This window comes from Pteronotus mesoamericanus, unplaced genomic scaffold (assembly GCF_021234165.1).
Source record: "Pteronotus mesoamericanus isolate MK-2021 breed Mesoamerican mustached bat unplaced genomic scaffold, CSHL_Meso_final contig_130, whole genome shotgun sequence".
NCBI classification, from domain to species: domain Eukaryota; kingdom Metazoa; phylum Chordata; class Mammalia; order Chiroptera; family Mormoopidae; genus Pteronotus; species Pteronotus mesoamericanus.
Genome location: NW_026555060.1, coordinates 1 through 62,070, shown reverse-complemented (window position 1 = coordinate 62,070; position 62,070 = coordinate 1). Strand labels below are relative to the sequence as shown.

The 62,070-nt window shown below is 39.3% G+C and overlaps 1 protein-coding gene across 1 annotated transcript; it reads left to right on the top strand.

The window, feature by feature from the left end:
- Positions 1 to 33,896: 33,896 nt before the first annotated feature.
- On the top strand, positions 33,897 to 61,475 carry LOC129084920 (UDP-glucuronosyltransferase 2B31-like). Its single transcript, XM_054591240.1, has 5 exons — positions 33,897 to 34,660; positions 49,737 to 49,885; positions 58,250 to 58,381; positions 60,299 to 60,386; positions 61,252 to 61,475. The coding sequence occupies exons 1-5, from the start codon at positions 33,943 to 33,945 to the stop codon at positions 61,473 to 61,475; spliced, it is 1,311 nt and encodes a 436-aa protein (XP_054447215.1). The 5' UTR covers positions 33,897 to 33,942.
- Positions 61,476 to 62,070: the final 595 nt, after the last annotated feature.

Sequence of the window (62,070 nt, the reverse complement as noted above, 5' to 3'; positions counted from 1 at the left end):
TGAGCAGAGAAATTTACAATGGGTTTTATCACTCACAAATAGCTGCCTAATTGAAAGGTAGAATGGCTTACTGATGACTACATTACAAGACCTGGGAAGCAAGATTCTGAAAGGATGTGGTTCTGTTTTATAGGAGGTAGTGTATGCCTTGATTCAGAAACCATTATTTGGTGCTATGTCCGCAGAGCCAGAATACTTGGGTGTAGGAATCAGGGAGTAGAAGTGGGATTACACTATTACACATACAGAATTTTTGCTTCCCATTTGGAAATTTATCTTAATCCTCAATGGGAAATACTTCCATCAAGGACACAATAATGATCCCATTGACTTGGAAGTTGAAACTACCACCTTGCCATTTTGAGCTTTGTATGTCACTGAACTAACAGGCAAAAAATAATAATAATAATAATCTAGGTATCTAGGTTAATCTATTATACGAAGTGATTCATTCTGATTACCAAGAAGTTTAGTTGTTGTTACACAATAAAGCTGATAGAACTATGTCCAGAACCCAGGGGATTCTCTGGAATGCCTCTTTTACTTTCATGCCAAATTGTAAATGTCAATGGAATACTAACAGCAACCAGAAAAAGGCAAGATGGCTAAAGACAGAGCTTCAGGATTGAAGGCTTGGGTCATTCCACCAGGTAAAGACTACATAGAAGTGTCTGGTTGAAAACAAGGGAAGTATAAGCTGGGTCTAAAAAAAGAAGCCATAGATGTCAATGGCGACATGGCCAATTTACAGAAATGAGGGCTGCAGCAGCTTTGATATTTTCTCTTTGCTTATCATATGCATGTGTTATTTGTTTTTACTGATCATTTTCTTCTTTCTCCTTCCCATTTTATTTCATATAGAACTTGTTAGAGGTTAACTCACAATATAATCTTTGGATAACAGAATACTTATTGGGATTATGACAAAATTTGTTGTGTGTGTGTGTGACTGCATTTGAAGAGCGCTTTTTAAATGTTTATTGGGGAATTTATACATGCACAGAGACAACTACTTGTGTACATTTGAATATAAAATTTAAGTGAACAGAAGCTAGTGCACAGAATAAATAGAACAAGAATATTATGTGCTGAATAAGTCTAATTAAAAAAAAACTATTACCTCTAATGAGTGATTATCTTGGTCACACATATCCATTTTGGAATCAGATGATCCAGTATGTAACAAGTTCTCTGATTTTAGGCAGGATATTTATTATTACTTATAAAATATGGATGGCTTAGGGTTGTTATGAGGATAAAATGAGATAATGTACACAGTGAACTCAATTCAGTGAAATTTGTAGATATTCAATAAATGTTATCTTTTTATAAGTCATCCATTAATTCATTTATTTATTCAACTAATTTACCATGCATTTACAGTCTGGCAAGTACCAATGCCTCTTTTCATGGAAACAAGTCTTTTGCTTATGGGATGGCAGATATTAAACTCTAATTTCAACAATTTTTGTCTATACTTCTCCTGCTTCTCCAACTCTGTTTGTTTAAAGTACCTGTGATCATTTTTGCATTTGTCTTTGCTTGTTTACTTCTTTCATCTCTTCCTTTAGACAGTAAACTCAAAGAGGGAAAGGATCCTTCCTGACTTATGTTTTTCTCTTATCACCACAGTGCATAGCATATATAATATGATCAGTAATTAAAATATTTAATATCAAGATTTGAAAATAAACAAATTATCATTCTAAAACATAATGATACATTTTGATAAGTACTCTAAAAGCTAATAACAAGACACTCTAAAAAATAATAACCAACAGAAGCAACAACTGAGAAAAACAGGAACAAGAGAAGAGATCAAAGTTTCCCATACAAAGGGGAAGTTGGAAGAACCAGCTTCTCCCAGAGGACCGATTACTTTATCACTGGAAAGGCTAAATAGAAATGTCTTTAAGGTTCACAGAAGTGCTGTGTGCAGCTCCACTGTGAAAAATCTGCTGTTCTATGATTACATCAAATGGTTCTTCCTACCCGTACCCAAATGTGGCCTCTGTCATATGTCTTGTTTCTGTGTATGAGCGCCTCTTCACTGTACAGAAATTGAAGAAACAGCCTCAACCAGTGTCCAAGCAGAATAGGCCTGGAGAAGATAACCAACAGGAGAACAAATCCAGGCACAAGGACAAAGTGTCTAATGCTATGGTGTCAAATAGAAAGTGCAAGGCACGTAGAAAAACTTCCGTAGATGAATCTTCTTAAATACTCACAAGTAGACACATGGTATGGCCATCATTAAATCCAAAAGAATGAGTTCAGCTGAGAAATAGTTGCAGATGTCCATAAGGAAAACCTCTGTTCAAAGTGGAATAAAAAGAAATCCAAACATTTCTGTTACAAAACATTGGCAGCATAACAGAATTAACAGTGCTATCTAACCTGTTGCAATATATTCCTTCAGCATACCTTCTTCATCTGATATATGTCCTAGATGAGCATTAAAACGGTATTTGGGGTTAAAATAGTGCATGTATTATATATGTTTAAATGAAAAACTTTTTATGTTGTTTGTTACATGTTCATGTCAGTATTTAGTGGAAAATGATTTGAAGTTTTTAATTTTTTAAACTGTTTATTTACAACAGAATCCTTAATAACAGGGGCAGTTCCTAAATTCAAATAAACAAATTTTCAAGTTACAGATATTAATGAGTGAACTAATTACAGACTGAGAAAATGTCTTTCTTAGTGTTTTTAATTTTTAGAATGTACTACATAAATTATAGGTGACTATGGGTCTCAAAAACATTAGGAACTTTTAATTATCTTAGCATTACCCTCAATGCACCTGCTCAAAGTAAGAGAGTGCACATTTCAGACACAACTGCAGTGTTAAGTTCATTACAGTTTTTTCCAGGCCATAGCAGTGTTTAAGCAACATTGTAAGTAGTTTCTTTCTCAGTGGTCAATAAAAATTTAGGATGAGAATCCAGTAATGAATGTGGATTTCTTTAATTATGTTCTCTTATATCAGACTATCCTCCTTACTTCTGTCATAGTAATATTTTTTAAAGATGATATAAGAAAACACCACTACTTCTGTTTGGTATACTACTTTATAAAATTAGGGATGTTTTGTAGTAAACTTATTTCTTATCTATATACATACAAATGAGTTTCTTTTTTTAAAAGCACATAATACTTTTCTGCATGTACCCAAGCCAACAAGGGAGACATAAGTTGTGGATGGATCACTGATAGCTCCAAACAGGTTGCCCATGGCCAGTCAAAGCAGCATCTAACAACGGTTTGCAAGAGTGTCTCTCTGAGGAGTCCCAGAACAAACAAATCCAGTGACCAGCTTCAGACAACAATGGAGCAGAATCCAGTTAGCTCCACAAGAAGCATATCCACAGGGAGATCTTGGCAGGCACCAAACTCTGCTGAGGCAAATTCCTCGCATGTGATCAGCACCTGCACAGCAGCTTGCACACTGTATTGGGAGTTGATCCCAGCACAAATGGGCAATAGCAATCAAGACTCAATTAAAATAGGAAAGCCCACATAACATGCACAAAGGATATTCCTAGAACACCCAGCTCAGGTGATCAGGGAGGCTGCACCACTGGGTCTCACATGACACTTACTACATAAGGCCATCCTACCAGAACTGGGAATCATAGATCTACCGAATACATAGAACAAACACAAAGAGGCTGCCATATGGAGAGATGAAGCAGGCCCCAAATGAAAGAAAAAATAAACAAATAAACAAACAAAAAACCAAGAGAATCCTCCAGAAGAGCTAAATAAAATGGACACAAGCAATTTATCAGATATAAAGTTCAAAGTAGTTATTACAAGGATGTTCAACAGCATGAGAAGAGAACACAGAAAGCATAAAAAGAAAAAAGACTGACCAGTCAGAAATGAAGACTGCAAAATCTGAAATAAAGAATACATTGGAAGGCTAAGTGTAACAGAAGATCAAATCAGTGATTTAGAAGACAAGGTAGGAAAAAAAAACCAACAACCAAAGCATCAAAATGAAAAACAAATTATAAAAAATGAGTATAATTTAATGGACTTTTGGGAGAACATGAAACATAACAACATCCACATTGTGGGGGTACCAAAAGGAAAAGACAGATAGCAAGGGATCAGGAAACTATTTGAATAAATATGGACCAAAAACTTCCCTAACCTGGTGAAGAAAAATATCGCAGAAGTCCAGTAAGTACAGAGTCCATACAAAGAGGAACACACAAAGGCATATCATAATCAAATGCTCCAGTCAAAAGACATAAAGTACCTGAATGGATAAAAAAACAAGATCCATGTATATGTTATCTTTAAGAGACCCAACTTAGAATAAAAGATGCACACAGACTAAAAGTAAAAAAATGAAAAAAAGATACTTCACGAAAATGGAAAGAAATAGAAGCTGGGGTAGCAACATTTATATCTGACAAAATAGTATTAAAGCAAAGGCTAGAGTAAGTGACAAAGAAGACACTATATAATGATAAAGGGAACAATCCAACAAGAGAATATAACCCTCGTAAACATTTATGCACCCAGCATAGGAGCACCTAATATGTAAATCAAATCTTGATGAACATAAAAAGAGATTGACAGCAATACAGTCATGGTAGAGGATTTTAACACCCTATTGACATCAATGGATACATCTTCCAGATAGAAAATCAACAAGGAGACATGGCCTTAAATGACAAACTTGTTCGAATGGATTTAATTGATCTCTTCAGAACATTTCACCCCAATGCAGCCAAATATTCATTCTTCTTAAGTACACATGGCACATTTTCTAAGATAGACCACATGCTAGGTCACTACACAAGTCTCAATAAATTTAATAAGATTGAAATCATATCAAACATCTTCTCTATTATGCTATGATACCAGAAATCAATCACAAGAAAAAAACTGAAGAACATACAAAGACATGGAGGCTAAATAATATGTTACTAAGCAATGAATGGGTTAACATGAGATCAAGGAAGAAATCTAAAGATACCTTAAAACAAGTGAAAATGAGACTACAACAACCCAAAATCTGTGGCATAGAGCAAAAGTGGTCTTAAAAGGAAAATTCATAGCATTACAGGCCTATCTAAAGAAACAACAAAAACAACAAGAGCTCAAATAAATAACCTAACTTTAGGCTTAAAGGAACTTGAAAAAGTACAACAAACAAACCAAACCCTAAGTGGGTAAAAGGAAGGACATACTATAGATCAGAACAGAAATAAACTAAACAATCTGAACAAAAAATATAAATAATCAATGAAACCAAGAGTTGATTCTTTGAAAAGATAAACAAGAATGGATGTTGAGGAATATGGTGGAAGAGTGAGCGCAAGTCACACTGATCTCCTCCCAAGACCAAACTGGAATGGTAACTAAATTGTGGAGAAATCACCTGGAAAACAATGGAATGTTAGAGAGAGAGGAATCGGAGCTATGGACAGACAGTAGAATTGACTTTCACACATCCTAACAGGTGAGAAGTGTGGTGGAGGCTCGATAGGGTGGGCTGGGCACCCATGGGCACCAGCACCAGAGGGACATTGAAACAACCAGTTGGATCCCCCTAAGAAGAACAGGGTCTGAAACATAAACAGGGACCCCTAGACTACAACATCTGAAACCAAAAAGAACACAGACAAAAGACAACCACAAAAAGCATAGCAGCACTTTCAGCCAGAGGCAGGCAGCTGGAGACGCAAAGAGATGTTTAAAGGGCCAACGCAAAAATTCGCAGTGGCAGCCGCATTCCTTGATCTCTGGGTAGAGGCGGGAGCAGAGTGGGCTGGAGCCTGAGAAAAGATTGGTGAGGAAAGCTTTGTGAAGAGAACTGAGACAGTGGCCAGAGAAGGCCCCAGTGATAACTCACCTCCCATTCTGCAACTACCATCTTGCTCAGGCATAAGGGAATCAGTAAACATGCCTTCTGGGTACTCTAGCCAAGACTTGCAGGCTCAGGCCAGGGTACTGAGTGTAATGCAGCGTGCAGAGATAGTAGATCCTCAGCCAAAAGGAACACAGTACTGCCTAGAGACGTGCTTGAAGAGAGACTGGAGACAGAGGCAGTGGGGAGAGAACTGACAGAGTAGCTGGGATTCCCAGAGCTGACTCCTTCCCCATTCGGTAGTCTCCATTTTGTGCAAGCAAGCCATGCTCCAAAGAGGCATCAGCAGAAAAGGAAATAATAGCCCTGCCCTCAGGACAGTCCAGCCCAGACAGGACTTGAGTGCAGGCCTTGGTGCTGAGTGCAGAGCTGCCTGCAGAGACAGTAGACCCCGGGGTTAGGGGACACAGAGCTGCCTAGAGACTCTTGAGGGGAGACTGGAGTCGGAGGCATTGGGGAGAGAACTAAAGGAATAGCTGGGGTCATACTGTTGCTGACTTCTTCCCCATTCCACAGTCTCCATCTTGCTCAGGCAGACCACTCTCCTGAGTGGCAGCAGCCTGTAAGGACACCATAGTCCCACCCTCAGGAGGCACTGCCCTGCCCTGTGGTGCCTAAGCCTGACAGTTGAGGGGAGAGTGACTAGATTAATGATTGCAGAAGACAGACACAGATGGTAGATTCCTGGAAGGCTCAAACAGAAGGCCTAATGTCAGACAGGGTCAACAAGAAACTTCATCAGAGGCAGAACCAGAAATAGAAGGGAAAAAAAAGAAAATAATGGGAAGAATAAGAAACACCCCCTAAATGAGGGGAAGGGAGGAATCCCCACAGAGAGAACTAAATGAAATAGAGGCAAGTAAGCCATCAGATATTGAGTTCAAAACAATGGCTCAGAGGAAGCTCAATGAGCTCAGCAAGCTCAGGGAGAACTATGAGAAACTACAGGGAAACTATCAGGAACTTACTGCAAAGTATGTCAACCTGCAAAAGGACATAGAAACTATCAAGAAGACACAAGAGGAAATGAAGGATACCATTTCTGAATTGAAGAACACAGTAGAAGGAATCGAAAGCAGACTAGATGAAGCAGAGGATCTAATCAGTGAGCTGGGGGACAAGGTAGAAAAAAGGTGTCAGAAAGAGCAAGAAATGGAAAAAAGACTCAAAAAGAATGAAGAGGCATTTAAGGAAATGCAGGACAACCTGAAACATAATAATATCTGCATAATAGGGATACCAAAAGGAGAAGAAGAGGAGCAAGGGATAGACAACCTCTTTGAAAAAGTAATGATGGAAAATTTCCCCAATTTGAGGAGAGAAAAAAGGTCTCACAAGTCCAGGAAGCACAGAGGGTTCCATTCAAGAGGAACCCAATGAGGCCTACATCAAGACATATCATCATTAAAATGGCAAATATCAAAGACAAAGAAAGAATCCTAAAGGCAACAAGGGAGAAACAGGTAAAATATAGAAGGGTGCCCCGACACAGCTAGCAGCTGACTTATCAAGAGAAACGCTACAAGCCAGAAAGGAATGGGAAGAAATATTCCAAGTAATGAGAAACAAAAGCCTGTAACCAAGACTGCTTTACCCAGCAAGGCTCTCAATTAAAATAGAAGATGAAATAAGGAGTTTCTCAGACAAAAGAAGGCTAAAAGAATACACCTCCACCAAACCAGCACTAGAAGATATGCTAAACAGATTGGTTTAAGAAGATGAAGAAAAAGAGTGAGAAAGAGAAAAACAGAGGTACAAAGTGAAAAAATGAATAAGTTTCTATCAATAATAACTCTATTTGTCTAATAACCCAGAGCATGTAGAAGGAAGGAAATAGTCACAATTAGAGCAGAATTGAATGACATAGATGAAAAAAAGAATTCAAAGGATCAACCAATCCAGGAGCTGGTTTTTTGAAAAGATAAATAAAATCAAGCTTTTAAGCAGACTCATCAAGAAAAAAAGCAAGAGGAATTAAAAAAATAATATCAGATATGAAAGAGGAGAAATAACAAATGATACCACAGAAATACAAAGGACTGTCAGAAACTACTACGAACAATTATATGGCAAGATATTTGAACACCTCGATGAAATGGACAAATTTTTAGAAAAGTATAATCTTCCAACACTGAATGAAGAAGAAGCAGAATGCCTGAACAGACCAATAATAACTGGGGAAATTGAAGCAGTCATCAAGAAACTCCCGACACACAAAAGCCCTGAGCCGGATGGTTTCACAGGAGAATATTACAAAATATTTAAGGAAGAGATAACCCCTGTCCTTCTCAGACTATTCCAAAAAATCCAAGAGGAGGGAAGGCTCCCAGATTCTTTTTATGAGGCCAGCATCACCCTAATCCCAAAACCAGATAAAGACCCTACAAAGATAGAAAACTACAGGCCAATTTCGCTGATGAACATAGATGCTAAAATCCTCAACAAAATATTGGCAAACCGCATCTAGCAATATATTAAAAAGATCATCCACCATGATCAAGTGGGATTCATCCCAGGGATGCAAGGATGGTTCAATATACAGAAATCAATAAATGTAATACATCACATAAACAAAAGGAAAGACAAAAACCACATGATCATTTCGATAGATGCAAAAAAGCATTAAATAAGGTACAGCACCCATTTAAGATAAAAAAACACTCAGTAAAATGGGAATAAAGGAGACATACCTCAACGTAATAAAGGTCATATATGAAAAACCTACAACCAACATCATACTCAATGGGCAAAAACTGAAAGCTTTCCCACTAAGATCGGGAACACAACAAGCATGTCCACTTTCACCACTTCTATTCAACATAGTATTGGAAGTCCTAGCCACAGCAGTCAGACAAGAGAAAGAAATAAAAAGCATCCAAATAGGAAAGGAGAAAGTAAAACTATAATTGTTTGCAGATGACATAATAGTGTACATAGAAAACCCTGTAGACTCCACCAAAAAACTATTCAACCTAATAAGTGAATATGGCAAAACAGCAGGATACAAAGTCAACATTCAGAAATCAAAGGCATTTTTGTAGACCAGCAATGAAATAGAAGAAGAAATCAGAAAAAAATACCATTTGATATAGCACCAAGAAAAATAAAGTATCTAGGAATAAATTTAACCAAAGAGGTAAAAGACCTGTACGCAGAAAACTATACAACATGGAAGAAAGAAATTAAGGAAGACACAAATAAATGGAAGCATATACTGTGTTCATTGATTGGAAAAATTAATATCATCAAAATGTCCATACTACCCAAAGCAATTTATAGATGCAACTCAATCTTTATTAAAATACCAATGATGTATTTCACAGAAATAGAATATACATTTCAAAAATTTATATGAAACCATAAAGAACCCCAAATAGCCACAGCATATTTGAGAAAGAAAAACAAAATAGGAGGGATCACAACACTGGACATCAAGCTATATTACAAGGCCACTATGATCAAAACAATCTGGTACTGGCACAATAAGAGACACATAGACCAATGGAACAGAATAGAAAGCCCAGAAATAAGCCCATGTCTATATGGTCAATTAATATTTGACAAAGGGAGCAGAAGTATAAAGTGGAGTAAAAATAGCCTCTTCAACAAATGGTGTTGGGAGAGCTGGGCGGCTACATGCAAAAAATTGAAATTGGATCATCAGCTGACACCACACACAAAAATAAACTCAAGATGATAAAAGACTTAAATATAAGTCACAACACCATCAAAGTCCTAGAGGAGAACATAGGCAGGAAACTCTCAGATATCCCACACAGCAATAGTTTCACCGATATGTCCCTTAAAGCAAAGGGACGTAAAGAAAAGAATAAACAAATGGGACCTCATCAAAATAAGAAGCTCTGCATGGCTAAAGAAAACATCAGCAAAATGAAAAGGGATCCAACAGTATGGGAAAATATATTTGCCAATGATACCTCAGATAGAGGTTTGATCTCCAAGATATATAAAGAACTCACAAAACTCCACTCCAAAAGAACAAACAATCCCATTAAAAAATGGGCAAAGGACCTGGGCAGACACTTTTTCAAGAAAGAGATACAGAAGGTCCAGAGACATTTGAAAGGATGCTCAGCATCACTAGCTGTCAGAGAAATGCAGATCAAAACCACAATGAGCTACCACTTCACACTGGTCAGAATGGCCATCATAAACAGATCAACAAACAACAGGTGCTGGCGAGGCTGTGGAGAAAAGGGAACCCTAATACACTGTTGGTGGGAATGCAGACTGGTGGAGCCACTGTGGTAAACAGTGTGGAATTTCCTCAAAAAGCTAAAAATGGAACTGCCTTTTGACCCAGTGATTCCCTTGCTGGGACTATACTCTAAGAACTCCAAAACACCAACTCAAAAGAACCTATGCACCCCAATGTTCATAGCAGCACAATTTACAAAATCCAAGTGTTGGAAGCAACCTAAATGCCCATCAGTAGATGAGTGGATCAAAAAACTACGGTATATTTACACAATGGAATACTACTCAGCAGAAAGAAAAAAAAAAACTACTACATTTTACGACAGCATAGATGGAACTAGAGAGCATTATGCTAAGCAAAATAAGCCAGGGGGCGAAAGACAAACACCGTATGATCTCACCTATAAGTGGAACCTAACCAACAAAACAAATAAGCAAGGAAAATATGACCAGCAACATTGAAAGAAAAAAGAAACCAACAGACTCAAGAGGGAAGGAGGGAGGCATGGGCGGGGAAAGGGAAGGGAAGGGTGAAGTCAAGGAACATATATCAAGGACTCATGGACAAAGCCAAAGTGGGGAAGGACTGAGTGAGGGAGGTTGGGGAGGGAGGCAGGAGAAAGTGGTGGTGAGAAGGTGGAGACAAATGTATTTGAATAAATAAATAAGATAAACAAGAATGGCAAACCTTTAATCAGACTCATCAAGAAGAAAAGAGAGGGCACAAATAAAATCAGAAATAAAAGTGCAGAAATAACAACTGACACCAAAGAAATACAAAGAATTGTAAGAAAATATTACAGCCAATGATATGTCAACAAATTGGACAATCTGGACAAAATGGATAAATTCCTAGAAACACAATCTCCCTAAACTAAATCAGGAAGAATCAGAGAATCTGAATAGACAGATTACAAATACCAAAATTGAAAAAATAATTTTTAAAAACTCTCAACAACTTAGGTCTCAGTCAGGATGGCTTCACAGGTGAATTTCATTCAGAGAAGAACTAACACCTATTCTCCTCAAACTATTCCAAAAGTTTAAGAAGAAGGAAGACTCCCATGCTCATTTTATGAAGCCAGCATTATCCTAATTCCAAAACCCAATAAAGATACTACAAAAATTGTAGGCCAATATCTTTGGTGAACATAGATATCCTCAACAAAATGTTAGCAAACTGAATCCAGAAATACATTAAAAAGATCATACACCATGATCACAAGGGATTTATTCCTGGTATGCAAGGTTAGTACAATATCTGCAAATCAAAAATATGATACACCACATAAACAAAATGGAGTAAAAACCACATGATCCTATTATATAATAAAATGCAGAAAAAGCATTTAATAAAATCCAGCACCCATATATGATTTAAAAAAACTTTCAGAAAAGTGGAAATAAAGAACATATCTCAACATAATAAAAGCCGTATTTGACAAACCCATAGCCAACATCATACTCAATGAGCAAAAACTACAAGTGTTCCTCTTAAGAACAGGAATAAGACAAGATGTCCACTTTCACCACTTTTATTCAACATAGTACTGGAAGTCCTAGCCAGAACAATCAGACAAGAAGAAAAATAATAGTTATCCAAATTGGATAGGATAAAGTAAAACTTACATTATTTCCAGATGACATGATGCTATATATAGAGAACCCCGAAGGTTTCACCATAAAACTATTAGAACTGATAAGGTGAATTCAGTAAAGTAGCAGGATACAAAATTAATATCCAATAATCAGTTGTATTATTATACAGCAACAAAGAACTATCAGAAAGTGAAACAAAGAAACAATCCCATTCACAATTGCTTAAAGAAATAAAATACTAGGAATAAATATAACCAAGAATGTAAAAGACCTGTACTTGGAAAATTATAAGGCTCTAAAGAAAGGAATTGAAGAAGATGTAAATAAATGGAAGAATATAGTGTTTGTGGATAGGAAGAATGAACATCATTAAAATGTCCATACCACCTAAAACAATCTACCTTTTCAACACAATTCCTATCAATATACCAATGGTGAATTTCACAGAAGTAGGACAAATATTTCAAAAATGTATATGGAAACACAAAAGACCCTAAGAAGTCTCTGCAATCTTGACAAAGAAGAACAAAGTTGAAGGAATTATGCTACCTAACATCAAACTATACTACAAGGCCATAGTAATCAAAACAGCATGATACTGGCATAGAAACCGATGTTTAGATCCATGAAATAGAATAAAGAGTCCAGAAATAAACCTTTGTTTTTTAGTCAATTAATATTTCACAAAGGAGGCAAAAACATACAATGGGGTAAAGATGGTATATTCAATAAATGATGTTAGAAAAATTGGACAGATATGTGCAAAAAACATGAAACTAGACCACCTTCTAGCGCCACACACAAAGAGAAACTCAAAATGGATGAAAGACAAATTTTAGACTCAAAACTATAAAAATCCTAGAAGAAAACATAGGCAATAAAATCTCAGACATTTCTCATAGCAATATTTTTTTCTTTTTAGGGGGGTCCTTTTTTGGTGTTGAGTTTTGTAAGTTTTTTTTATAAATTTTGAATATTAATCCTTTATCAGATGTATCAATGAATATGTTCTCCCATTCTGGGGGCCATATTTTTGTTTTCTTGATTTACTTTTCCATGAAAAAAACTTTTTAGTTTGACATAGTCCCATCTGTTTATTTTTTTTCTTTTGTTTCCCTTGCCTGGGGAGATATATCTGATAAAATATTGGTGTGAGCAATGTCCAGGATTTTACTGCCTATGTGTTTTTCAAAATCTTTATGGTTTCAGGCCTAACATTTAAGTCTTTGATTCATTTTGAATTTATTCTTGTGTGTGGTGTAAGAAGTTGGTCTAGTTTCATTTTTCTGCCCGTATCTGTCCAATTTTCCTAGCACCACTTATGTATTTTTTAAAATATTTTTAATTGATTATGCTATTACAGTTGTCCCATTTTTTTTTCTACCCTATTCCCTTCTACCCTGCACATACCCTCCCACCAGCATTCCCACCCCTTAGTTCATGTCTGTGGGTTGTACATACAAGCTCTTTGGCTTCTCCAATTCTTATACTATTTTTAACTTCTCCCTGTCTATTTTATACCTACTATTTATGATTATTATTCCCTTTACATTTTTCCCCCACTTTCTTCCCTCCCCCGCCCCTCTGATTTCTATTTCTGTAATTCTGTTCCTGTTCTCATTGTTCACTTGGTTTGTTTTTGGTTTTCTTTTTTTTTTTCTCTTTTAGTTTCAGTTGTTAATAGTTGCGAGTTTGTTGTCATTTTACTATTTCATAGTTTTTGAAACTTCTTCTTTTTCTTAGATAAGTCCCTTTAACATTTCATATAATAAGGGATTGGTGATGATGAACTCTTTAACTTGACCTAATCTGGGAAGCACTTTATCTGCCTTTCCATTCTAAATGATAGCTTTGCTGGATAGAATGATCTTGGATGCAGATCAGTCTTGAATGATCCTTCATGACTTTGAATACTTCTTTCCAGCCCCCTCTTGCCTGCAAGGTTTCTTTTGAGAAATCAGCTGATAGTCTTATGGGAACTCCTTTGGAGGTAACTGTCTCCTTTTGTCTTGCTGCTCTTAAGATTCTCTCCTTATCTTTACTCTTGGGTAATGCAATTATGTTGTGCTTTGATGTGTTCCTCCTTGTATCTAACTCACTGGGACTCTCTGAGCTTCCAGGACTTACATGTCTGTTTCCTTCACCAGATTGGGAAATTTTATTTCATTATTTTTTCAAATAAGTTTTCAATTTCTTGCTCTTCCTCTTCTCCTTCTGGCATCCCTATGATTTGGATGTCCGAATGTTTAAATTTGTTCCAGAGGTTCCTAAGCCCCTCGTCATTTTTTTGAACTCTTATTTCTTCATTCTGTTCTGATTGCATGTTTGGTTCTTCCCTCTGCTTCAAATCGTTAATTTGAGTCCCAGTTTGTGTCCCTTTACTTCTGGTTCCCTGTATATCTTTCTTTATTTCACTTTGCATAGCCTTCACTTCTTCCTCCATTTTGCAACCATACTCAACCATTTCTGTGAGGATCCTGATTACCTGTGTTTGGAACTATACATCTACTAGGTTGGTTATCTCTTCATTGCTTAGTTCTATTTTTGGAGCTTTGATCTGTTCTTTCATTTGGGCCATATTTCTTTATCTCAGCACACCTGTTACATTGGAAGGTGCAGAGCCTTAGATATTCACTAGGGGGTGTTATCCATGTTGGTGCGTTGTGATGTTATATGTCGGGGAGGGGTCTAGAAGAAACAATGCCACTTGCTTGGCTCTCTGCAGGCTTTCAGTCAATGCCCCTGTTACCCACTAGCAAATTGGGACCGTCTACCGCTGATTCTGGGGTGGGTGGATTCGTATACACTCTAGGACCCTGTGGGTCTCTCCAACAGACTCTCCTGGGAGTCTGGGAGTTTCTCCCGCCACCGCATCCTCCAAAGGTTTTTTACATCCAAAGGTTCTGAGACTTTCTTTTCCTGCAGTGGAACCCTGGATTAAGCATCTGTCTTGTTCCCCAGCTGTCCCTCCTGGTTTATCCACATGTAAATGTAGGACTGCCCAGTCCACCAGCCACTGTCCCGCAAACCTGGTCCTCCAGCTGCTGCACTACCATGTGTTCTTTTGGCTCTGGCTGCCCATCTCCACCCCTTCAACTGGCCAAGATGATTGTTTCTTCTTTAACTCCTTGGTTGTCATACTCCAATACAGTTTGATTTTCTGGCAGTTCTGGTTATTTTTAGTTTTTAAATTTGCTGTTCTCCTTTTGGTTGCACAAGGAGGAAAAATGTATCTACCTAGGCCTCCATCTTGGCCAGAAGTCCTGCAATATTTTCTTTCCATGTATATCCTCAGGCAAGAAAAAGGAAAAAAATAAATAGGATTACATCAAACTAAAAGATTTTGCACAGGAAAGAAAAAATCATCTATAAAATAAGTCAAACAACTGAAAGGAGGAATATATTCACTGATGCATCTGATAAGTGGTAAATATCTAAAATCTATTAAGAACTTATGCAACTCTGATAGACCAATTAAGAACCTATTGAAACTTTACAAGTGAGGCATAATAAACACATAGCAAATTTGGTGATCTATTTATCAGTTCTCAACAATACATGGCAGTAAAGAGCAAGTCTACATAATATAAGGTCACACTGTAGTAACACAGGTGAATTTTTCTATTAAGTTTCAAAAATAGCATCTATTCTCTTGCATTGGCAAACAATACCAGAACTAGGAACTTTTTTCTAGTTCTCTGTTGGATAATACTGAAACCAGCAAAAATAATGATGACAAGATGTGAGTAAATAGAGTGTGTAGTTATTAAAATAAATAGCTTCCTAACTAAGATTCAAGAACTCACATCACCGTGCCCAAGAATCCAAAGTTAATGCATAAAGTTTGCCAAGTCCTAACTAGTTCCCTACTTTAGAAAGACCTCCTTCATAGCGCCAAGTCAGGCCCTAACACCTTCCAATTACCTGCCCCTTCCACTCTGGCTATTACTCTGACAGGAATAGCCACATGTACTGAGAATGAGTTTATCTTTCTGTCTGCCTTGGCTCTGAGGAAAGTCACATTCCACGAACCTGGAATTTTAGCAGTTTAAACAGTTGACAAAGTCGACTTATATAAGAGCAGTATTCAAGTAAAGAGAGTTTAAGGTCATGTGTGACATTTTACTTTAGCATGTTAGAACGAAGCCTCTCTAAATAGCTTATATTTCAGTAGAAGATAGTGTGGGCTCTTTTGAATTTCCAAATTCCTCCGTTCCTTTTCCAGATGTCTCATCTCCTCACACTCCACTTTGTTTTTCCTCATGCAGTGACACTCCCACTTTCTTCTGGAGATCCTATTTCTTGCAATGTAATCTGGAGACTGGCTATAGTCAGAAAGCTGGAGTGATCTTAGAGTTCACCTCATTAGTCTACCTCCCTTCCTTATCATATTTCTGTGATATACAGTGTTCGAGATCTGAAAATAATTGTCACATAGGTGTTCAGTTTTTTAGCTGTTTATGGCAGAGGGTTAGTCTAGCTCCAGTTACACCATGATGGCCAGAAATGGAAGTCAGTTCCTCCCGTAATTTTAAGCGTTCCAGACAACCTGGAATAGTTTTAGTAGATGGATTAAAGCAGAACCTGAGGAAACTTTCTTGCAAGAAGAGAATTTTCATAATGTAGAAATGTAGTGACTGCGGAATTCATATCTCAGAAAATTTCTCTCCTTTATTTCTCCAGACTTACCAACATTAAGAGAACAAATATAAGCACTTTTTTTAAATATAGAACACGATAGTTAACACCCAGACCGGAATTATACCCATTAACATTGAAAGAGTAATACTGATACTGAATAGATTTTATCGGCTGTGAGTCAAAAGGCTTTAGCTCACCTGTGGTGCATATCATATATATTTTACATGACTGCTTGATTTAGGGAATCCTTAAAATAATATCTTGCCATCTAAAACTCATTTTTCCATCTTTATTATAATTACAGATAAAATTGTGTTAGTTTGAGGTGCATGTTTACATTTATATATTGCAATTGATTACCACATTAGCATTAGTTAACATCTCTATCGCATCACATGATTACCTTTTTTGTGGTGAGAAAACTTCAAATGTCTTCACCGCAGCAATGTTTGAGTATAATACAGCATTAACAGCAATCATTATGAACTTCTCTTATAACTGGAATTTTGTGCCCTTTGACCATCACATCTCCATTTGGCTCAAACCTCAGTCTGTGGAAATCACCATTCCATTCTCTGTTTCTATCAGTTTGGCTGTTTTAGGTTTCATATATATGTGATATCACACAGTATTTTTCTCTCTGTCTGATTTATTTCACTTAACACATTGCCCTTAAGTTTCATCTATGTTGTGGCAGATGACAAGATTTATATCTTTCTCATGACAGAGTACTGTTCTACCGTGTACCTATACCACATCAGCTTGTACCGTTCTTGTCTGATTGTTTCCGTACCCTGGTCATTGTTAATAACGCTCCAAAAACACAAGAGAGCCAGTCTGCCCTGCAGATTCTGTGTTCATTTCCTTTGGATGGAAACCCAGGAGAGAAATTGCTGGATCACATGGCACTGCTGCTTTCAGTTCTTTGAGGAGCTTCCATACTGTTTTCATGGTTGCTGTACCAGCGTTCTGTGCATTCCCAACAAGAGTGTACTAGAGTTTCCATTTCTCCACATGCACACTAATGGTTATTATAACTTCTCTTTTGATGATAGCCCTTCTAAACAGGTGAGAGGTGACATGTCAGTGGGATTTCGGACTGTATTTTTGCTACGATTAGTTATGTCAAGCACATTTTAATATTCTGTTGACCGTTTTATGCATTCTTTGAGAAATGTCCATTCAATTCCCCTGCCTATTTTTGAAATCTCATTTTTTTTTCTTGCTACTGAGTTGTATTAGTTCACTGTGTTTTCTCTAGAAATGTTATGGTTTTGGTGTAACGTTTAGGCCTTTATGATTTTCAGTTAATTTTCATGAGTGCTGTAGTATAGGGGTCACACTTGGTTCTTCATGTGGTTATCCAGTTTTCTGAGCCCACTTATTGAAGATATACTATCCTTTCCCCACTGAGTATTCTTAACTCCTTTGTCAATTTCACCACATATTTGAGGCTTTTGTTCGGGACTCTCTGTTCTGATCCATTTCTTTATGTGCCTATTTTTATGCCAATATCATAACTTTGATCATGGGAGTATTGTGGTATAGTTTGAAATCAAAAAGTGTGAAGCCTTCAGCTTTGTCCTTTTTGAAAAGATTGTTTGGGCTATTCAAGGTGTTTGTGCCTCCATACAAATTTTAGGGCTGCTGTTTTCTACTTCTGTAAAAATGCCTTTAAATATGTATTTGTGTTGTATTTAATATAGAGGGCTTTGTGTATTACAGACATTCTAAATATATTTTTCAAAAATGGAATCTCTTTTATCATTAAATATTTTTCCAGCCACAAATATTTCTTTTTCTTTTTAATTATTGTTCAATTACAGTTGTCAGCATTTCCCCCCCATTACTCTCCCCTGCTCTACCCACCCTCACCACCCACTTTCAGTCCTCCCATCCCCTGCTGTCTCTGACTATGGGTCCTTTACACATCTTCCCTGAGGACCCGTCCCCTTCTTTCCACTCTTCTCCCCTCCCCCCGCCCCCTCCCTCTGGTGACTGTCAGTTTGTTCTTTCTTTCACCGTCTCTGGTTATATTTTGCTTGCTCGTTTGTTCTGTTGATTAGGTTACCCTTATAGGCCAGATCATATGGAACTTGTCTTTCACCGTCTGGTGTATTTCACTTAGCATAGTGCTCTCCACTTCCCTCCATGCTGTAGCAAAGGGTAGGAGTCCCTTCCTTCTTTCTGCTGAGGAGCACTCCACTCTGTAAATGTACCATAGTTCTTTGATCCGCTCATTTCCTGATGAGCACTTGGGCTGCTTCCAGCACATGGCTGTTGTAAATTGTGCTGCTGTGAACACTGGGGTTCACAGGTTCTTTTGGATTGGTGTTTTGGGATCCTTACGGTGTAATCCCAGCAGTGGAATTCCCGGCTCAAAAGGCAGTTCCATTTTCAGGTTCTTGAGGAAGTTCTGTACTGTTCTCCACAGTGGCTGCACCAGCCTGCATTCCCACCAACAGTGTCCTAGGGTTCCCTTTTCACCACAGCCTCACCAGCACTCGTTGTTTCTTGATGGCTTAACGATGGCCGTTCTGACTGGTGTGAAGTGGTATGTCACTGTGGTTTTAATTTGCGTTCTGATAGCTAATGATGCTGAGCATCCTCTCATACGTCTCTGGGCCCTCTGTATGGCCTCTTAAGAGAAGTGGCTGTTTATGTCCTTCACCCATTTTTCAGTTGGATTGTTTGTCTTTCTGGTGTGGAGTCATGTGAGTTCTTTATATTTTGGAGATCAAGTCCTGGTTCGAGGTATCGTTGGCAAATATAGTTTCCCACACAGTTGGTTCCCTTCTCATTTTGCTGATGTTGTCTTTAGCCGTGAAGAAACTTTTTAATTTGATGTGCTCAGTCCCATGTATTTATTCTTTCCGTTGTGTCCTTGATCTAGGGGACATATACGTGAAAACCTTGCTGCGTGGCATACCTGAAATATTCCTGCCTATGTTCTCCTCTGGGACTTTATGGAGTCACGACGAATACTTAAGTCTTTTACCCATCTTGAGTTTATCTTTGTGTATGGTATACGTTGGTGGTCAAGTCTAATTTCTTTGCAGGCAGCTGTCCAGACCTCCCAACACCATTTGTTGCTATCTGTACTCCATTTTAAGCTCCTGCCCGCTTTGTCGAATATTCGTTGGCCCTAGACACATGGGTTCTTTTCTGGGCTCTCTATTCTGTTCCATTGACCCATGTGTCCATTTTTATGCCAGTACCAGACTCTTTTGATTACAATGGCCTTCCTTTTACCACTTCTGTTCAGCATAGTAGTGGAAGTTTTAGCCACAGGGATCAGACGAGAAAAAGAAATAAAAGGCATCCAATTGGAAAAGAGGAAGAAAAACTGTCATCGTTTGCAGATCACATGACAGTGTCCATAGAAAACCCTATCGACTCCACCAAAACTCTGCTTGGCCTAATGAGTGAATTTGGCAAAACAGTGGGATACAAAGTCAATATTCAGAAACCAAAGGCACTTTTGTACACCTTCAATGAAATGTCAGAAACAGAAGTCAGAAGCACAATCCCATTTGCTAGCACAGCAAGAAAAATAAAGTACCTAGGAATAAACCTTACAGCTAAAAGACCTGTATTCAGAAAACCACACAACACTGAAGGAAAGAAACTGAGAAAACACAAATTCATGGAAGCATATGCCTTGTTCATGGATTGGGAGAATTAACATCATCAAAATGTCCAGAGTACCCAAAGCAAATTATAGATGCAACACAATCCTTATTAAAATGCCAATGACATATTTCAAAGATATGGAACAAACATTTCAAACATTTATATGGAAACATCAACAACCCTGAACAGCCTCAGCAATGTTGAGAAAGAAAAACCAAGTAGGAGAGATCGCAACAGCCAATATCAAACTATATTATAAAATTTTTTCAATTGCAAACTATATTAAATGCTATTTTGTATAAGTTTCAGGTGTACAGCACTGTGGTTGGACAATCATATAATTTACTAAGTGTTGCATCTGGTATTTCCAGTACTCAACTAGCACCATACATAGTTATTACAATATTATTGACTATATTCCTATGCCTCGCTTTATATCCCAATGACCATTTTGTAATTATTAATCTGTACTGCTCAGTCCCTTAGGTTTTTCACCCACTCCCCTAACCACCTTCTTCTTTGGCAACCATCAGTCTGTTCTTTATATCTGTGAGTCTCTTCTATTTGTTTATTCATTTATTTTCTTCTTTAGATTCCCCATATAAGTGAAATCATAGAGTATTTGTCTTTCTCTGACTCACTTGTTTTACTTAGCATAATATCTTCTAGGTCCATTCATGCTGTTGCAACTCGTAAGATTCCACCACTTTTGTGGCCAAATAATATTCTATTGTTCATATGTACTGATATTTTTTGTCCACTCTTCTGTTGATGGGTACATAGGCTGTTTCCAGAACTTGGCTCATGTACATAATGCTGCAGTGACTGTAGAAGAACATATATTTTTTCAAATTAGTGTTTTGTGTTTCTTTGGCTATGTTGTCAAAAGCGTATTCACTGGGACAGAAGGCAGTTAGTTCCATTTTTAATTTTTTGAAAAATCTCCATACTGATTTCAAAGTGGCTGCACCAGTCTACATTCACACCAACAGTGTGCAAGGGTTTCTTCTTCTCCACATCCTCGTCAGCTCTTCTTGTTTACTGTTTCGCGAACAAGAGCTATGCTGACAGGTGTGAGGTGATATTTCATTGTGCTTTTAATTTGCATCTCTCTGATGATTAGTGACATTGAGCATTTTTTTTATATGCCTCTTAGCCATCTGTATGTCCCCTTTAGAGAAATGCCTATCCAGGTCCTTTTCCAATTTATCATTAATTGGATTCTTTCATGTTTTGTGTTGAGTTGTATGAGTTCTTCGTACATTTTCGATATTAACCCCTTATCGGATGTGTCACTGGTGAATATATTCTCCAGTAAGTGGGTTTTCTCTTATTTGGTTGATAGTTTATTGTTCTGTGCGGAAACTTTTTAGCTTGACGTCGACACATCTGTATATTTTTTCCATTGGTTCCCTTGCCCAAGGAGGTATATCAGTAAAGGTATTACTAACTGAAATGTCAGAGATCTTACTCCCTATCTTTTCATTTGGGAGTTTAGTGGTTGTGCATCTTACAATTAAGTCTTTATTCTATTTTTCGTTTGTTCTTGTACATGATATGAGAAGGTGGTCTAGTTTCACTTTTAACTCTGTCTGTCCAGCTTTCCCAACACATTTTATTAAATAGACTGTCTTTACCCCATTCTATGTTCTTGCCTCCTTTGTCAAATATTGATTGACCATAAAGCTGTGGGTTTATTTCTGGGCTCTCTATTCTCTTTCATTGACCTATACACGGTTGTTTATGTCAGTACCATACTGTTTTAATTATGACGACCTTGTAGTATAGTTTGACATCAGGTAGCATGATTCCTCCAGCTTTGTTCTTTCTCAGTATTGCCTACAGCTATTTGAAGGGTTTGGTGGCTCCATGGAAATTTTGGAATATTCGTCCTTGTTCTGTTTCATATGCAATTGGTATTTCGATAAGAATTGTGTTGAATCTATAGATAGCTTTGGGTAGTGTGGGCATTTTAGCAATGGTAGGTCTTATCCATGAGCCCAGTAAATGCGTCCATGTATTTGTACTTTCTTCAAAGTCTTACTTCAGGGTCTGATAATTTTTCAAGTACGGGTATTTTACCTCCTAGGTTATATGTATGCTAAGAATTTTTTTGAGGCCATTATAAATGGGAGTGCTTTCTTAGTTTCTCTCTCTCATAGAAACATTATTGGTGCACAAAAGTGCAACCAGCTTCTGAATATTTATTTCAGATCCTGATACTTTGCTGAATTCCTTCATCAGTTCTAGTAATTAATTTGGGAAACTTTTGGCTTCTTTCTGTGTATGATCATGTCATTTGCAAATAATGACAGTTTTACTTCTCCCATTCCAATTTGGATGACTTTTCATTCTTCTGCTTACCCAATTGCTGTGGTTAAGACTTCAGTCCTATGCTACATAAAAGCAGTCAAAGTAGACATCCTTCTCCCATTCCTGATCTTAAAGAAAATATTTTAGTTTTCCCCTCTAAAGAATGTTAGCTGTGGGATTGCCGTATATGGCCTTTAATGTGTTGAGACATGTTCCCTTTATTCCCACTTTGCTAAGAGTTTTTATCAAAATGGGTACTGGTTTTGTCAAAAGCCTTTTCTGTATCTATTTCTATGATCATATGGTTTTTATCCTTCATTTTGTGTGTTTTGTGTACCATGTTAAATAATGTGAAGATATTGCGGAGTGCCAAACTTGCAACCCAGGAATAATTCCCATGGGATCATGCTGTATGATCTTTTAAATATATTTCTGTATTTGGTTTGCTCATATTTTGTAGAGGATCTTCGCATCTAAGTTCATCAGAGATAGAGGCCGATAATTTTGTTTCTTTGCAGTGTCTTTATCCAGTTTTGAAGTTAGGGTAATGCTTCTTAAATGGGCTTTGGAGTAATCACTCTTCTTTGGGAATAGCTTGGGAAGGATAGGCGTTAGTTCTTCCTTGAATGTTTGGTAAAATTCACCTGTGAAGCCATCCAGTCCAGGAAATTTAATGTTTTTATTACTGCTTGAATTTCATTAGTGCTAGTCTTCCTACCCAGATTTCCTGATTCTTCCTGGCTCAGTTTTAGGAAATTGATTGTCTTTAAGATTTATTCATTTCACCCAGATTGTTCAATTTGTTGTCATACAGGAATTTATGGTAGAGTCTATACTTCTTTGTATTTTTGTGGTGTCATTTGTTGCTTCTCCTCTTTCATTTCTGATTTTATTTTGGGGGGTTCCCCCTTCTTTTTCCTTCATAAGCCTACTGTGATGTTTCAAAAGCTCCGTTAGCTTTCTAGGGAACGAAGCCTTGATTTCATCCATCTGTTGTCATTTCCTTTTGGCCTCCGTGTCATTTATTTCTTCTCTGATCTTTATTTTTTTTTCTTCCTTCTACTCATTTTGGGCTTTGTTTGCTGTTCATTTTTTAGTTCCTTTAAGTGTAAAGTTAGATCGTGTATTAGAAATGTATCGTGTTTCTTGAGTTAGGCCTATAATGCTATGCATTTTCCTCTTAGGAGGGCTTTAGCTTTGTCTCATGGATTTTGGGTTGTTCTCATTTCCATGTATTTGACGGTATCTCTGGATTTCTTTCTTGACCTCATCGTTAACCCATTCATGTTTAGTAGCATGTCATTTAGGCTCCATGTCTTTGTGTGTTCTTCAGGTTTTCTGCTGTCATCAGTTTCTACTTCTATACCATTGTGGCCAGAGAAGATGCTTAATATGATGTCAATCTTAACTTTATTGAAACTTGTTTTGTGTCCGAACATGGGGTCTTACCCAGATAATGTCCCACATGAACTTGCAAAGACTGTATACATGTTCAGCTACTTGGGGGTGAAATGCTCGAGGATATCAGTTAAAACCATCTCATCTCATTTGGCATTTAAGTCCACCGTTCCTTTGTCAATTTTCTGTCCGGAACACCTCTCCATTGATGTCAATCGGGTGCTTAAATCCCTTGCTCTGACTGTGTTACTGTTGACCTTTCCTGTTATGTCCATCTCTCCTTCACTTTAAATGAGAGCCTTGCTGGGAAGATTATCCTTGGGTGCAGGTACTTGCTTTTTGTTCCTTTGAATAATTTGCGCCAATCACTTCTGGCTTGAAAAGATGATGTTGAGAAATCAGCTGACAGTCTTTTCGGAGCACCCTTCTAAGTAACTAACACTCATTCTCTTGCTGCTTTTAAGCTTCACTCTTTGTCTTTAATCTTTACCATTTTCATTGGGATGTGTCTTCGTGGGGACCTTTCGGAGTGTCGCTTTCTTTCGCCTCTCTGCACTGCCTGGACTTGTGCGTCTTTTCCCTTCACCAGATGAGTGGTGTTTTCATTCATTACTATCTCAAATAGGTTCTCTCTCTCTTGCTCTCTCTCTCTGTTTCTTGTTACCTAAAACTCAGGGTTTAGAAGAGCAACCATATATTTCATTTATTACCCTATTACCAGTTAGGGTTGGGTTCAGCATGTGTTCCTTCTTTGGGAATTGCCTCAGCTCATCTATTATTAGGCTACAGTTAGTTATCAGCTTGGCTGGGGCATAGTAATCCAAGAAAGCCTCACACATGCATCAGATTTGGGAGATTCGCGGGATGCTGATTCTCGCTTCAAGTGAGCTCTCTAACAGGCAAGTTTGCACTTTTTCATATGACAGCGGAATTCGAGAGGAGCCTCTGTGCAAGTCCTGGGCCAAGGTTTAGAAATTATACAGTATAACTTCATTTTTCTTTTATTGGTAAAACAGGTCATGAGGAAAGCCCAAATTCAAAGGATAAAGAAATAGGCCTGTTGATAAGAGGAGTTGCAAAGTATATGTAGCCAGTAGTAATATATTACAGAAAAAAACTTTAATGAATATATTTATAAAATCAAGAGAAGGTCCGTTATGAAGAAATAGGATTCTCAAACCTAATTCTGTATAATGAACTATGATGCTTCGTGAAAATTTTGTATTTATTTCCCTTGAGAGCTAAACAAGTCTAAGTGTTCACAGTGACGGTTGCTTTTGGATTTCAGAATGAAAGTCTCTAATAGCTCAATTATTCTAGATTTAATTATTCTACTATTCTAATAGTTCTATCATCTGATATCTCTATTAAGAAGGAAAATTGCGCCTTGGCTGGTGTGGTTCAGGGTGCGAGTGCCAGCCTGCGAACCAAAATGCGTATCTCGATACCCTGTCAGGGCACAGGCATGGTTGCAGGCCAGTCCCCAGTAGGGGTGAAGGAGAGGCTACCACACATTAATGTTTCCCTCCCTTTCTTCTTCCCTTCCTCTCTCGCGTAAAATGAATAAATGAAATCTCTTTTAAAAAAGAAGGAAAAATATTTACCTGTGAATGCCTTTACTCTGGGTATTACTTAGTGTTCCTTCTCCCTTATTTTCGCGGGAAGGAACACATTGCGGGCAGTGCCATGGTGAAGCACTGGGCTCCTGGGTCTGAGGGTTACTGTCCACAGCCAGCCCAGGAGGGAGCAGGGCTGTGAATCCCACAGAGCCCGTCCCGGGATGGTCCCTGACGGGAGGAATGAACACGAGTCAAGTCGCCACAAACACTTCTGTGTTTGCCAGGAGAGGGGACCTGGCTCTTCCCTCCAGGGGAGAGAAGGCCCTGTAGCCCTATGTCGAAAGCCTTTTCTTGACAACCTCATGCACAGGGGTATACAGCAAAGCTTATCAATCAAAGTCAAAAGGCTAAGTTTACAGAAAGCAAATAGACATCATGGACAGCAATTGGAGGAACACCAGCGATCTGCCTCAGGTCAGGGTCTATAAATGACGTAAATCTCCTTCCCACTATGAGCCAGTTATCATCACTTTGAGGAAAGAACAAAGCATGCTTAGAGGAAATTACTTCTAGGCCTTCTTGTCCCCAGGAACCGCCCGATCCGGTTTCAGGCTGTACCTGCCTTTAGTATTGATACAAGCCTCAATCAGGCAGGCAGGGAAGAGCCACCAAAAGATAAGGAGACTTCTTTCAGGTAGAATCAAGACCCCGGCCATGTCCCAACCGAGCTGAGGACGCGGGCCTTTTTGCCCTTTCTCCGTGTCCCCCAGGTCCTTGTCCTGCTGCCGATGTCTGGCTTAGGTTGTCCCCCTTCTCAAGAGAAATTATGCGTCAATAACAACCGACCACCACAGGGCCAGCAGGGTGATGGGAGGGGGGCAGGGGCTGCGCACCTGTCGGGGGGACAGTTGGTTTTTCCTCAGTGGCCTGCTTTCCCAAGGCCTCCTTGATTAGGTCCAGCCTTGGGGTCCTCTTGCCTGTCGAGAGGCCGCAGTCCCTGAAACCAGACGGGGCGTTTCCCAACACCTTCTCAATGTATTAAAAGTCATCCACTAAGTCAACCTAAAATTTACTTAGAATCAGAAAACAGAATTTTCAATGTCAGTTTTCTGATTTCACAATCACTACTGCTGCCATGTTTAATAACTAAGCAAAAGGTGAAAGTCTAGTATGCTTTTCATATCTGAGTAATTTCTAATCTTGATTTGTGACCCCATTTATTCAACTTCAGTACTAATATTTAATGAGCATGTTCTACATTTCTTGTCTGCAGGAGGCAGAAGGAAATAAACATTATTGAAAATGCACTGTCTTCCACAAAATCTTCTAGGTTCTTTATCACACAGAGTCTTTTTTATACACACTAGTATTCACCCTGTTTTATGACTGTGGAAACTAAAGTACAGGAACTTTAGGTAAGCTACCAAAGTTTTCATGGGCCGAGGTTATGAAGGTATGATTGAAACAGCAAGTCTGGCGCCTGGACCTATCCACCTTGAATATCACAGTAATTGAGAGAAGAGAGAGGTGCTCATTTTAAAACGCCACACATTTCTTGGAGAGATGCCATGCTAAGCACCAAATGTACTATAATATAGAAGATGAAGAAAGTTAGATTTTCTTGATCTGAGTGATCTCTCTAACAGACACTTTCCGTAACCAAAATATGCACATATTGCTCAAATAGCCAAATTGTCTTAGCCAATAGTGGTGTTTTCTATTACCATGGACTCATACATATAAAACATTTTTATGTTACTATTGCAAATATTTTGAAAACCTAAGAAAAACATCTCTTTCAATGGAACTTCACCATCTTAACAGGTATATAATAATTACTCTCAAAGGCTTAGAAAGTTTATAAGGTTAACTAAAGATTATAAAGGAAATAACTGCTTAAGTTATAAAAGCATTGATCTATGTATATACAAATTATATATACAGATTATATATACAGATTAATATATAATATTTGTAAATTTGTTCAGGGGGAGAGAGAGAGCGCGCACACACGTGTGCACGAACATAATGGAGACACTAGCTTAAAGAATAGAACCAAGTCCAAACTCTCAAAAATAAATCTGCTAAAACTGAATCAGAAACCACAGGTCATAGAAAACAAGCTCTACACTGAGGGATTCAAGATAAAATGTGAAGGAAAACTTAATAAGAGGCATCAAATAGCAAACAGTGGACGTAGAAAGCTGGTTGGTCAGTGAAATGGGAGGGTGAGTAGGTCTGTCCAGAATAACTTTACATAAATAATCCAAAGACCAAAGTTTCTAAGATAATGATGTTAATAAATAACCAGAAGTCTTAGCTCATAGAACATAAGCTCTTAGATGAAATGCCATAGCAAAGGGCATCAAGATAATGTGAAGGAAACAAGGTGCCAAGTGGCAAACAATCCAAGTGGAAAGCTGGAGAGAAAGTAGTTTGAATGGTGGGTAGGTCCGTGGCAAATAAGAAACTAAACACATACTATAAGAACAAACTTTTTAGTAAATCTGCGAAAACTAATCAAGAATCGTTGACCACACACAAATAAGCTCTTTGATGAGACAGCACAGTAAGCATACGCACTGCATGTGAAAAAGAAGGCATCAAATGGCAAACATAGAGAACGTCAGGCCAAGAATAGGGTCCGTGGTTGGGTTGGTGGTTCTGCAGAAATATAAAACCAAACAAATAACCCAAAGTCACATATAAGCTTAGAATACATTTCAGGTGAAAAATGGAACAGAGGTGCAAGAAATTGATGCAAAAACACATTCTGAACAAAGCCAGTCTTCCGTCCTGACATTCCACAAGTTGCCCATCATGGCATTGTTGATTTATTCTAGAGAGAAACTGACAAGGAAGATCCCTTCTCTTTTTGCTTTTTTATTCAGCCTTTTGCTGGTAAATCTCTCTTACTACCCTTTTCCACATGTTTTGGAATATTTATCTTTAGTTTTTCTAATATCTATGAAATTTTTGGAGACCAGATGCACAAATTGAAGTATGGGAAAACACTTGATGTCTCAGTCATGCTGTAATTCCTCAGCTTCCCATTCTTTGCAACCACTTATCAAGCTGCCTTCCTGTTACATTGTTTTGGAATAATCAATGTTTCAGAATGTTGCACATGGACCAAGAAAAAAAAAATGGCGTGGAGATATAGGTAAAAGATATCATCCCTGGCTGGTGTGGCTGAGTGGATTGAGCTCCGATCTGTGGACCAGAAGGTCACTGGTTGGATTCCCAGTCAGGGCACTAGCCTGGGCTGTACACCAGGTTCCCAGTGCGGGGGAATGGCGCAAGAGGCAACCACACACCGATGTTTCTCTCCCTCGCTTTCTCCCTCCCTTCCCCTCTCTGTAAAAATAAATAAGTGAAAATCTTTTTTAAAAAAAATCATGTCTTTTATTTCTTGTCATTCGTCGTGCACTTTACGGATCACAGATGGTCCAGGGATTTGTTTCTGCAATAGCCTTCTGTCAAATATGCAAAAAAGGGCAAGTTTTTAAGCTTTGGAAAGGAAGGCTTCTTGATTCCTGGTGAGATCTGCCTCATTCAGGAGGACTCATGATTCACTGGGAGTTTTCTGCTTGCCTCTCCCGATACCCGAGGAAAATTCAGCTTCCCACAAGAAATTTTTTCTCTGATGACTGGCTAAGTGCACCTGGACGCCAGACGGATACGAGAGTAAACAATCCACATTCTTCATGCTGTAGACCTTCTTGTGGTGTGGGAGACCGTTGGCCCTTTACAAGACAATTTCTCGAGAGTGACATCAGAAGCAAGGCAGCATGAGAAGGCCTACTGGCCACTTCCCTTGAAGTAACAATACATGGAACAGCTATAATTCAACAAAGGATTTCCTGCGCAACACACAAACATGGGTTTGATACTTAGGGCTGGCTCCAGCATCTTGGATACATGAAGCATTCCAAAATTTAGTATTTTCTGTTTAATAAAATGAACCTAGATCTCTTAATAGCACAAACAGGTAATTTGTCTATTGTAGAATACTTTGGTCACTAAAAATTCATATGGCATTGTTAATTTTTAAAAATTTTATCACTTGTAATATTATCGATCTGCAGTTCCTAGCTGTATATAAAAACATGTAAAATTGCACATGAATACTATTGTACTATTAATGCCTTCAGGGGAAAAAGACTGAGATAATGTCTTGGGAAAGTTCTACTTAAAAGCTTTTAGGTATTCAGCATTTAAAAAAGAATTAAATATTGTCATTTGCAACATGGACCCAGAGGGTATCATGCCAGGTGAAAGAAATCAGAGAGAGGAAGATAAATACCGTATTATTTTGCTTATATGTGAAATTAAAAACAAAAAACAACATCAACAACAAGAAACTGACTCAAAGAAACAGAGAACAATCTACGTTTGCCAGAGAGAAAGGGAATTCAGGAATGGGTAAAAAAGGGGACGGAGAAAAGTAGGTACAAAGTTCCAGATATGAAATAAGTAAGCCACAGAGATGTAGTATAGAGCACGGGGTATTCAGTCAATAATATTATAAGAACTTCGCAGAGTAACTGGTTGCTACTAGACTTAGTGTGGACCCACTGTAAGAATAAAAATGTCCAACTATTATGCTCTACACCTAAAGCTGATATACTATTGAATATAAACAGGGCTTTATTGAAGACTTTTTAAAGATTATATGTAATTTAAAATAATTTGTAGTCCTCTGTAAGAAGACACTTTCTCCCTTTGTTCCAAGTAGGAGGATAATATTGCTGACAATATAAAAAAGATATAAATTTCTGTCAAAATGTTTTATGGAGAGTGTGAACAAGCAAATTCTCACCTATTCTTCCCAGAAAGTGCCAAGCAAGCAGAAGCTTTTCTAAATTAAAACTACAAGTGTATTATGTGAGATAGTTGCATGAAATAGAATTGCAAAAATTTCTGTTAACTTTGTGTTTACTCTAGTTCTGATTGGTTCCTGAAGATTTTAACTATTAAAATGTGTCATTTACAAACTAATTTTTCTCAACTCTTTAGAACTAATAATAGCATGTTGTAGTATACTCTGCAAAAAAAAATAGTTGACAAACAAGTACCTCCATTTTTTGGTAGTTTGATTTTTTTTAAACTGTTCAATAGCACTCATTATTTAACATTGCTTGACAGAAATGCCCAATCTGTCCAATCTGTTGTTGGAAGAAGCTGGGCAAGAGGACTCCTTTTCAGTGTTTCTTTTTCTTTTTTCTTTCTTTTTTAATGTTCTTCATGAAGAAGAGCACTCTTTTACTCATGACAGATTCTATGGAGATTCAATAGAAAGCAACCAGATATGTTAAGACCCAATACTCAGCTCCTTGAGTAGTTCTCACAGAATAATCTTGGTGAGATTGTGGCAAATAAATAATAAGATTCTGATTACAAAAAAAGTCTGAGGAAAAATTCCGGTACAGCAATGTAATCAAATGTTTGATTTTGAAAACATCGACCTTTGGTGCTAATTGTGCTCACCTGTAAACGTTCCATAGCTTCTTGATTTGTCTCCTTCGGTCCACGCTCTTCTGTCTCAGATCTATTTCTCACTGTTGTTACAGTGCTTTCTTCTAAGATGAGAAAGAAAGACACCACTACTGTTTTTGAACTTGCAGTGGCTCATATTGCCTGCAAAATAAATGTATGCAATAGAATTGAAACAAAATATTTTGTCTCAATACACCTATCAGTTTTCCATTATTTCCGAAATCCCGTGAGGTACTCTCTATAGTAGCGGAGTGAATACTCTCTATATTCTTAAGAGAAAACATTTCTTCATCTCCATTTTTTGAGCATGGTGCTCTTTGAATCTGGATGTACTCTTCGCTCCCACACTTCTCTCCTGGACAAAACAACTATACGCCAACATCACCTCTTCTATAAAGCTTTCTCTCATTTCCTCAAGGAGACTTACTTTTGAAAGCCACAAATGTTCATATGATCTCATGAGCATAGAAATACTAGGCAGAAAACATTGCCTTCTTTATTGATTTCTACTGTCTATTTCTATTTTTCACAATGGGATGCTTGATTCCTTGCTTTCATTGACCTCTTTGGAGGTCACCCCAAAACAAAACTTTTCATCACCCGTGGTGGTGGCAATGGCATATATGAAACCATTTACTATGGAATTTTCACAGTGAATCACCCTGAAGGCATTGCTTACATGGAGACCCTGATGGCATTGCTTACATGGAGGCCAAGGGACCGGCTGCTGGATTGGAATTGAACACAATGTCAAGTGTAGATTTTCCCACTGAAGACTTTCATTAATAACTCTTCAGGAATATAACTTTATTTTTGCTAGGTAGTAATTATAGGTGAGTTCTCTTTGGAATAGTGGTTGTGAGTTTGGTCTTCTTATTATGAAGCTAACTTTGAAATAATAAAAATGATATAATCAACCTAAAACTCCCTTTTACATTCAACCAGTTACTTCAAAGTGGCATTTTAATCCCACAGATTTAATAGGTGACCAACTAGTACAACAATTTTCTATGCAAAAAAATTTTAAGCTATACACTGCCTGTTATAAAAAACAAAACTTTTTAACAGATGACTAAATGCACAGAAAGACTGATGAACGTGAAAGCAATGCCACAAAAATACTTTCAATATTTAAAATTTCCAAAACTATTAAAAATATCTTTGTTAAAAAATTATTTTTCATTAATATCATTTTAATAGAGTATCCAGTGAGATAGAATTTACTAAAACTTCATCTCTTTAGGGTATAAATATTCAACATATTTAGTGTTTACAGACATGTTATTACAGAGTTATGAAACTCTCACCACATCCTCATAATTTAAATTTAGGATATTTGTGCATAGAAATGTCATAACCCTTAGAATTCCCTCTCCATGTCCCTTCGTACCCTTAGGCAAGATAGATTGATACTTGGTAGATGAATTGATAGATGGGTAACACATTATTCACATTAGTGAATGCACATTATTCAAAAGCGTATGTCTCCCATCGAGTACTAACCAGGCCCGTCCCTGCTTAGCTTCCGAGATCAGACGAGATCAGGCGCATTCATGGTGGTACGACTGTAGACCAAAAGCATATGTAATAAAATACCACAATTGATCACATGGCTGCCCATAAACCAAGACTCAGCAAATTTGAAAAATTAAGTAATGTTTTTCTAAATAAGTCAAAGTCAATGAAGATATCATAATAGAAATTTTGAACATCTAATTGATGATAATAAAATTAAATGGATCCAGGTTTGTGCTATACTTCAAAGAAAATTTAGAACTTGAAATGCACACGTATTGAAAAAGTAAAAAGTCTAATACACTGTGAAGTAAGCTTACATTTCAAGATCTTAGGAAAAAACAGCAAATTTAACCAAAGTAGAAGGAATTAATGTTAATAGGGAAATGAATTACTATATTACAAACACAGTGAAGATGAGCAATGAGTCCAAAAACTATGTCTGACTGGGACAAATAAATGAATAAACAATCTCCTGGCAAATTGGGGCAAGAAAGAAATAGAGCGGTACAAATTACCAATATGAGAAATAATAAAGAAATAACAGAGCCATCAGGTGTTAAAATTTTTCTTAACACTGTATTAGGTGCAACTCTATAAACAAAACCATATATATGAAAAAATTAGTATAAACACAATTTATACAAAGTGTCACCTGAATAAGTAGAAAAAGAAATTTTGAATTGCCAAACAATATATAACCATTAAAGAAATTGAAGCTTTCTGAAAAACTCTGAAAGCTTTTCACTGGGTCCTCATTAAAACTACTAGAACTACTAACGAAGAAAACTCCCAGCTCAGATGCCTTCACCAGTCAATATTTACGCATGCCTTAAAAAGAAATCCCACCAACCTTCCACATAGATTTCTAGAGAATACATTTTTTTAAAGTAATCATTTATAGCTGTGTATCTGTTGCCTTTTTGTTAATCATTTTGTTGTTGTTCTTATAGTAATCCTCTGTTATTTTCATCTCATAAACACTTCCTTTGTGGTTTGTTGCTTTTCTGTATTACTTTGTATGTATTCCTTTCTCTTGGTTCTTTGTATATCTTTCTGAGGGTTTTGTTTTGTAGCCATCATAAAGTTTATGTATATCCTTCTATATCTATAGCAATCTATTTTAAGCTGATGTCCATTTAGGTTTAAGTATATTCCATAAGAATTATCCTTTTGCTCTCCCCTCCACATTTTATGTTACTGATGTCATGTTGTAGATATTTTTGTGTTGTGTATCCCATAACTACTTATTGAATTTTGAGTTAGGTTACATACAGTTTTTTCTTTTTCCTTCATACTGGGTTTTTAATTGTCTGATATGCTGTATTTCTTAAATATACCTCTGATTTTTTTCCTTCCTTATATTTTCTTATTTCTGGTTATACCCTTTCCTTTTCTACTGAACAGGAGCTTTCAAGTAGAAATAAGACATACTTGGACATACAAGGCCATTGGTAGCACTTACTATCATAGAACAGATATTAAACCCACTTGTTTACAAACAAGGTCATCTAAGTTAACACCTTCCACTGCCAGCTAAATGTTCTGTTTGTATAATGTATTTACTTTGAGGTGCAGGAGTGATATTTTAACTTCCTGATTGATTTCTCCTTGGAGAAAAATGAGCAATGACAGAAGGAGTCATCAATTTAGAAAGAAGCCTTGTGTTCCTGCAGGATGTCTATGAAGTGGATTCCTGTTCTGCTGCTGCTACAGCTGAGTTTTCAGTTCAGCCCTGGGCATTGTGGAAAGGTGCTCGTGTGGCCCACAGAATACAGCCATTGGATGAATATGAAGATAATCCTGGAAGAACTGGTCCAGAGAGGTCATGAAGTGATTGTCCTGACATCTACAGCTTCAATTCTTGTTGATCCCAATAAACCATCTGCTTTTAAATTTGAGATTTATCCCACATCCTCAACAAAAGATGACTTTGAGAATCTTTTCATGAACCTGATCTTCAAAATGTCACATCTGCCTAAAGATACATTTTGGACTTACTTTTCACTAATTCAAGAAATCTTTTTGGAATGTAGTGAGTTTATACTAAAGCTCTGTAAAGATGCGGTTTTGAACAGGAATCTTATGACAAAACTACAAGAATCAAGGTTTGATGTCCTTCTTGCAGATGCTGTGGGGCCCTGCGGTGAGCTGCTGGCTGAGCTACTTCAAGTACCTCTTGTGTACAGTCTCCGCTTCTATCCTGGCTATGTAGTTGAAAAGCGGAGCGGAGGACTTCCATTCCCTCCATCCTATGTACCTATTATGATCTCAGAATTAAGTGATCAAATGACGTTCATAGAGAGGGTAAAAAATATGGTGTATGTGCTTTATTTTGACTTCTGCTTTCAAATGTTTTCTGAGAACTGGGATCAGTTTTATAGTGAAGTACTAGGTAAGTTATGTTTTTACTTGGTAATATGAAATTCCAATTTTCTTAGTGCCTTGGAAGGTGAGTTTGCATAAATATTCAGTCTTATATAAGTAAAATAATGAAATAAAGTGATAAATCAACCTTGCATTCTCACAAATATTATGGAAATGTTTAAATTGTAGGGTCCTAGAAGAACTGCTTCCTCTTGTATATTTTAGTTTCATTTAAAAACTGAACTATTTTGCCATATTACCTGAAGGACTCTTTCACAATAGAGTGTCTCTATCTCAGACTCAGGAAATTATAATTTGTGGTTTCTAATGATTGCATATCCTTTCACTAAGTCCTCACAATTCATCTATTTAAACATCTGGGGGCAGGGAAAGGGAAGGGAAGGGTCAAGTGAGGAACATGTATAAAGGACCCATGGACAAACACAAATCCATGAAGGATTGAGGGGAGGAACTTGGAGGGGAGGCAGGGGAAAGTGGTGGTGGGAAGGCAGAAACAAATGTATTTGAAAAAAAATAAAAATTAACATAAATAAATAATAAAAGAAACATCTGAAAATTTACTGAAGGGTGGACCTTAAGCCAGTGAACGATTGGATTGGCCAAAAAGTTCTTTTTGCTTTAAAGTAAAAATCAAAGGCATATTTTTCTTTTTTACCAATAATTATATTTAATTTTTATTTTTACATTTTAAAATTTATAAATCATGTTTATTCTATTACAGATATCTCAGTTTACACCCCTTTAACCACCTCCACTCACCCACCCGCACACCCTGCTCCCCCATGCAATTCCCACTCTGTTGTCCATGTCCATGGGTCTTTCAAACATGTTCTTTGTCTAGTCCCTTCCCCTTCTTTCTATCATTGTCCTCTTACCCTATCCCCTCTGGTCACTTTCTGTCTGCTCCATGTTTCTATGCCTGTTGTTTATTTTGTTCATTAATTTTGTTATAATGGAGTCCACTTACAGTTGATATCATATGATATTTGTCTTTCATCAACTGGCTTATTTCACTTAGCTTAATATTCTCCAGTTCCATCATGTTCTGACAAAAGGTAGGAGTTCTATCTCATTCTTGCTCTCTTTCTTTCTTTCTTAAATGCTGATTGATTTTATTTATTCTTTTAAATGTCAAAGTTAATTTTAAATAACTTTTATTTATTAAAATAAATTTAAAAAATTTAAAATCATTATAAAGTCTCAGCAATTAAACCAACATGACACCAGGACAGAAATACTCAAGTGGATCAGTGAAATATAATGAGCTTTCTAGAGACACATGTATATATCTGTCTAACAATGTAATATATGATTAAGTTGATATTTCAAATCGAGGGGTAATAAGGCTTATTCAGCAAATAAGGTACAAGGACTATTATTGCTTGAAATAAAACAAACATAGAGCCCTATTTCACACATTATACAAGAAATATTCAGACAAGTTAAAAATCAATATGTAGAAACTAAGGAGTTTTAGAAGAAAATAGAACAAATATTTGTCATCACCTGAAGTAAAATACTCAAATCCTAAAGCTACAAAGTAACTATTGGCAATATGACTATATTAAACATTTAACTATATAGTAATATACATATAAAAAAGTTAAAGGGCAAGGAATAGAATAGGTATTTGCAACACATCTAAAGCAAGGTTAATTGGGGATTTTTTTGTTTTTTGATTTTTTAGGGAAAAGACTTCTACAAACCTTTAATCAATAAATGCATAAAGAATACCAAAAAGTCATTTAAAGCTTTCTTAAAAATAATAGAAATAGGCAAGAAATATACAAAAACAGGTTTAGTTTTAACAAATAGTAAAGGAACAATTAAATAAATCATCATCACAATCAGATTAATGAGTATTAAAAATATTGGAAATATCAAGTATTGGCAACTCTGAAAGGAACTGGGTATTCGTAGAACATTTCTCTTCACCTTAAAGCAGTCCCTTTAGCATATTTTGCAATGCTGGTTTCGTGGAGGTGTACTCTTTTAGCCTTCTTTTGTCTGGGAAACTCCTTCTTTCACCTTCCATTTTAATTGAGAGCCTTGCTGGGTAGAACAGTCTTGGTCACAGACTGTTGCTTTTCTTTACTTGGAATATTTCTTGCCATGCCCTTCTGGCTTGCAGAGTTTCTATTGAGAAGTCAGCTGCTAGCCGTATCTGGGCTCTCTTTTATGGGATGTTACTTCCTATTTCTCCCTTGCTTCCTTTACGATTCTCTGCTTGTCTTTGATATTGGCCGTTTTAATGATGATATGTCTTGCAGTGGGCCTCAGAGCATTCCTCTTGAATGCGACCCTCTGTGCTTCCTGGACTTGTCTTCCCATTTCTTTGTCTTCCCGTTATTTGTAAGACTCTTCTCTTTGCCTCTGATTCTTAAGTTGATCTGTCTTGATTTCCTGACTTTGTGGTGTGAACTTCTTTGGTTGGAGAGCACTGTTTTTGCTTTCTGGATCTGCCCCTGATGATGTCAGATATTGACCCTGCCTGACCTTAGGCAGACAGTTTGAGACTTCCAGTAATCTACTGTTGGGGCTGTCTCTTTTAGCTATTAATCTAGTCACTCTGCACTCAGCAGACCATATTAGACTGCGTAGGGCAGGGTGGAGTCTCTCCTGGGGGCCAAGTTATTGGGTCGTCTCATGCTGGTTCCTTACGGAGGACAGGTCTGCACTGGGATGCTGCGAGCTACTCTCTCCATTCTCTCCCCAAAGCCTCCTTCCACAGTCTCTCCTCAGGCATCTCTAACTCACTCTCCCCTCCGTTTGCCACAGTCTCTCCTCAGGCATCTCTAGCCCACTCTCCCCTGCCTTTGCAGGGTAAGTGGCTGCAAATAAAAATTTATGCGTTGGCCCCTTAAACAGTTCTTTGCGTCTTCTGTCACCTGTCTCTGGCAGAGAGCAACCCTGCCGCTTTTCGCAGCTGCCTGTTTTCTCTGTACTTTTGGGGCTCTGGTGCTGTGGGCTAGAGATCCCCACTTTTGGTTGAGACCCCGCTCTTCTCAAGGGGATCCATCTGGACGTTTCAATATCCTTCTGCTGCGGCCACCCGTGGGTGCCCCATCCGCCTTCTTGAGTCTGTTCTGCACTCCCTACCAGTTGGATTACGCTGAAGCCAATTCTTCTGTCTCCGAGGTTACAAGCCTCCACTCTGACTGCTGTTCAGTTGTTTGTTCCTGGTGACTTCTCCACAATTTAGCTGTAATTCCAGAGACTGGGAGGAGGACAGTGTGACTTTCACTCACTCCTCTGACATCTTGATTCTCAGTACTAGTCACCAATACCTTTACTGAGTTATGCATTTTCCATTTTCTTCCACTACATTTTGCCATTTTCAGGCAACTTCATAATTCCATCTCCCCAAAACCTTTTATCTTTTTGAGCAAAGAACTGTTCCAAGTGCCTTTTGTACTCCTCTAGGGAATTAAATTTTTTTTTCCATGAGGAGATTTTTGTAAATGCTGAAATAAATAGAAATCCGAAAGTGCAATGTCTGGTGAATACAACAAATGAATCACAACTTCCCAGCCAAGCTGTAAAGTTTCTGCCCGGTCATCAAAGAAACATGTGGTCTTCCATGATCTTGATGGAAGATTATGTGTTCTCTATTGACTAATGGTGGAGGCATTTCATTAAGTGCTACTTTCAGTTGGTCTAACTAGGAACAGCAGTACTTGTTGGAATTAATTGTTTGGTATTCTAGAAGCAGCTCACAACAGAGGATTCCCTTCTAATCCCACCATATACACAGCACATCTTCTATACATGTAGACTGGCCTTTGGTATGGTGAGTGGCTTATCATGATAGCCCCATGATCTCTTCCATTACACATTATTGTAACGTTTCCACTTTTCATCATCCATCACCATTTGTTTTATAAATGGGATGTTTTCATACTTTCAAGGAGGAAATCACATGTGGAAATAGAGCCAAGAAGATTTTTTTCATATAATTTATGTGCAACTAAAACATCAAAGCAATGAACACAACCACGCTGATGCTAATGACTTTACATGCTTTATTTGGATATTTTGAGTACCTCGGTTCTCACGGCCATGCTGTAGTGTAGATCGTTCTCTTAATGTCTCTCTTTGATCGTTATCAACTTCCACTGGCCGACCCGACTGTGGAGCATTGTCCACGGGGAAATCTCAAGCATGAAGCTTTGCAAACCACTTTTGACATGTTTGATCAGTGCAGCACCTACTCCACACACTGCACAAATCTTTTCCTGTGTGCAGTTATGTTTTTCCCTTTATGAAAATAATATTGCATAATTTGGAGAATGAAGACGGAAGAGGAGTGAGTGAAAGTCACACTGACCTCCTCCCAGTACCAATCTGGAATTACAGCTAAATTGTGGAGAAATCACCTGGAACAAACAACAATAGCGAGAGAGGAGCCTTATAATCTCGGAGGCAGAAAAATCAGCTTTGGCGCCACCTAACTGGTAAGGAGTGCATAGAGAGTCGAGAAGGTGGACACAGTGCCCAAGGTTGCAGCACTGGAGAGATATTGATACGGCTACTTGGATCCCCCTGAGAAGAGCAGACACTTAACCATTGGTGGGGATCCCCAGCCTAAACCACCAGAGCCCCAAAAGTACACAGATAACAGCCACCTGTGAAAAGTGGCAGGGTTGGTCTCTGCCAGAGGCAGGCAGCTGGAGACACAAAGACCATTTAATAGGCCAACACATAAGTTTTAATTTTCAGCAACTTACATTGGTCTCTGGCAAAGATCGCGGCAAAGTGTGCTAGAGACAACCTGAGGAGAGACTGCGGAAGGACGGTTTGGGGAGAGAATTAAGAGAGTAGCCAGGGGGATCCTGGTGCTGACTCATCCCCCACATGGCTGCAGCCATCATGCTCAGGCAGACCACTCCCCTGAACAACAACAGCGTAAGGGACACAATAGCCCCTTCCCCTGGAGGGACTCGGCCCTGGCCTGGTACTGCTAAAGCTTAACTCCTTAGTACACAGTACCAACCACAGATAGTGTTTTCCTAGCTAAAGAGGGTGCCGGGTGGTCTAGAGACACTTGAGGACAGACTAGACACAGAGACTTTGGGGAAAGAAGGGAGAGAGTAGTAGATAGAATCCCGGTGCTGAACTCTGCCCATGCAGCAGCTTCAGGCAGACCACTCCCCTGAATGGCAGCAACCTGAGAGGACCCAATTACACCGCCCCCAGGATGGATTGTACCCTGCCACAGAAGTTCACACCAGAAAGTCAGAAAATCAAAACCGATCAATTTAAGAAGCAGAAGCAAAGATGAAGAGTCTCACAAATAATGGGAAAACAAAGAAACCCCCCCACCCGCCACAGTCAAAGGGAAAGGAGAGAATCCCCACAAAGAGAACTAAACAAAATAGAGGCTAGCTAAATATCACATACTTAGCTCAAAACAGTGGTTCTAAGGAAGCCTAAGGGTCTCCGTGAGCTCAGAGAGAATTACAAGAAACTACAGGGAAACTGAGAACATACTGCAAATTCTGTCAGCGTGAAAAAGACATGGAAACTATCCATAGGACACAAGAGGAAATGAAGAATATGATTTCTGAATTGAAGAACACAGTAGAAGGAATCAAAACAGGCTCAATGAAGTGGAGGAACAAATCAGCGAGCTGGAGGATAAGGTGGAAAAAGCTCCCAGAAACAGCAAGAAAATGAAAAAAGGCACAAAAAGAATGGGGAGGCGATTAGGAAAATGCGGACAACCTGAAACGTAGTAATATGCATATAATAGTAATACCAGATGGAGAAGAAAAGGAACAAGGGATAGAGAACCTGTTTGAAAAAGTAATGATGGAAAACTTCCCTAATTGGAGGACAGAAAAATTCACACAAGTCCCAGAAGCACAGAGGGTCCCTTTTGAGAGGCACCCACTTAGGCCCACTCCAAGGCACCCCATAATTCAAATGACAAATATCAAAGACAACAGAATGCTAAAGGAAGCAAGGAAGAACCAGTAGTAACATACCATAAATGAGAGCCCTGAGAAAGCAAGCAGCTAATGTCTCAGTAGAAACACTATGAGCCAGAAGGGAATGACAAGAAATGGCCCAAGGAATGAAAAGCAAAGTCCTGCAAACAAGACTGCTCTACCCAGCAAGGCTCCCAATTCAAATGGAAGGCTTATGAAATAAGGAGTTTCCCAGACAAAAGAAAGCTAAAAGAATACACCTCCACCAAACCAGCATTGCCAAATATGCTTAAGAGACTGCTTTAAGAAGATGAAGAAAAAGAGTCTGTGAATACCCAGTTCCTTCTCAGTCACCAATACTTGATATTACCAATATTTGTAATACTTATTAATCTCATTGTGACAATGAGATTTTATTTTAATTGTTCCTTTATTATTTGTGGAAAGTAATCCTGTTTTTGTATATTTCTTGCCTATTTCTATCATTTTTAAAAAGCTTTAAATGACTTGGTATTTTTTACCCATTATTTCATTAACTGTTTGTACAATCTTTTCCCTTAAAAAAACAAAACTATTAACCCTCTTCTAGATGTCTTACAAATACATCCTTATTCTATTACTTGTCCTTTGACTTTTTTATATCTATGTTACTGTATAGTCTTAATGATTCATACAGTCATATTGTCAATATTTTACTTTATAGCTTTTGGGTTTGAATATGTTACTTCAGGGTAAGAAAAATATTAGTTTGTATTTTCTCCTGAAACTCCCTAGATTTTACATATTGCTTTGTAACTCACCTGACTGTTTTTTTTTTTTTAATTTCACTGGTATTAGCTGTGTATTTATTTTATTTATTTATTTATTTATTTTTTAAATACATTTGTCTCTGCCTCCCCCCCCACCACTTTCCCTTGTCCCCTCCGTCCTTCCCTCCCTCAGCTCTTCCCCTTTGGTTTTGTCCATGAGTCCTTGCTATGTGTTCCTTGACTTTCCCCTTCCCTTCCCTTTCCCTGCCCCTCCCCCTTCCCTCCTGTCTCTGTTGATTTCTTTTCTTTTCAGTGTTGCTGGTCATATTTTCCTTGCATCTTTGTATTGTTGGTTAGTTTCAGCTTATAGGTGAGATCATATGGTATTTGTCTTTCGCCCCCTGGCTTATTTCACTTAGCATAATGCTCTCCAGTTCTATCCATGCTGTTGTGAAGTTTAGTAGTTCTTTTTTTCCTTCTGCTGTGTAGTGTTCCATTGTGTATATGTACCATGACTTTTTGATCCAATCATCTACTGATGGACACTTACGTTGCTTCCAACACTTGGCTATTGTAAATTGTGCTGCTATGAACATTGGGGTGCATAGGTTCTTTTGAATTGGCGTTTTGGTGTTCTCAGGGTATAGTCCCAGCAGGGGAATCACTGGATCAAAAGGCAGTTCCATTTTCAGCTTTTTGAGGAAATTCCACACTGCTTTCCACAGTGGCTACACCAGTCTGCATTCCCACCAACAGTGTACTAGGGTTCCCTTTTCTGCACAGCCTCGCCAGCACCTGTTGTTTGTTGATCTGTTTATGATGGCCATTCTGACCGGTGTGAGGCGGTACCTCATGGTGGTTTTGATCTGCATTTCTCTGATGGCTAGTGATGCTGAGCATCCTTTCAAATGCCTCTGGGCCCTCTGTACCTCCTCCTTGGAAAAACATCTGCCCAGGTCCTTTGCCCATTTTTTGATTGGATCGTTTGTCTTCTTGGAGTGGAGTTGAGTGAGTTCTTTATATATCTTGGAGATCAAACCTCTATCTGATGTATCATTAGCGAATATATTTTCCCATATAGTTGGCTCCCTTATCATTTTGCTGATGTTTTCTTTAGCCATGCGGAAGCTTCTTGTTTTGATGAGGTCCCACTTGTTTATTATTTCCTTTATATCCCTTGCTTTAGGAGACATATCAGTGAAAAAATTGCTGCGTGGGATATCTGAGAGTTTCCTGCCAATGTTCTCCTCTAGGACTTTGATGGTGTTGCGACTTATATTTAAGTCTTTTATCCATCTTGAGTTTCTTTTTGTGTATGGTGTCAGCTGATGATCCAATTTCAATTTTTTGCATGTAGCCGTCTACCTCTCCCAGCACCATTTCTTGAAGAGGCTATTATGGTTCCATTTTATGCTTCTGCCCCCTTTGTCAAATATTAATTGACCATATAGACCTGGGCTTATTTCTGGGCTTTCTATTCTGTTCCACTTGTCTATGGGTCTGTTCTTGTGCCAGTACCAGATTGTTTTGAGTATAATGGCTTTGTAGTAGAGTTTGATGTCCGGTATTGTGATCCCTCCTACTTTGTGTTTCTTTCTCAAAATTGCTGCGGCTATTCGGGGTTGTTTATGGTTCCATATAAATTTTTGAAATGTCTGTTCTATTTCTGTGAAATACGTCATTGGTATCTTAATAGGGATTGCATTGAATCTATAAATTGCTTTGGGTAGTATGGACATTTTGAGGATATTAATTCTTCCAATCCATGAGCATGGTATATGCTTCCATTTATTTGTGTCTTCCTTAATTTCTTTTTTCAATGTTGTATAGTTTTCTGTGTACAGGTCTTTTACGTCTTCGTTTAAATTTCTGCCTAGGTACTTTATTTTCCTTCTTGCTATATCGAGTGGTATTTTTTCTCTGATTTTTTCTTCTTCTATTGCATTGCTGGTGTACAAAAATGCCTTTGATTTCTGAATGTTGACTTTGTATCCTGCTGTTTTGCCAAATTCACTTATGAGGTTGAGGAGTTTTTTGGTAGAGTCTACAGGGTTCTCTATGTACACTATCATGTCATCTGCAAACAATGATAGCTTTACTTCCTCCTTTCCTATTTGAATGCCTTTTATCTCTTCTCTTGTCTGACCGCTGTGGCTAGGACTTCCAACATGATGTTGAAAAGAAGCGGTGAGAGCGGACATCCTTGGCGTGTTCCCGATCTTAGTGGGAAAGCTTTCAGTTTTTGCCCGTTGAGTATGATATTGGTTGTAGGTTTTTCATATATGGCCTTTATTATGTTGAGGAATGCCCCATTTATTCCCATTTTGCTGAGTGTTTTGATCATAAATGGGTGCTGTACCTTGTCAAATGCTTTTTCTGCATCTATAGAGATGATCATGTGGTTTTTGTCTTTTCTTTTATTTATGTGATGTATCACATTTACTGATTTGCGTATATTGAACCATCGCTGCATCCCTGGGATGAATCCCACTTGATCGTGGTGGATAATCTTTTGAAAGTATTGCTGGATGCGATTTGCCAATATTTTGTTGAGGATTTTAACATCTATGTTCATCAGCAAAACTGGCCTGTAGTTTTCTTTCTTTGTAGGGTCTTTATCTGGTTTTGGGATCAGGGTGATGCTGGCCTCATAGAAGGAGTCTGGCAGTCTTCCCTCCTCTTGGATTTTTTGGAATAGTCTGAGAAGGACAGGGGTTAGCTCTTCCTTAAATGTTTTGTAAAATTCTCCTGGGAAACCGTCTGGCCCTGGGCTTTTGTGTGCTGGGAGTTTCTTGATGACGCTTCAATTTCCCCAGCTGTTATCGGTCTGTTCAAGCTTTCTGTTTCTTCCTCCTTCAGTGTTGGAAGATTATACTTTTCTAAAAATTTGTCCATTTCATCAAGGTTTTCAAATTTCTTGGCATATAATTGTTCATAATAGTTTCTGATGATCATTTGTATTTCTGTGGTATCAGTTGTTATTTCTCCTCTTTCATTTCTGATATTATTAATTTTTTTCTTGATGAGTCTGCTTAAAGGCTTGTCAATTTCATTGATCTTTTCAAAGAACCAGCTTCTGGATTGGTTGATCCTCTGAATTGTTCTTTTTGTCTCTATGTCATTCAGTTCTGCTCTAATCTTGACTATTTCCTTCCTTCTCCTTGCTCTGGGATTTATTTGTTGTTCTTTCTCCAGTTCTTGAAGTTGTAGTCTTAGGTCTTTTATTTGAAATGTTTCTATCTTTTTTAGGTAAGCCTGTGTTGCTATGAACTTCCCTCTCAGGACCGCCTTTGCTGTGTCCCATAGGTTTTGGACTGTTGTCTGTTCATTTTCATTTGTTTCCAGAAATTTTTTGATATCTTTTCTTATCTCATTATTGACCCATTCATTGTTTAATAGTGTACTGTTCAGTTTCCATGAGTTTGCAAGTTTTTGAAGTTTCTCTTTGAGGTTGATTTCGAGTTTCAAGGCCTTGTGGTCTGAGAAAAACTTTGGTATTATTTCAATTTTCCTGAATTTGCTGAGGCTTGCTTTGTGTCCTATCACGTGGTCTATCTTTGAAAAACTGCCATGAGCATTTGAAAAGAATGTGTATTTTTCTTCTTCGGGATGTAAGGTTCTATATATGTCAGTTAAGTCTCTTTGATTCAGTGTGTCATTCAGCACCACAATATGTTTATTAATGTTTTGTTTGGAAGATCTGTCCATTTCTGACAGTGGGGTGTTGAAATCCCCTACTATCAGTGTGTTGCTGTCTATATCTTTTTTGAAGTCATCCAAAAATTCCCTTATAAACTTGGGGGCTCCTATATTGGGAGCATATAAGTTTACAATGTTGATGTCTTCTTGATAGATTCTTCCTTTAAGTATTATAAAGTGCCCCTCTGGGTCTCTCTTTATGGCCTTTGTTTTGAAATCTACTTTGTCTGATACAAGTATGGCAACCCCGGCCTTTTTCTCTTGCCCATTTGCTTGGAATATTTTTTTCCATCCCTTTACTTTCAATCTGTGTAGGTCTCTTGCTCTGAGGTGGGTCTCTTGTAGGCAACATATGTGTGGGTCATGTTTTCTTATCCATTCAGCTACCCTGTGTCTTTTGATTGGGGCATTTAGTCCATTCACATTGAGAGTTATTACTGATAGAAACTTACTCATCTTTTCTCTTTGTACCTGTGTTCCTCTCTGTCTCATTCTTTTCCTTCATCTGCTTAAACCAGTCCCCTTAGCATATCTTGGAGTGCTGGTTTGGTAGAGATGTATTCTTTTAGTCTTGTCTTGTCTGGGAAACTCCGTATTTCCCCTTGTATTTTAATGGAGAGCCTAGCTGGGTAGAGCAGCCTTGGCTGTAGGCCCTTGCTTTTCATGGCTTAGAATATTTGTTGCCATCCCCTTCTGGCTTGTAGTGTTTCTGTTGAGAAGTCAGCTCCTAGGCGTATTGGGGCCCCCTTGTATGTTACTTTCTCCTTCTCCCTTGTCGCCTTGAGGATTCTCTCTTTGTCTTTGACATTTGCCATTGTAATGATGATGTGTCTTGGAGTGGACCTCTTTGAGTCCCTCTTGAGTGGGGTCCTCTGTGCCTCCTGGATCCATGAGAGCCTTTCTCTCCTCAAATTAGGGAAATTTTCCATCATTACTTTTTCAAGGAGGTTCTCTATCCCTTGCTCCTCTTCTTTTCCTTCTGGAATCCCTATTATACGGATATTATTGTGTTTCAGACTGTCCTGCATTTCCCTAAATGCCTCTTCATTCTTTTTGAGCCATTTTTCCATTTCTTGTTCTTTCTGGGAGCTTCTTTCTACCTTGTCCTCCATCTCACTGATTCGATCCTCAGCTTCATCCAGCCTGCTTTGGATTCCTTCTACTGTCCTCTTCAATTCAGAAGTGGTATTCTTCATATCCTCTTGTGTCTTCTTGATAGTTTCTATGTCCTTTTCCAGGCTGATATAGTTTGCTGTAAGATCCTGATAGTTTCTCTGCAGTTTCTCATAGTTCTCTTTGAGCTGGCTGAGCTCATTGAGCTTCCTTAGAACCATTGTTTTGAATTCAGTATCTGATAGTTCCCTTGCCTCTATTTCATTGAGCTCTCTCTGTGGGGAGCCCCCTTTTCCACTCATTTGGGGGGAACTTCTTTTTCTTCCCATTTTTGTGAGAGTCTGTTAAGTATTTTTGTCCTTTACTTTTCTTTCTGGACCTGCCTCTCATGATGTCAGTTGTTGACCCTATAGGGCCTTGGGTTGTTTGTTTGAGCCTTCCAGGAGTCTAATGCCTGTGTCTGACTCCTGCTTGGAGCAGCTCTGTGACCCCTTCGGTCAGGGCTGGGCTATTTTTTGGGATCTCTCTGCACTCTCACGCCGGCTCCTTGAGTGCGCTTCCAGCACAGCAGGATCCCCCCGCCTGCCTGGGCTCACATGTGCTTGCCCCAGACCAGGGGGCTTATTCGTGACCTCGCGTACTCATCTGGCCCCCCTGGCACGCGAGCTCCGCGGCACTGGTCAGTTTAGGGTCTTCTATTGTGTATTTTCCCTGCTTTTGGCTCTTTGGGTGCGTTGCTTGCCCTCACCAAATGGGGACTACGGAAATGGGAGGAAGTCAGCTCCAAGACTCTTCAGTTAATCCTGTCTCTGGTCTCTCCTCCAGGGACTCTGGGGAGCTCTACTAATTTTGTGGGACACTCCGCAATCGCAGGCGGGCGGGTCAATTTATATCTGCCCTTGCCGCTCTGCGCACTCCCTCGCAGGCCATATTGGTGCCAATCTGTGGGAGGCCTTGCCGGCCAGTGCAAGCATTCACCAGCCCGCGGGGGTCACACACACGCTCGCCAACCCTCGCCGGTCCCTCGGCACAAGCGTGCGCACCTGCACTGGGTGTTTTGGGGGAGTCTATGTGTGCTTTTCAGCTTTTGGCTCTTTGGGGGTGTGGCCTCTTCCCTCACAATGGAGACTATGGCAAGGAGAAGGAGTCAGGACTCCCCGGTTCCTCCTCCCGTTCTTTCCCCAACGCCTCAGTTTCTAGTCTCTCCTCAGGGGTCTCTGGGCAGTTCTGTGACCCGTTAGGCCAAGGTCCACCCCCTGTGCGGACTGCATTTCAATCGCAGGCAGTCTGGTTCCTGCGCGCCCCGCTTCTGCCTCTTTGGGGTCGCGCCTTTCCAGCCCACAATGGAGACTACAGAACGAGGAGAGAGTCGGGACTCCCCGGTTCCTCCTCCCGTTCTTTCCCCAATGCCTCTGTCTCCAGTCTCTCCTCAAGGCTCTCCCAGCCAGTCTGCACTCAGCCCCGCAGCTCACACGCGCACAAGCTGTGTGCGGAGCGCACAAAAGGCAGGTTAATTGATTCCCTTATGCCTGAGCGAGATGGTAGCTGCAGAGTGGGAGGCATGCCATCACCGGGGCTCCACTGGCCGCCGTGTCAGTTCTCTTCACAAAGTTTTCCTCACCAGTCTTTTCCCAGGCGCCAGCCCACCCTGCTGCTGCCTCTACCCAGAGATCAAGGAGGGTGGCTGCCATTGCAACTTTTGTGTTTGCCCTTTAAATGTCTCTTTGCATCCCCAGGCACCTGTCTCTGGCAGAGAGCGCCCCTAAGCTTTTTTGGGGTTGCGTTTTGTCTGTATTTTCTTGGCTTTAGCTGCTGTAGTTTAGGGGTCCCTGTTTATGATTCAGACCCCGTTCTTCTTGGGGGAAGCTAACTGGCCGTTTCAATGTCCCTCTGGTGCCAGTGCCCGTGAGCACCCAGTCCACCCTCTCGAGCCTCCACCGCACTTCTCACCCGTTGGGATGTGTGAGAGTCGAATCCACTGTCCGTGGCACCAAGGCTCCTCTCCCACTATTGCTCCACTGCTTTCCAGGTGATTACTCCATTATTTAGTTGCAATTCCAGTTTGGTTTTGGGAGGAGGTCAGCGTGACTCCCATTCACTCCTCCGCCATCTTCCTCTCTCACCTGACTATTGATTGTAGAATGTGTGAATTAGGGCTCTATGTTTGTTCTATTTCAAGTGATAGTGGTCCATGCACCTTATTTCTTCCATATGCCTTATTTTCACCATTGATTTTACATATCAATTTAATCATACATTACTTTGTTAGACAGATATATATACGTTTGTTCCTAGAATGCTCATTTTATTTCATTGGTCTACTTGATATTTTCTGTGCTCTTGTCATGTTGTTTCAATTTGTTGAGACTTTATACTGGATTCAAATTCTTTAATATTTTATAATGGATTTGGACATAAAAAATGAATAAAAATCAATCTGCATGTAAAAAGAAGATAGAAAAGCAAGAAAGACCTCCTATCTTTTGTGACAACATGGATGAAACTGGAAAATATAATGCTAAGTGAAATAAGCCAGTCGGTGAAAGGCAAATACCATATGATCTCACTTGTAAGTGGAATCTATTCAACCAAATAAACTCATGAACACAATCAACCACAGGCATGGTCAACAGAGTGGGAACTGACTGTGGGAGAGGGGGTGGGGTAGGATGGGTGGAGGAGGGCACGATGGTGGGAAATAATTGAGGCAACTGTAATAGAATAAACATGATTTTAAAATAAAATATAAGAAAATAAAAAATAATAATAATGCATAATATGCCTAAAATATTGCTTTTTTATTCTATCCTCAATATTAAAATGACTACATAAGAATTCACCAATTTTGAGAGGTTTTTAATTCATGATGATATGACAGCTGTCACAATACAATCTAACAGAATTGTTCCAAATGAAGTTAAAGACAACTAGGTGCGACTAGAGCCATCTTAAAGAAGGGAAAAAACAAAAACAAAAAACCCTATTGGCAAAACCAAATATTATGTGGAAGAACTCCCTTCTTTAAAGAGAAAATGAGCCAATTTAAGAGCGCAGACATCTATTATTACACTTTATGAAAATATTTCAGCAGTTATTCGCAAATATTTTTAGTGTACGAGTATTATTAAACTCCTGAAATAAACCCAATGCAGTTATAGTACCAGTGAATAGCCAGATAAAATCGAGAAACCACACTAAATAATCTAGAAAACTGTTTACATGGCTATGTTAGAATTAATTAATTGAGGAGTGGAAATCATTGCTTACATTTGGTCTATTTCATTTGCAGCTTTACAAAGAAAACGAACATATGTTTAATGCTACAGTTACTTAGATTGAATCATTTTCTGTATGGCTGTGATGTTAGAGAAGAAAAACTACTACACACTTTCATCTGTACATAGTTCATAGATAGAAACAACATATTATAAAATGTGTGCATTATGTAAATATGTTTGTTTACAAAACCACAGACAATATAAACATCATATGGCTACATGATTCCAAGCTGTTTTCAGAACACTAAGTCATATATTCACATTATAATATTCTGATTTTATCTACTCTTTCTTTCTTTGTTTTTTCCTTTCAGGAAGACCCACTAGAGTATTTGAGTTAATGGGGAAAGCTGAAATATGGCTCATTCGAAACTATTGGGATTTTGAATTTCCTCGCCCATTCTTGCCACATTTTGTATTTATTGGAGGACACCACTGCAAGCCTGCGAAACCTTTGCCTAAGGTAAACCTATCCGTGTTTCTTGTACTTTCTTTACTTCCCCTTTCTAGTGCTAATGATTCTGTGTTCTTCACTTAGAACGTCTGATCACACTGAGTGATATAGGAACAGGGAAAGTAACCTGACAATTAGAAACTCATCTCTTATTGTACTATTACACGAACCTCATGTTCATGATCATTAGAGAATAGAGTTATACGTGGGAGAGGTTGGATAGAGTCAGGTAAATTAAGGTTTCCTTTATTCAATGCATCAGAAAGTATCAGCCATGATTCAAAGAACAATTTCAAAGTCAGCAGCATAGTGCAAGGATAAGTGATGTGTATGGAGAAGACCAGACACAATTTTTGCTCTCACACACAAGATACTCTACTTGGAAAGATATAAGAAAGTAACAAAAATTAAAACTGTGAAAAGTATTACAATAAGGAAAGAACATAATGCTACTTTAATGCTAGAGAATATCCCATGGGAATGGATCATAATACATTAGGAGTGATAATAGCAATCAGGCATAAATGGGCATAAGAGATCTCCATCTTTTTTTTTTCTGTCCCCCTTCAACAACAAAAAGTTGTTATCTATGCTCGAATGAAAATGTCTCTGTGGGTGTTGGGATCCAGCATTGCATGCCAAGGGGCCTGGGAAAAATCTCACCCACCTGTACATCAGATAATAGGCAGAAAGACACCAATGCTGGCTGAGATGCCCACAGGATATTGTGAATTGCTTCCAGCCCCTAGTGGTTGCAGTCCAGGTGCACTTACAAATGCTGATCTGGGCAGTCACCCATGGATTAGAGCGCTTTGGGGGAAGTTCGGGCTTCCAGAGATGTTGCAGCACACCATCGGAACACAAAATATAGGCGTGTGAGGTACAGGGAAGCATGACTTTGGCAGCATCGTTCCGCTTCCAGAGCAATGCAGTTTAAAGCTAAAAGAAAGCCCATGGACTCTCCAAAAGGGGAGATAGGATGAGAGAGTAGAGGAGGAGCTTTCCCTGGTGTGCAGAATGCTTCCAAAGGGCTCATTTCTCTCTCACGAGATCCGGGATACTAAATTAGGAGCTGAGTAACCGTTGAAAGGGAGCAAATCTGGAGAATGGTGCCTAAGATTCCCAGAGGGCATTCCCAAAGAGGCCCAGTTCCTCCTGACTGCGTTCAGTCCTCCATCGGGAAGCCTGACCACACACTAGGAAGAAACGTCTCTTGCAGATCCCCCACCTGGCCTGTGGGCACCAAAAGTGAACTGCATCCCAAATGCATCCCTCCTCCCCTCTACACGCAGCTCCATGTACAAGCTGCTAAGCGCAGCAGCAAGAGCAAGATTTGGGAGAAGGCTGCAGGCAAGGGGTTGCTGGCAGGAGAGAAACCACCAACTTGGGCTGTAGCACCACCTTCAGGAAAATAGGGAGGCTATCAGCCTCAGGCATGGGGCTTAATATATTGAAGGACAGACAAACAGGCTTAAGAATTCTCCCGCTAGAGGGAGCAAGCAGCAGGGAGCAGGCATTTCCATACAAGGTCTGAAGCAGCCCGACCTGTATCAGTAGTGACAAAGGGTACTTCTACCCTGAAAGCAGTGAAGATTAAACTAGGCGACTGCTACTTCAAATGCCAAAAACAGCAATGCAAGACTTTAAAGATGATGGAAAACCAGGAAAACATCAGATCACCAAGTTGGAAAATAATCTTCCAGCAACCAAGTGCAGACATGGAGATACACGATTTACCCAATATAAAATTCAAAATTCCTCTGTAAGAAAACTCAGTTACTATAAGCAAACAGAAGCTTGTGTACTGTTGGCAGAAACGCAAAATCAAGGCACCCGTTAGGAAAAACAGTATGGATGGTTTTGAGAAATTAAAACACAGCTACTGTATGACCCAGGAATCCCACTTCAGGGTGTATATCCAAAAGTAAGGAAAACAGGATATCCAAAATATATCCATAAACCCATGTTTATTGCACCATTATTCACAATAGCCAATAAATGGAAACAACTTAAGTGTCTGTCAACAAATGAATGGGTAAAAACATGTGAGATACACACGCACACAGACTGGAATATTATTCAGCATGAGAAAGAAAAGGAAATCCTACCCTTTGGGACAACACAGATGCACCATGAAGGCATTATGCTAAGTGACATAAGTCACAACGAAAAAGAAAAAATAATGTATGATACCACTTATATGTGGAATCCAAAAAGACAAACTCCCTCTGACTGGTGTGGCTCAGTGGATTGAGCACAGGCCTGTGAACCAAAGTGTTGATGGTTTGATTCCCAGTCAAGGCACAATCAGGGATTGCAGGTCAGGTCCCCAGTATGGGGCACTCAAGAGGCAACCACACCCTGATGTTTCTTTCCTCTCTTTCTCCCTCCCTTCCCCTCTCTAAAAATAAATAATAACATAATTTGAAAATGTAAAATTAAGACAGAGCATTTAAGTATTTTTTAATAAATAAATAATAAATAAGCAAACTCATATGAACACAGAGTTGAATGATGATGACCATGGCCTGCAGAATAGGGAAGGGGAGGTTGAGAAGAAGCTGATCAAAGGGCCCAAGCTTGCAAATCAAAGGTTACTAAGGCCCGAAGATGTAGTGATTATCGCCAACAATACTCTATTATATCCTTGAAAGTATCTAGAGACTAGATATTGAATATTCTCACCACACACAAAAAAAATAATGAGGTGACCAATAGAACTATTCACTACTATTGAGGTGGTAATCATATTATGATTTATAAATGAATCAAATCAACCCAAAATACATGTTAAACTTACAGAGTATTATGTCTCAATTATATACTAAAATTTAAAACAAAAGCTTGAAAAAACTCATTAAAATGAAAGAGGAAACTTTTGGTAGGTCATTATTTTCCAGAGAGAAACTACAATTTAAAAGAAAAGATTGGAGGGACAGAATAAATGAGTATGAAATTTGGGCCTGATATCCACTGAACTTTTGGCCCTTTACATATTTAGGGGGTACGTGTAGTAAGTACATTGAACAATCAGAAATTTCTCTAGTACAGAAGGAAATAAAATTTAAAAACTGATAAGGATCAGGGAACAAAGAATAATTCTGAAACAATTTCAGTTAAACATGACATCACAAGGCACTTCATATATATTGATCTCAGCCACTCAAGAGAGCGACCAGGTCTCTGCCGCAGAAAGCCTGGCTGCACCTCGCCCAGCGTCGGGCAGGGGATCCCGGGGGGGACTCGGTGAAGGGATGATAAGGCCCCTCACAGCCCGTTCCATGTAGCACTTTCTATTAGAACATCATTTTACAATATGATTTCAGAGCAAAGGTGTCATACCTCCAGACACCAGAAACAAGGTCGCTTAAATGAGTAGCTATACAAGTCCAATTCTTGATTACAAATAGGAATCTTAGAGCTAGCTATTCTTTGGAAATTTCAGGCAGTAATACCAGACTCATGGATTACACTGCTTCTCCAGCTTGTAAAAAGTTGTTTTGGGAGAAATTTACTTTGGCAAAAGGTGTTTTGGGATTCCAAAATGTCAGCAAAGGAAGACCCTGAACTCACACTCCTCTGGGAACACACTGAATATACACCTACGTGCAGAGCAAGTCTCCCTGAGAAACAGCTGAGGTTGGATTGAGCAACTTCTGCACAACAGGAGAGAGACTGCACAGTGAACGTTGGGAAACTGTGAGAATTCCTTGGGCTCTGTGGAAACTCTTTGGCATGGGAAGTGCCAGTGAGTGCCATTGTTAATGTTCTCTTTCTCCAGAGAACATGGGCAGAAATTTCATTCGACTGCTGTAGTCCATGTGCAAGGCCACCAGAGTGTGCCCTAGGCTGCTCACCCTACACCCACTCAGGGCTCAGACAGCCGAGCTGCCATAGCACGGCTGCAGCCACATGCCGCTGGCTGCTCCAAACCTGGCCCGCCAGCATACCAGGCTGCCCCCGGGGTGTGCAGTCGGGGAACCTAGCCTATGTACGCCTTAACTTTGGCTACGCTGTGTGCCAGGGAACGCCTGGTGCCTCAAGCAACCACTTCCAAAGTCACTCCATCAAGTTCACGAAAGGTAGCTGTTTAATTGTTGAAAATACATACAGAAAATTAAACAAATGATGAAACACAGAAATATGTTCCAGCTCAAATGATGAATAAACACCTCAGGAATAAACCCCCTGAAAACAAGGATGAGTAATTTGACTCATAAAGTATTCAAAGTAATGGTCATGAGGATGCTCATAAAACATGAATGAAGACTAGAAGAACACAGTGAGAGCATTAACAAAGAGTTATACAACACAAGAAAGAACCCATCTGAAGAATACAGTAACTAAAATGAAAAAGAAAATGTGCTGGAGGAATCAACAACTGATCATATACTAATGAAGATTAAGCCAGTGACTTGGAAGACAGAATAGTGAAAATCCATCTTCCAAATCAGAAGAGCAAAAAGAAAAAAGGAATGTAAGAACAAAACAAAAGAAAACAAAACAAAAAACAAACAAACAGAAAAAAGATGAAGAATGTAAAACTTCTGGAACAACATCAAGAATGTAATCATTCCCATTATAGGCACCCAGAAGGACAATAGAGTGAGAAAGGGGCAGAAGCACTATTTGAAAAAATGGCTAAAAGATTTCCTAACCTGAGGAAGAAACCAGACATCCACGTCCCGGAAGTTCAGAGTCTAAAACGAGATGAACACAATATATTCCCACGAATATATTTTATAATGGTTATAATTAAAATGACAAAAGCTAATGATAAAGACAGGATCTTGAAGGCAGCAAGTAAAAAACAAGTAGTCACATACAAGAGAAACATCATAAAACTATCAGCTGCTTTCTGAGAAAAATTACATGAGAGACGGTTGTGGCAGCAGAATGTATTAAAAGTGCTAAAATAATGGAAACTACAACTAGAAGACTCTGCCAGGCATGCATCTCATTTAACATTGAAGGAGATAGAAAACATTTTCCAGACAAGCAAAAATTACAGTTCATCACCAATATACCAACTTTACAGGAAATATTAAAAGGACTTTTCTAAAATAGAAATTAAAAAGGCTATAATCAGAAATAAGAATGAAATCTCACTAGTAAACCCCAGTATATGATAAACACAATGAATCAGTGACTTAAAAGCCTACTATAAAGCCTCAAACACTATAGTAGCAGATTAACAATAAGTGTAAAGGAGATCACAATAATAAAAAAATGTTAGATATGATGTCAGAAACAAAACATGGAGGGGGCAGTAAAACATAGCTCTTTTGTAATGTTTTGAACATTACAAAATGCATATCAATTTAAAATAGACTGCCAGAGATATAGATCAATATATCTCAACCCCATGGTAACAACAAACCATTAATCTATAAAACATAAACCCCTCCCCCAAAACAAAGAAAAAGAGCATCCTCCAAAACACACAGAAAAGCCTAAATCAAACCAGTAAACCAAAGGGATTTTCAGTAAAGGAAGAGAGAAACAGAAAAGAACTACGAAAGCTATCAAAAAAGCAATTACCCAAGTGGCAAAAAAGTACACCTATCACTAACTGCTTTCAATGTTAATGGACTAAATTCTCTAATACAAATACATAGGGTGGGGTTCCAAGTTGGCTGTAGAGTAGGTGAAATGTACACACATCTCCTCCCTATGTGAAATAGGATTTGCAGCTAAAGTATAGAGCAGACAACCTGAATGGCCCACTGGAAGACAACTGAACGGCAGTGTTCTTTCTAAGCGCTTATAGGAGAAGGTGCGCAGAGGCTGGTAATAAGGGCAGAGATGCAAAGAGGGATGGCCCCTGCACCCAGGTCGGGTAGCTGAGAGGCTGGGAGGATGGATCGGTGGCTGCAGAAGTCCCTCCTGAGACATGCAGGGTCTCAACCTCATGTCAGACCCCCAAACCAGTGAACCATGGCCAGGAAGAAAAGCCTGCATAGTATTAGGCAGTGAAAGTCAGCTGGGGCTCAGTCTGCCAGAGGGAGAAGGGAGTCTATTAGCATCCCGGGTGCTCTCCTAAAGGGCCAGCACACAGGAGCTCACCCTTGGGCACTTATCCAGGGTTCTGGTAGATGTGAGGCCACTCAAGGCACATGGAAGCCATAAATAGAAGATCTAGGAAGTGTGGCCCCAGAACCAGACCTGGAGGGTCAGCTACTGAGGTTCCAGTCCTAAGTGAACGTGCCACATGCCCTCGGGAGCCATCTTCGAGGGTCAAGCTCTCCTGTTCTTCCAACACAAACGGGGGGCAGGAGCAGGGTATGTACGAACCTAGTCCTTAAAATACCAATAATAACACCCTCCACGCTGGAGTCCAGCAGAGAGGCCCATTGGCTGCACCCACAGGGACGGGGCCTGTGCTCTTTTCCTGGAGAAATGATAGGCAGACTCTCAGATGGTGAATGAACTGTGTGGCTTTGGACCAGGGCCAGCTTTTCCCCCTCCCGCAGCTTAGCAGGTGTCCCTCTCAGCAGAAGACGCCCTGGTCGGGGTCTCTTGGCAGCATGGCTCTGGAGCTAAGGCCAGACGAGCAGCTTGCTCCCCTCCCATGAACCGGTGTCACCCCCGTGAAGGGCTGCCTTGTTCTGCACCTCCCAATCCCACGGGTCCCACCCTGCTGAGCACAGCTCCGCGGGGGTATGAGGGCACAACTCAGAGCTGGGAGATGTGGCACAACGCCCTCGGGACCTCCCGTAGGGGTCTCTGGCAGTGCAGCTGCAGAGGGGGAGAGAGCGAGGCGAGCTTCTCAGCCCTTCCCGAGGGCTGGCAGCACCCCCAGCACACAGCTGCCTCCATGTGTTCCTCCAAGGCTCCCTGGCCCCATCCGGCTGCGTTCAGTTACAAGAAGGGAAGGGTTCAGGGGCTGGAGCTTGGAGCCAGGAGCGTCAAGGTGTAGCTCCGTTGGGGTCTGCAGAAGGGACTTCGGAGCAAGGGGAAGGCATGCACCTGGCTCCCCTCCCATAGACCAGCACCACCCCCAATGGAAGACTAACTACACATGCTTTTGTAAATACCATCTGCCCCCTCCTGCTGGGCTCAGTTCCATGCAGGGAAGGCAGCTCCACTCAGAGCTGGGACAGTCACAGTGAATCACCCTCAGAGGCTCCAGTCTGGGGTTGAGCAGGCATGGCTACGGGGAGGCGGTCGTGCGTGCAGCTGGCACTCTCTTGTGGTCGAGCCAGTACTGCCCCTCCCACACACACAAATATATGAAAGAAAGGCATTCACGCTCATCGATTGCATACTCCAAAGGGACTGAGGGATTACATCTGTTAAAAACAACCTGTGATAGGAAAAAAAAAATGGAAGTGCCTCAAAAACTTAAAAACAATTACTGCTTGGTCCAGTAATTGCACTTCTGGGTGTATATTCACAACAAAGACAAGAGATTCCTGATTAGATATTTCCCCACCGAAACTCATCGCAACACCGTTCACAAGAATTAACAGATGAATACAACACAAAAGTCCACTGACGGATCAATCAATGAACAAAATATGGTATCCGCATGCAACGGAGTACTGTGGGTTACGCACGCTTGAGTCAGGTCTGACTCCTGATGACCTCATGACTGAGTCCCGTCCACAACATCCCGGCCTAACAGCCCTCTCAGCTCCTGTAAACTCATGCTTGCGGCTTCATTGATGGAGTCGTCCATCTCACATTTGGTCTTCCTCTTTCCTGCTGCCTCCTGTTTTCCCCAGCATTATTCTCTTTTCCCAAGAACCCTGCTTTCTCATGATGTGCCCGAAAAGTGAAAGTCCTGGTTTTGTGATTTTAGCCTCCAGAGATCTTTCAGGATTACTTTGCTCTAAGACCCACTTGTTCATCTTTCTGGTGATCGGGGTATCTGTAAAGGAACATCACTCGGCCTCAGAATTGAAGGAAATTCAAACAAATGCTGTAACATAGCTGAATCTTAGGGACATTTTGCTAAGTGAAATAGACCACTCACAAAAAGACAAATACTGTATTACACTTATGTAAGGTGTCCAGCCCAGTCAAATTCATAGAAACAGAAAACAGGATGACCTTAGTCGGGGACGGGCGAAATGGGAGGAGGATGGAGATACAGTATAAGAAATACAGTTCCAATGTGCAAGATGAGAAAGTTCAGACCATGCGTTAAGCAACAAAAAATATATATACACACACTGAAATGCACACATAGAAATAAGTAAATGGCAACTTTCTGTTACATGTATCTTATCACAAACTTAAAAAATAGGCACTATCCTTATAACTCCTTATAATAATTAATGTTTTCTCTTTAGTTATTTGTAGCAATCCATTCAATAGTGTTCACTCTGTTCTTGCTCCATCATGATGGGACAAATTCTTTCTTCTCAGGAAATGGAACAGTTTGCCCAGAGCTCTGGAGAAGACGGTATTGTGGTGTTTACGCTGGGGTCAATGGTCACTAACCTGACAGAAGAAACTGCCAATACGATTGCATCGGCCCTTGCCCAGATTCCTCAAAAGGTTTGATAAAGTACCTGAGAGTAGAAAAACAGTGAGTGTGTTAAACTTGGTAAAGGGTCTCATTAGAGACATTTCTACATTAAAGGTAACCTCTTAGGAGAGCTCCAATTTATCTGCGATCTCAATTTAAAAACAAAATACAAGCGGCAGGTGCTGAAGTGATGCAGAGGGTGTTTTTGATTAGAAATAACTTTGACATTAACTCCGTGATCACAGAGAAGTATATTTCAGAGGGACAGTGTGAGATTTGGTATTAATATAGTACTGTACGCTGGTCCGGATATTGCCAAATTCTATCCTGTCAGTTGCTCCATTTTCTTGCAGGAAATCTAGGGAACTGTACACACTACAGGTGTTCTCAGAAAGCACTTACATGGTCACAGGAACGTAAACCAGGGAATCATAATGGTCTGAGAGGCATCGTTCAATTTAGATGCCAGGTAATCGAGGCCTCGCTTACTTGCCCTGAATTTCGGAAGAAGCCGGTTTAATGAGTTTTTCCAGGTGATATTCAGAGGGAGGATGTTCGGGGCTCATCAAGCTGCATCCAGATACCCAAGCCAACAATAGTAAGGGAAAGAATGAGAAAAGAACTGCCTTAAAAAAAGAGAGAGAGAGAGAGAGAGAGAAGACTTGCCTGGTGAGTTGGGCCTGGCTAAATTTTAAAGCAGGAGACATGAAGCCAAGGGTGGAGACTGGTCCAGCTCTCAAGGTGGCCCTGACTTTATAAAATGTGGTCCAGAAACAACTCATCAGAATAATAACCTCCTGACTGAAGAAGCAGAAGGGAAAATTCAAAAGAGTCAACCAGTAGCAAGCCTAGCATGGACCAAGTTCACACGCTCCCCCTTCTCCAAAAAACCCAGCAGTAAGTTCTTCGTATATATGAAAGGCACTTGAATTCTCTGGGTATTTGTGAAGTACTTGGTTTATTATGCTACATTATTGGTTTCCTAAATGATGTAGCTTTCTCCCTATCACTCATGTTAATTTGCTGAGAACAGAAGTCTCTTGAAGGCTCGCTTAACAAACAAATGTTAACCAGCTATAAACCAGCATCCAGCTTGTGAGGCTTTAGAAGAAATGTCAAAAAAATATAACTTTGGTACTGGACTTGGAAGTTGCTTGGTCGTCTATAATTAATTAACCATAATCGTCGGTGCCTTGTAGCACACTGACAGGTGTTCACAGGCAGTTGCGTAAAACTTACAGTCATCCTCATATTTGAAGTGGCAATGGGCTTCTCAAACACTCTTCTACATGTTAAGAGAATTGCCAGACTCACTAGAATGATAATACTACATTCATGTAAGAATTGCTACTTGAAATTTCTCTTAGAAGAGGTAAAGACTCATAAATGGTCGTCTATAGGAGCTGAACATACTCCTAGAGCAGACATTATCTATTATTAATAATAAAGTATTGAATATCCGAGTAATTTAATTTTCACCAGTAGCTGATAACATTGATTTTGTAATTCAAATCAGCTAAAACTCTAATAAAATAACTCATGAAACTAGTGCAAATGAGTAACCATGTCCCGAACATTCAAAAAGAAATAAACGGGGTAACATTAAATCTGGAGGATGAGAGCTGGTGTAATAAACAGTTAAAGAAAGAGTAGAGATTATCAGCAATTTGCTGGAATGGGTCACCGATAATCTCATTTGTCTAACCTCTAGCATCATGAATGCATTCATACCTGACTGAATAGAAAAGTAAGTACACGTAATATGAGAATCTACTCCTCTTACATCAGTGCTTTTCTGGTCCTCCTTACCTAACATGTCTGCCCTCATTTCCTCATCTGTAACATGGAAGGGGTTCAACTAGATGTCTCTGAATCTATTTAGGATTTCACACGCGATAATGTTGAAATTTGACTCATGGAACGTGTTACTTTCTTTACCTTAACAGGTTATATGGAGATATGAAGGCAAAAAACCAGATACGTTAGGGCCAAACACTCGCCTTTATAAGTGGATCCCCCAGAATGACCTTCTTGGTAAGACTCTAGAAAACACTGCAATCAGCGTCAACTCAACCAGCTGATGGACAGCTCACTAGCACAGAAATTTATTGTGTATCACTTATCAAAACCTCAAAACTAAGAATTAACTTCCCTATATGTATTTCCCAGTCCTAGGGGAAAAGAATAAGATCTAACGGTTGGCATCTTATCCTACACAGTCACGTTCCTTATGGCCACAAAGTATCTTCATTTCCTGTGTAATCGCCTCTCACAGGGAGTATCTCAACACTTTCTGGGATATCACTCTGTCTCCTACTTCTCTCCTTACCCCAATCCTTTAACCCACTGAAGGGTGTTTAAGTGCCCTTGAAAAACACCAGCTCATCTTTTGTTACCAGTGACTCTCCACTTTCCCTGGGGATAAAATTCAAAATCTCTTTCTGAAGTAATAATGGTTCTTTAGACTGTGTAGCTTTTCTTTCCACTGATGCTCTGCCAACGTCATCACATGGCCTGCTGCCTCCACACCCTAAATATCAGACTCGCTGACTTCACCATTTGATTAAAAGAATATATTCTAACTTGTCTCACCACTGTTTCTGCATGTGCTTTTTAAAATTTTATCCAGCATATTCCCTTTCATTTCGTCCACTGGCAACTTCTATCCGTGTTCAAGGGTTAAGAAACATACCAATCTTCGGTTGTAAGCCTTCCCTCTCTCCCCAGAAGACCTATGCGCCGCTTCCTTTGAGTCTGAAAGACGTTTTAATACAGTCTCAAGTGCATACTAATCTGTTATTAAATATGCTCACTGTCTCTGTCAGGGCCTTCATTGCCAAACGCTCACTATATTCCAAGATTTACAATTCATAACTTGCTTAAATTCACCCAATCCTAGGTCATCCAAAAACCAAAGCCTTTATAACTCACGGTGGAGCCAACGGCGTCTATGAGGCCATCTACCACGGGATCCCTATGGTGGGCATCCCTTTGTTTGCGGATCAACCTGATAACATCGTTCGCATGAAGACCAAGGGAGCAGCTGTCCGACTGGACATCGACACAATGTCTAGTGCAGACTTGCTCAATGCACTGAGGACAGTCATTAATGACCCTTCGTAAGTATCACACTTCTAATTGACAGTATTTATACAGAGGTTCTTCTGTCAAGGGTGCATATGAGTTTCTTCCCATGTTTAAGAGGCTGCTTTGCACAGGACCATAATATAACCCATGTTAAATCTACTTTTGTTTTCAACCACTCAGGTATTCCCCACTTGCATTTCAACTCCATTTTTCATGCGTAGCCAACTAGTGCAATGGTTTTCCCCTCCGGTGATATAAAATAATAGATAATTGTAAGAATGCATTTTTTTAAAATGTATGACAGAACACACAGGAAAACTAAAATGAACCAGAAGAAATATCATTACATGTTTCAGTTCACTACCTACCATTTCAGATAGTATAAATTTCTCTTCTCTCAAAACTTTATTTTCTTATAATCTTTGAAACAGATTTTATGAGATATTTTGTAGGTACCTTACAGTCGCCGGTTCACTTTAAAAAATTTAAATATCTGTAGTATGTTTACAAAGCTATGAATCTATCACCATTATGCAAATTTGGGATAGTGTCATCATCAGGGTCATTTCAGCATCTGGTTTATGTTGAGGAAAGACATTCCAAAACTATCAAAAAAATTTCATACAACTTT

What these genes read in the sequence shown, in the direction of transcription:
- LOC129084920 (XM_054591240.1), top strand. Translation starts at nt 33,943, where the DNA reads ATGTCTATGAAGTGGATTCCTGTTCTGCTGCTGCTACAGCTGAGTTTT. An exon ending in CTGCGAAACCTTTGCCTAAG is followed by an intron (nt 49,886 to 58,249) that starts GTAAACCTATCC and finishes CTTTCTTCTCAG; the next exon opens with GAAATGGAACAGTTTGCCCA. An exon ending in CCCCCAGAATGACCTTCTTG is followed by an intron (nt 60,387 to 61,251) that starts GTAAGACTCTAG and finishes ACCCAATCCTAG; the next exon opens with GTCATCCAAAAACCAAAGCC.